Raw genomic sequence first — 72,089 nt, forward strand, 5'->3', positions numbered from 1 at the left:
CAGTGCATAGTGAACACAGATGGTGGCATCTTTCTTTCTCTTTGGCACACTTCTGTGTATAGAGGGAACAAGGCTCCACCTCCATCTAATTCACATATTATTTTGAAAGTTAACATATCAGTATGTGTGTAACTATTAAAACAAATTACATGACACAGAACTCAAGGCACGGAGGCAGATGTAGCACATAAACGTGTTAAATCCACTATAAAAAATGCTGACAGTTGGTCTGAATCCAGAGATTAGACAGTTGTGGTCTCCAAGAGCATGTTTTAATTAGTCTCTGCCACTTTGTCATTCTGATTCATTATCACCACAGTTATTTCTGATCTACAGTCTCCTCACTCTGTCCCTTTACTCTCTTCATTTCTTTTTCACAGGTACTCACTTCTCTTAGTCCCGAACAGGCCTCTCTGTTGTCGCCGCTCTCTCCTCCATGACTTGTCTACCATCTTGTCAAGTCTCTCCTCAACCTCATTTTTTTTTTGTCTATTGTGTACTCTTCTGTCCCTTATTTTCTTCCACTTTTTTCTCTCTTATCCTCTATAATCTCTTCTCCTCTATCCTCTCCTCTTTTCCTGTGTGTGTGTGTGTGCGCGCACGTGTGTGTCTGTGGACTTGCGAGCGTTTGTATGCCTGTGTCACCAATTACGCTATGCTGTGAGTTCCAAAACTTTCAAAACATACTTCCCTATTCCTGATTTAGATAGAATTACATACAGTAAGGTGAATTTGCCCCAGAAGATTACAGGTTCGATCAAACAAAACAACATGGTCTCTTTATTTTACTGCATTCTGCCTCAATACTTCTGCCTTTTTTTTAAAAACATTTCCCTCTATTGTCATCATCACTTTTTTCTTTTCATCTCTCCTCCACACCCTCAAGTCTATTTGTTTGCATCACCTCTGTTCTTGGTTGGTTTATCTGTTTTCATATCTCCTACTATAACAGTGTTGTATCCACAAAGTATTACCTTTCATTACACAAAAGCTGCGGCCCTTGCAAAACAAGGGAAACAACCAGAGCGGTTGACATCACCGATTGAACACTACTAGCGCACGCCGCAAACTAGCTAGCCATTTCACATCGGCTACAATACTATTTCCCACGATATCTCTTCCTGGCTCTAACCCTTTATTTCCAACTCTCCCAATATGAAATGTTCTCCCTCATCATCCTGTCTGTCTTTCACTCTCTCTCCCTCTCTTCTCCTCCTCTTTCTGCTACAATTATCTTAAACCTTTCATCTGTAAAATAACTCACCTCCTCCTAACCTTCCACTTCAATGGTTCTGAAGGGCAGGCTGTTCTCCACCAATGACTTTGGCCTAACCAACTAGAAGCTTACAATGGGCCACTGTAACACACTCACACACGCAAGCACTTGCATGCACGCAAGTGCACACACACAAACCCTCTCTTGTCTGTTATCCCCTGTGTCTCTGTCGGGTCCTTTGGATCCATAAATACTGATGAAAGGTAAATGTGGGGTGCATTTTTCTGTTACCGTGACGACAGACAGAAGACGAGTGAAGAGAGCAGGGGCCTCATTTTTAAAAATGTTCTTAGATTTATACTTGAACTTAGTCCTAAAAATCATTTCCAACGGTGTGCTTATGTTTGATTCATAAAAGATACTGAGCATAAAAAACCTTGCTTACGCAGGTTCTAATAAGCCCATTTTTAACTTACGCACCTGTGATCTATAAATCTCAAATAACTTACAATTGAGTGCACCTGAATGTGCGTTACAATCAGAGAATTCCCCTTATAGAATACTAGCACAAATGAGGGTTTAGTCAGGAATAGCCATGGACCAAAAGAGAAAAGTAAACTTTTTGGAAGACGAGATCGCGGCAATGGTAGATGAGATTGAAGACAGGCAACACGTATTGTTCTGTGGACTAAATAGTGGGTTGACAAACAAAGCCGAACAGGTAGCTTGCGAGTGTGTCGCCGCTGCAGTGAACGAGGTGGGGCAGCAAGACAGAACTGTGGCTGGTGTGAAAGACTGGCATTCCATTCTCCCAAATGGACCAGCGCATCGGGGAAATCATTGGGGAAAGGGCATACACTGGCACATGCGCCGACCGCGACAGTGAATGTTTAAAAAAAGGTGGGTTTCTTCTATTCTATTCTATTTTTCATATGGTTTAATCCAACTTTTACATTGTTTAGCAGTAACATTGGAAACGGTAAAGTCGGTGCGCGAAACCCCAACCACTGCATCACTGGATCACGGTATGTAATTGAGAGAATGTGAAACATGGTTGTCAGTAACTTAATATACAAGACATGCATTGATTTATTTTATTATTTGATTCACATAGAACCGGGGGAAGCTGCGTTGCAGCCCATGCGCTCTCCACCCAGGGATAAAGTGGGTGAGGCTCCCAAAGCAGCAGGTGCCAGGAGTGAGGGCGAAGGTTTGGCCACAGGTGTCGAGGGCTGTCCATGTCTGCGTCCGTGCGCCAGGATGAAGTACGTGAGGCTCCAGTTCCTGCAGGTGCCAGGGGTGAGGGGGAATGTTTGGCCACAGGTGTCGAGGGTTCATCGACGTCTGTGTCCACGTCTACAGTTTGCGTGTTGACCGCCGCAGTCCTGCAAACCCAGAATGAGCTGAACACATTGGTTGGGTAGATTGTGACTGAACTCGGAAGAAAACGCAGGGTTTTGATTAATTTACATAATGCAAAAGTTGAACGTTTTCCACAACATCAATAAAAAGCCTATGCTTTGTATATTGTCTGGCATTCCTTTTCTTACCACCAATCTGTATGAGCTGCCGCCTCCTCACTGCATCAGTCGGGGCAGGTGCCCTATTGGGTGGTGGGTTAGGAGGCTCTTGGGGCTCCATTCTAATCTCCACATCCATTTCAATACCATGCTTCAGGGTGATGTTGTGGAGCACACCACATGCCAGTATTATGCGTGTAAGCTTTGATTGGGGAGGGAAACCATTCATTCTTAAAACAGGCCAACATTTTATTTTTCAATATGAAATTGCACACCCTGCTGTTCTTGTCAAACAAACTTGCACTACTAATAGGCACTACAGTTACTGAGATATCCCCTTGAAATCTGTTTGCATTTTGTTGCAATGCTAGTAGAAACGATAGGAAACAACTGATTCCATTAGTTTACTCTAGCATTGCTACAAAATGAACAAGCTTCAAGTTGACATCTCAGTAACCGTAGGGCCAAATTAAAAAACTGTTTTCAGCTATTTGGCCGGAACCTTTGGGTGTGTAATTTCAATAAAATGCTAAATATAAAATCTTGGTATATGTTGCTTTAAGTTGACTAAATTAAATTTAAGTTTTCTATTTTATTAAATTAAGTTATCTTCTCTGGCTTGTAGAGGAGTTTTCCACCTGATGCATCAAGGCAACGCCACCTGCCCTTCAGCAGTCCGATGGTGCGCTCCACCAACTGACCTTGTTCTGCCGTGTGCCAAATTGTAGCACATTTCCTCTGCTGTTCGGTGATCGTCAAAGGGAGTGAGAAGCCACGTTTTCAGTGGATAGCCCCGGTCAACTAATAGGGTAAAACCATTGTGTTACATTATTTTTGCATGGTTAATAGGCTATTATACCCTGAAAAAAAACTCACAGAGAAGCCACCCGCCTCCACTCTCACCAGCTTCTTGACGCAGGCCTACACTGCTGAATGAGTCGTGCGTAGACCCTGGCCACTTGGAGCATACATTGAGTAGCTGCATGCGGGCATCGCAGATGATCTGAACATTCAATGAATGGACATTCTTCCTGTTAACATATACATGTTAATCTACAGACGAGGCGTGTAAGGCTCAATGCGTGCCGTCAACTGCACCTATGAAAATGAAATGAGCGGACAAACTCGGCTTTGACGTGCGCCTATTCATCGGCTGTAAATGGGAAACGAATGTATCTCGTGGACAATACGTGTAGAATCGTCTCCGTGACTTGTGGCAGGATGCGGCTGAATGATGGCTGTGATATACCCGACCTGTCACTCATTTCCCTCTGGAAATGTCCCAGAAGCGAGGAATCCCAGAGTGGACAATACTTGGACAGATATGGGTATGGCATGATTGCAGAGTGTCTTCCTTTCCAGATTAGGGGCGAAATCCACTCACAAATCTAACAGAACATTTCTTGGGAGACGATAGCGACTTGTAAGCCATGGATCATCATTCGCAAAAAAAGTCAATCCGGTCTTTGAAAACTCTCTCCCTTCTAAAAGCACGGTTTTCAATGTCTTCCAATACTACTTATACGTGGTTTTCTGCATAAGTCATAATAAAGATCAAAATTGATGGTAAAGCCAATTTAAAAAAGAAGCTCCAAGTCCATGAGAGGAATGACACATTGATCACCTCGGGACACATATTGTTGATGTCTGTCTCAGCAAACAGCTTTGGGATTTTGTAACACCCTTTCATTATATACAGTATAAGGACCGTATGAACCACAGACTTCAGTCTATCCTGCTTTCTTTTCAAACATTGTCGAGCAGAGGAGGCTAGTGGGAAGAGCTATAGGAGGACGAGCTCATTGGAATGGAACAGTATTAAAACACATCAAACATATGGAAACCATTCCATTTATTCCATCCATACAATGAGCCCGTCCTCCTATAGCTCCCTCCACCAGACCTCACTGGTAACGAGAGGTGTGATATAGTTCACCACTCAGCTGTCCCCGCTGTTACATAAATGTAGGTGAGAGAGAGAGAGAGAGAGAGAGAGAGAGAGAGAGAGAGAGAGAGAGAGAGAGAGAGAGAGAGAGAGAGAGAGGATGAAAGGGGGGACCTGGGAGGAGTGATAGCAGTTGAGGATCTGGCACCTGTTGCCTAAGCGTAAGGTCAGGGCCCTGTATTTCATCGCAGAGGAATTCTGTATGAAAGCTCATACACAGACATTTTGTGCGTGTATGAGCTTCCATACAGTGTTTGTGTGTGCACACTATCATTCAGTTTGTTTGTGTGTGTGTGTGTTCATGTGTGTGTCTCAGCGGGGGTTGTGTTTAATATGCCTGTGTATCCAGGCCTGTCAGAGGTCTCTGGTGACATGTTAGAACATGCCACCAGCAATGTCGGTCAATATTAATCAACTATGTCTGCTCATCAAGCCACTATGGGGGGGTTGGGGTCTAATCAGTGCATTTTAATGTGAATTCAATGACCACACACACACACGCACACACACGCACCTGCTGGCTTGCCTCTGAAGCTAAGAAGGGTTGGTCCCTGGATGGGAGACCAGATGCTGCTGGAAGTGGTGTTGGAGGGCCAGTTGTAGGCAATCTTTCAGTGATTGGGGACATTGCCCTATGTAAGCTGCTGTCTTTCAGATGGAATGTTTTAGTTTTTTGCGATTGCTTACACACTTGTGGAATTTGGCTCATTGTGTCAAAACTCTACCCACAAGCCAAATAAGACACAACACTTCTATGTCTAAATGAAACTCTGAAATCAAAACCTAACAATCCCTTTTCAAAATGGCATTTTTGGCAACAAAATGATACACACATGCACCATTTGAATTACTCTTTCAAAGCAGCAACAACACAGTAATGTACTTTATACAAAACACTGCTGTCTTAAAAAAAAGTAATTGTACTTTGCATACCTTTTAAATTTTCTCATTCAGGCTTCTGTGAAAGATTGTTCCAGTACAGTACATCTAGTCATTCCAATGAACACAAAAATAGAAAGGCTTCAGAAAAAAAATAACAACAAAAAAACACAAAGAAAAGTAGAATTACGGTACAGTAATCAATTCAACATGTTACTGTAAACTAATGGAAACAAAAATACTTACAGTAAAATTACAGTGCAATGGTAAACACAAAAATAGTATTGTAAGGGATGGGGTGGATGGTTTATGGACTCCGCCTTCTGTTAGGGTCTGGCCATATCACAAGCAATGTCATCCCTGGCTAGGCAATGGGGAAAATATCCAACCCTGGACTGACCCAAACTCAATGTCTCCGCATGCCTCTTCCATTGCTTGCAGAAGAGGCAGTGGGGGCATGTGGTTGGCGGGCATACACTTTCCAACACCAAGCCAAAAAGAATTCCTCAATCAGATTGAGACATGGGGAGTAAGGGAGCAAGTATACAACTGTGAAGTTATTGTAGTTGGTGAACCAGTCCCTGACCTGAGCAGCCCAGTGGAAACTAACATTATCCCAGATGACAACAAACCTGGGCTGCTCTGGTCCGTCCTGTACAACTGCATTATGTAGTACATCCAGAAATATGACTATGTGTGCAATATTGTAGGGACCTATGGAGGCATGGTGTTGGAGAACTCCTTGCAGACTGAAAAAAACTAAATATATATTTTATAATTTAAAAAAAATTAAGTTCTTGTTTTTCAATCAACCAACAAAACACATTCCACATTCACAGATGTGACAGGCTTAACAAACAAATAAATAATAATAATAATATATTTAAAAATAATAAAGAATATTTTTATATATATTTTTATATACACACATACATACATCCTACATACATGTACATATACACACACACACACAAAGAACAATTAAAAAATAAACATATATATAAAACTTGCAGCAGCACTATCAAGGTTCTTATTAGCTATTTCTAGCCTTAGCTGAGACGACGAGCAAATAATTCGTTTTTAGATTTTATAACCTGAAAACTTGCCGTACTGAGCAATCGTGTCTAAAATGGGAGGAATGGATTTCTCAGGGTTGGATATGTAGAGCAAGACATCATCCGCGTAAAGCAAAATCTTTATGCTGCAGGGCCGCCTGCAGAAACACCCATAATACTTGGATTGCTCCTTGTCTTGTGCCCCGTTCCAGAGGGAATCTGTCAGAGTTCAGTCCGTTAGTAGTCACCATGGCATTTGGATGAGAGTATAGAGATTTGATCCATTTAATAAAGTTTGGGCCCTTATTGAACTTTTCTAAGACTGAAAACAGAAAGCTCCACTCCATCCTGTCAAACGCCTTCTCAGCATCCAGTGAAGCCAGCAGGACAGGGGTCTTCTGTGCGTTTACTTGATCAATAATATCAAAAAGACGGCGAATGTTATCAGAAGAGTATCTGTCTCTAATAAATCCAGTTTAGTCCACTTTTATTATTTTGGGAAGAAGAGTGTTTAGTCTTTTGGCGAGCAATTTGGTCATTATTTTGTAGTCGAAATCCAACAAGTTTATGGGCCGGAAGGATGAGCAGGATAGAGGGTCCTTGTCTTTTTTGAGCAACACTGTTATGCGAGCTGTGTGCATTGAGTCTGGGAGAACTCAGTTTTTGCAAAAATCCTGCAGCATTGGCATGAAGATAGGGCTGAGCTGGGGCCAAAAAGCTTTGTAGAACTCTCTGGGGAATCCATCTGGGCCTGGGGACTTATTAGGTTATATGGAGGTAATTGCCTCCAGGATCTCCTCAGGAGTGAAGGGGGAGTTGAGATCGTCTTGGTTGGTCTCTGATAGTTTAGGTAGCGAGATTCCCTCTAGGAAGGAGTGGAGTTCTGCCTCCGTGTGTTTTCTCTCAGAGGTATATAGTTTGCAGTAAAAATCATGATCTTTTTGGGGTCATATGTGACCTCGTCCTTCGGATAGCCATGATTGTACGTTCTGACTGCTCTTTTTTTAATTGGTAAGCAAGCAATCTACTCTGCCTATTGCTATACTCATGGTACTTCTGTTTAGTAAAGAAAAAAATGTTTCTCTCCGAGTGTAGTCCAAATTCAGTTTGGCTTTGGCTGCTTTAAGTTGACTCCAGGAGGTGCTGTCTGGGGATTGTTTTTATACTTTTTCACAGCTCCCTCTCAAGATCTAGCCTGTGTGCTTCCTTTGCTTTTTTCTTAGAGGAAGCATATGTAATTAGATTACCTCTTAGTGTGGCTTTAGCAGCGTCCCACATTGTTACGGATACAAGTATCCTGTGTGTGTATCCTGTGTGTGTGTGTTTCTTTTCTCTCCTTCTCCCCTCACAGGTGAAAATCATCACTCCCCAATCAGTCAACAATCAATCATCAATCAGAAGACACACCTCCTCCTGTTTCCTACCCTATCACAGTTCCTTTCCCTTGGTTTAAAAACCCCATCAGTTGTTTGCTCTAGAGCTTAATCTCTCTGTAAATGCCATGTCTGTAGAGCTCTGTTTTTCACTCTCTCTTTGTGTCTTAACCGCTCTTTTGTTTGAGCACCTCCATAGCACTTTGTCATCACCTGTGAGTATTGTTTTTGGTTATGGTGCTTGTGTTTGATTGCTGGTGGGAAAAGGGGAAACCAAGACAAGTCGCCCATGGGCATACACTACCCGTAGGTAGACTTTGTTAAATACACTAGTTAGAACTGGGCGGACCACCCACTGTATTTTTGGTTAGTTAGTTAGCTGTTGTTAAAATAGGCTAGTCTAGCTTAGGGGTGTTTTGAATACTTATTGTTTCTTTCCTTGGGTCCAGCTCAGCCCCTTTTCCTGCTCCCCCCATTACTGTGTGTTTATAAATAAACCTTGAGTTTGATGGTAGATTTCAGTTATCCTGGTTATTTCGTTCACACTTTTACTTTGTCACAATTATAATTTGCATGAGTTATGTTACGGGTCTCATTACCATCCCCCCCCTAGACTGTCGGGCCAAAAGGGATTCGTAACACACATTGTGGCCGGAGAAACAGGAGAATCTTTGTTGTCTTGTGTGTAGTTGTCTATCCATGTAGTTACCAATGTATGGAACGCTTCGTTTGATAACATGAAGGTGTTGAATTTCCAGCTCTTTGACCTCGGGATGTTTTTGCAGAGGTCAAAGCGGAGGTGGATCTGAGAGTGATCTGAGAGTGCTATGGGTCTGATTGTACACGTGGCTGAATTTATGAAACTCTTTGGGATAAAAAATGTAATCTATACGGGAGTAGGTGTTATGGACATTATAGTATGTATAGTCCATATATGAGCTATTAGTCTCTCTCCAGATATCTATCAGTTCCATCTCTTTTTAGTAAGAGAGTTCAACATCTTTGCAGATCTAGGATTTGTGGTGGGGACTTGAGATGATTTGTCTAGGGTTGGGTTAAGGGTACAATTAATATCTCCGGCCACCACGCCAAAGGAAACACAATGCTTATTGAACAGGGTTATTATTTTTGACATGAAAGCAGGAGTATCTGTGTTAGGGGCGCATATGTTTAAGATAGTAATTGGTTGTCCATACAGTGACCCAGTTATCTGATCCAGAGGGGAGATTTATTTTGATATGTTTTTGTCAATTATGAATGGAGCATTCTTAAGGATAAGTATGGCTGTACCTCTACTGTTTGATTTGAAAGATGAGAAATACACCTGTCCCACCCAAGCTCTGTAGAGTTTGGCATGTTCGGCATCACAGAGGTGTGTCTCTTGTAATAGCGCGATGTCTGCTTTTTCCTTTTTTCGAGCACATAGTATCTTTTTCTGTTTTATTGCATGCCCTAGACCATGGCAGTTCCATGTCAATAGATTTAAGGAACTAGTCATCGTCATCGAACGGTAATGGAACTTTAGTGCAAGTCATCTCTGCTATAAAAGGAAAATAAATGGTGTACATAAAATAACAATCTCTGACATCCCGGTGGATCTATTACCCCCCGTTGTGTCCGAAAAAAAAAAAAAAAAAAACGGGAACAGTTACCTCCTTTAAAATCAATAGTAATAGCATTCATCGCATTTAGTATAGAGCATTGGTAAATATAGATAGACGGCGTTTAGCGGGGCTGGTGGGTCTTTGGATATCGGCTATATGTTGTCTTACCTCCTTTAGTAATAGCATTCATCGCATTTAGTCATTGGTCCGTTTCTCATTGACCAGGATTGTCTTTCAAAAAACGTTTTGCCTCTTCGGGAGTTCTGAAGTGTCGCAGGGCTCCTTGGTGAAGAATCCTGAGCTCGTTTGGGTATTTGAATCCCCTGAAGATGCCTCAGTCAATGGAGTATTTCTTCACCTCGTCAAACTCTCGGCGCTTGCGGCGTATTCCAGCTGACAGGTCCTGGTGTAAAGTGAGTTTGGCGTTTCCCACTGTTATGGTGTTGATTTTCGCCACCTGTAGGACTCGTTCCTTGTCGGTGAATCTCAGGAAACGTATGGTGATTGGGCGTGGTGGTTGTCTGGCTGCTGGTGGGGGCCTCAGTGCTCGGTGAGCTCTCGAGTTCTATGGGCCTGTCGGTGGACAGGTGGAGCCACTCGGGAAGTTTGTCTTGCAGGTAGCGGATCAGTGGCAGGTTTCCTTCTTTTTCGCCCAGATTTAATAGAACACAATTATTCCTTTGCTCCCTGTTTTCCAGGTCCTCTGTTTTCTCTTCCAGATGCTCTATTTTCTTTTTAGCATATGCTATTGTTTCCATGGAACCTGTCAATAAGTTTTCCATGGATAGGACTCGCCCCTCTGCCTCGTCCAGGCGCCCAGCATTTATGGATATATTGTTGTCAGGCAAAGCGTTTTCCAGGATTGTCACCTTGCCCCCTATCGCACTGAGCTGAGAGTTAATGGCATCTAATTTAATGTTGAGTTCTGTACGTTGAGATCTCAACTCAGAAAGGATGTGTTCGACAGAGTGCGAGGTTGGCATTCGTTGGGCCTCGGGAGGGAACGGGTCCTCTTGCTCCTGGCTAATGGCTTCTTGGAGGCTTTTTCCGTTGCTAATGCTCGAGTCCGGGTAAAAATGTCACCTGTAATGTCGCCTTTTGTAGCCGCCATGACTTTTTTACTAAAGCTAAAGGAGTTTAAACTTGGAGTGGAGGTAAGATTATGAATTGGAAACTACTTGTGCGGAGCTCTTAGTTCATGCCATCTCATTCAAGGGTCACGTGATCTCCCAACTCCTTGCAGACTAATGACGCCACACAAAGTGATATTTCAGACACATTCATTCAAAACTACAAGCAAGGCAGGTGCCCCCACAGACAGGTCCCCCCCCCCAGAATGGGGGCAAATACTGCTTTGCCTGAATGTATCAATGCAGTGCCAATAGGACACAATCTGCTGCCATTACTGTATTACAGTATAGTACAGTGACACTTACTTGCACATAGTCATAGTGAAGATCTTATGACTCTAACACTTTTCCTCTCAATGCACAGCTGCTTCATCGTAAGTTGGTGTTGACACAAGATGCGGCAGATGGTATGGTTGATGGTATGGAATGTTGCATGATCTGCGATGATTTGCTCTCGTAGTTGATGTTGGCGGATGGTGTTTGCCAACACTAGATTGACAATGGCCAGTTCCTGTTCATGGGTGAACAGACGTTGCCTTCCACCCTCAGGAGGTCGTCTGGCAGTTCTGTAGAAAATGCAAGAATATGATGTCATTGGTTAGGTTATTTTTTTTTACATACTGTACTGTCATACTGTACACAGTAACATCAAAACTGTATTACATGTACTTCACAGCACTATACCTATTTTTTTTTTTGTTCAATGAGGAGCATAGACCTAATACTGTAGGACTACATTGTATTGTACTGTGATGCAGAATGATATGCAACAATTAAATAGGTACAGTTTAGCATAGAAAGTTGAAGACACACCTGTTCTCCAGTCTAAATGTTCGTATTATGGATGCTACTGTGTAGCGACTCAGGTTGGACTGGACTCTCTGCCCAGCCTCCCTCATCGTCAGGCCATGATTTATGACATGGCCCACCAAAGTGGCCCTAATGTCATCGGAAATATGTGTCCGTCTATTGCCTGGTCCCCTTTGTTCTTGTCCTCGTCCTCCTCCTCCTCCTCCTCTCTCTCTCTTCCTCTACCTGTTCCTCTCGCTCTCACTGCCTCCATGTTTGCAAAGTTCTCACAAAAGAGGTGAGCTTACCTGAGGTCTATTTGTAATGCTAGGACTCAGACTAGGCTACCTGGGGCGGCAGGTAGCCTCGTGGTTAGAGCATTGGACTTGTAACTGAAAGGTTACAAGATCAAATCCCTGAGCTGACAAGTTAAAAATTTGTTGTTCTGTCCCTGAACGAGGCAGTTAACCCACTGTTCCTAGGCCGTCATTCAAAATAAGAATTTGTTGTTAACTGACTTGCTTGGTTAAATAAAGGTTACAAAAAAACGAATTGGTGATCAGTATAACCGAGAGTCAAGAAACCTGTAAGTGGTGTCTTGACTCTCTGTGGTCACTAAAGATCCCATGGCACTTATCGTAAGAGTAAGTGTGTCCTGGCTAAAATTCACAAATGGCCCTCATGGCCACCATGGCCACCTAATCATCCCCTCCTCTCCATAGTAACTATTTCCCATGTTGTTGCTGTAAATGAGAATGTGCTCTCAGTCAACTTACCTGGTAAAATAAGGGTAAAATAATATACATGTGAAGAGGGGAAACGTTTCAGCACAAACATACTATTATTGTACGTCTGGTTCGATCGATTTGCCTTCGCCAATGTTTGAAATGCCTGCATGTATCTATCGAGCTAATTAAACCCTCGAAAGCATAAAGAAATCCTTATCCAGGACTGCTACACAATCCCCCATAACAATGTCTTGGGTTTAGTATGCCAAGATGGGCTCTGCAATAATCACACTCACATTGTGGAGTCACAACATTAATTAAAAATGACCTTTTGGAGGTGGCAATTAGCCAGCCTAGGCCTCACTCCTTCCAAAACAAAAGAAGAACTAACAACAGTTCACAGAAATCAATAGCCGTGTCTATTATCAGGCTGGGGTCTGGGGAAATCGGTTCAGATGCAGGGAGATTTAATCAGGATCACAATAGCATTATACGATGGTACAGAATGCTGAGGAAGAGACATACGGCGTGCACAGCTTAATCTGGTGAACAATAACCTCTCACGCTTATGGGGAATAATTATTTACAGCAAAAGATGCTTTCAGCTAAAGCTCTTGGACTCCTGAAGTGTGGAACGTTTTCTGCAAGTAGATCATGGATAGTCGTTCTTTACTTTCTACCTCTAGAGCAGCTCAAAATTTGACTGAACCTTCCTTGACCCTTGTCCCACCTGCTCCCAAACACTTTCATTATCAAACCCTTCTTTAAAAGTCTATGCTAGCCTTGACTTCTGCACTTCCGTCTTACATTCTACCCACTGGGCATAAACTGGTTGAATCAATCATTTTTTTCCATGTCATTTCCACAACAAATCTACGTGATGACAATTAATCAATGTGGAAAGCTGATTGGATTTGCACAAAAAAATCACCCAACTTTTTACCTAAATCCAATGTCATGGTTACATTTTTGGTTGATTTAATGTTGAATTCATGTTAGTTGACGACTCAACCAAATGTAAATCAAAATAGATGTTGAACTGACTGATGACTGTGCCCAGTAATCTCTCTTTTCTTCAGGGATTATCTGTGATCAGACAATCCACAGTCTGACTTCACTATGAGCAGTCCGTTTCTTATTGGCAATACATGTTTACTAATTTGTGTGAAGGTCTGACTCCGGTAATGAGATTTGATGCACTGCGCCGTAGTTTTCACCGAAAGATCAGTTGATTGCTTCTGCCCTCCTAGGTCTCGGTCTCTGTCACCTTTCCATATTCAAGCCTCCGAAATGAATTTGGTCATTCAGTCATAGAGGAAGACATTTGAAAATCTAAAAGGATGAGAGGGCCGAGTGTACAGTATGTGGAAAATGAATGATTTGCATTAACATTGTTTTACTAGACTTACTGGAATGCTCTTTCCTCTGGTAAGTGTGACTAAGGTTGTTGGCTGGGATTTTTATATTGGTATTTCAGAAATTCTGTGTAATCAGACTTGCTTTCTTTCTCACCAAACGTTGACAATTACAAAAAGTGAGAGGAACTTTTAATCTGGTAGTATATGATGAAGCTTAGATGGTATGTTGCCTCTATCTGAGAAAGGGTGAGTGTGTAGAATGCTGTAAATCTGTCTTCCCAAGAAGGGCCTAGGGGGTATACTACAAAGCAGGGTGAGTTAATGAGTTGGCCAGCTAACTTTGATTAACAACCATAAATAACTACAGATTTTGCGGTTCCTTATGAAAGCTAAATATAGATATGTGTTTTTGGTTGTTAAGTCAAGTACACCATGCCCATTTCAAGCTTCTCTTTCTAAACAATGTGAAAGTTATTTCAGAATATTTGACTGGCTCACTCATTGAGGCTGCTTTGTAGCATACCCCTCTGGAGGGCATATAGGGTAGAATGGCAACTGACAGACATCTGTCTCCTCTGAGCCAGAGGTTAAGTTGAGCATGTCAGTCTGTCGCCCCTTTCATTAAAACCCCATTATAGTGCAGCTAATGGAGAGTTAACGAGGACAAGATCGGCGGCTCGTCCTTCAAGTCTGGCTCAGGGAGACTAATCGCTGCCTGATTCCCTGTCTACGAATTGACTGACGATTGGGAGTCCGGACCACATGCAGGAGCCCTGGAGGGTCGAGATAGAGTGGGAAAGAAAGACTGTGCATAAACAGACAAAGAGAACAAGTATGATGCTTAGTATGGTGGAGAGAGGAATGTCTTTGTAGTGTATCACATCTTCTTTTGTTTTCTTCAGTGATTGGTTGTCTTTTGCTTTGTGAATGCATTTCTGTCCCAACAGGTCCAGGTGCCCATTGACTGAAGAAAGTTCCCAACCAACAGATCACTGTAAGTACAGTGACCATTCTCAGTAACGGTTACAGAAATGTTTAACTTTTTTACATGTGGTTGTTTATCTACCTGAATGCACTGAATGAAGTCGCTCTGAACATAAGTGCTGAATGACCAAAATGTACTTGTAAATGTAAAAATTAACAGTTGCAACGTATGCTGGGTATTATCCTAATGTACAACGCCCCCAAAACAAGAAACTCTTTGACCAAACTAAATTTGGTCAGTTCATTTCTACATACATGAATGAATCTGGTGCACATCAAGTATGACCATATATGACCACATACAGTAAACTACGACATTATTTGGACAGTAGCTAGGTTTCCATCCAATTGGCGACAGATTTTGATGCAAATATTTTAAAATCTGCATCAAAACAATATGCATGTTTTCCTCCCGGAGATGTGTTTACATCTAATTGACTTGTTGCAGATAAAAGACTGTGTGTGATGACGTACTTTACATAAAAATACATTTTGCAGTTAAATTCCCATGTACCGAATAAAAAATACAAGTTAAATGGGTTTTCATTGCATTTTAAACTCAAATAAACTCAAAAAAGGCTTTCTCTCCTAAAACATTGTGTTATATAGTGTGTGTGCCCACTCTTGTATTAGCATGTACACTCTAGCAAACAACCATATCTGTACGCTGTTGGCTGGAGCGCAAGTATAGCCTAGATGATGAGATTATTATTATTATTATGGACAAAAGAGCAAGATTAATTTGTCAAACATGTCATCGCGTTTACTTCGATATGATGGTTTTTTAACAATATTTGCGCATAAAAGCGGTTCCACCGTCATTTCTCGTATTATTCATTTTACCAACACAAAAAGATCCCACCTTGTCCAGCATATTCAGTTTTGTCAATTTGTTTGGTTTCCAACTGGCCTGTCATGAAGTATTTTATCCGACATGTACTGTACTTTACTCACACAAGGAGGTTGGATGGAAACCTGGTTACTGATAATTATTTTGTTGTTTTGGCTCTGTACTCTAGCACTTTTGGATTTGAAAGGAAACAAGGTTAAAGCTGTGAGGTTAAAGTTCAGACGGTCAGCTTTAATATGAAGGTATTTTCACCCATAGCGGGTGAACCATTTAGAAATTACATAACCTTTTGTACATAGTCCCCCCATTTTAGGGAACTAAACGTATTGGGACTAATTCACTGCTTTGTCCCAAAGTATTCAAAAGTTAACTATTTGGTCCCATATTCATTGCACACAATGAATACATCAAGCTTGTGACTCTACACATTTGTTGGATGCATTTGCTGTTTGATTTGGCTGTGTTTCAGATTATTTTGTGCCCAATAGAAATGAATGGCCAATTTTAGTGAGAAAGTTACAGATGCACAAATATCAATGCTAACCTATATGAAATATCAATGCTAACCTATATCAAATATCAGTGCTAGCTGTTATTGTAATGGTGAGAGGTTAGCATTTCTTGGGGGTATGATATGTGTGTTTCTGTAACTTCACAGTGCTAGAGGTGTGACTACAGAGCCTGGTTCGATCCCGGGCTGTTTCACAACCGGCCGTGATTGGGAGTCCCATAGGACGGTGCACAATTGACCCAGCATTGTCCGGGTTAGGGGAAGGTTTGGCCGGGGTAGGCCTTCATTGTAAATAAGAATTGACTGTTTACCTGTGTACCTGTTTGATTCACTTCCACTTAGGCGTGGTCCATCCGGAATTCTTGGCACGTTCAAACTCTATAACACCATAGTGCCCTGATGCAAGAGTTCACGGAGCGGCCTGTTGATTACAAACAAAACGGCAAAAGCAACTTTGTTGCATTTTGTAACTCGGGAATACATCTTCGGTCGTCGTGGAATAGACGCATCGTTCAAAACATTTCTAAACAACTGGTTGCAGTTCAGAGCCAACCCGAATACTAAGGAAATCCTGAGGGAAATCGACGAGTATCAACAGCTTTATCCTATGGAGGAACAACATACTCCATTGTGGAAAGATACCTCACAAAAGAACTCTAACCCCGCAAAAAAAAAGAAAGACAGATTCATCTACAGACACAGACAATTGACTTACTGTTGAAGTAGAGGCTAGTGCTTTTGCTGGAATCCATTCAACACTTGAAAATATGTGTGAGGAGGTAGCAGGGCTGAGGGGGAGTTTGGAGTTTAGCCAGAGTGAAATTCTCTTGCTCCAAGGAGAAAACAAGGCACTCACATCCAAGGTAAAAACCCTCGATTCCAACATGTATTCTCTACTCAGGGAAAACAGGGTGATGAGGGAGTCGCTACTAGACATACAAAGCCATAGCATGTGTGAATCTAATATTTTCTGGGATTCCTGAAGACGCATCCATTAATCCAGAGGGGGCAATCAAAGAGTTCATGCAATCCGCATTGAAACGTCCCCTAGAGACTGCAAACAAGGTGACTTTTCACAGAGTACACAGACTTGGAGCTCGGAGCGACAAGACCAAGGGTCCCAGACCTATCATCATAAAATTTGAACACTACCAACAAAAGGAGCTGATCAAAAGCAGAGGAAGGGAGCTACAAAGGTCCAAATCCAGTCTCAATGACCAATTTCCACAGGAGGTAAACCAATGTTGCAAGAGACTGTATCCTGTACAGAGACAACAGAGGGAGAGGGGTAAGTGTCATCACTTTCTCATTGTGGACTCATTTTTTATAGATGGACAGCTCTACTGAGACAACTCCATAACACCATGGCTGTATTAAATTTTACGGTGATGTCAGGTTATGAAAACATAAACGAATGGGAACTGTAAAAATATGTGAACACTAGGAAGTTGATATGAACACACACGCACTCAATTACATGCTCACTTGCACGTATGGACTTATACATACGCACTTGATCTCTCTCCTCTCTCTCCCCTCCCTCTCTAGCGTGAATCACTTTTCTATAATTTAATGTTTTTTGTTTGTCTATCATTTCCATGTCTTTGTCTACATGTTTACAACAAGCAAGGGGAATCTATCAGAACAGGGACGTTGTGGAATAATAACAAACTGTACAGGATATATTTGTACTTTAGTGAAGCCGTCTCTATAGTAATGCAAGATCTCTTTCATGATCATGTGAAATGTCAATTACTACGGAAATGCTGGGATGTGTTTTTCTCTGAAAATTATGTTAAAGGTAATTATGATGGTGATACGATATGGATTACAATTATCATCCTGAACACAAAGGCTATACACTTCATGTTATACACATAGACACTCATCCATGGAAATTGGCTGGGTTATTATTTATTTGGACATCAGAATTATAGTTTTACTCTAATCCAGGCATCATACACACTCTCACTAAATCACATCCAATATCATACATATCAACCTACTCAGATTTGCTACACACATAATATCTTGACCCAATTTTCTCATTTATGTGGCTTTGGCTCACAGGCAAACAGGCAAGGGAATAAAACAAATATTGCTAGAACCTGTTTCTTGAATTCTAAATATCAGATATTTGAAATATCAAATGTTGACTGTCTTAATACCTCTTATGAGAGTAACTTTGCATGCACTAATTATGGTCAATTTATACTGAGAATAGTAACTAGTTATGGTAAGGGGTGAAATAAGTATAGCCAGTTATAATTGTAATGGGTTAGCAGGTTATAATTATACAAAAAATAAAATCAGTCTTTACGTGGCTAAAAGAAAAGGAATATAACATATAATGTTTACAGGAAACTCACTCTACATCCTTAGATGAAGTTGCGTGGAAATTGGAATGGGGTAGTGAAATCATTTTCTGTCATGGACAAAGGAACCCAAAATATGCGACGATATTAATTAACAAAATTTTTGATCTGAAGGTGCAAACAGTCAAGAATGGTTCAAAAGGAAGGTGGATCTTTTTGAATATGAAACTGGATGAAAAAGAGATTTGGATCATGAACTTATATGGTCCAAATCAGGAGGATCCATACTTTTTCGAAAATATTTAGACCAATTTACTGAATTTACAGGCAACAAATGACAAAATCATGATGGTGGGAGATTATAAAACAGTGTTAAGTACCTCAATGGACAGTAAAGGAAAACACTCTACAAACTATCATCACCGTGCCCTTAAGGAAATCACAAATATTATGGACACATTAGAAATAATGGATATTTGGAGACTAAAAAACCCAGACCTAATGTCTAATTGATCATGAGAAAACGCTAAAGAAGCAATAAAATTGTTTTTATTGCTTCTTTAATCTGAACAACAGTTTTCAGCTGTGCTAACATAATTGCAAAAGGGTTTTCCAATGATGCACTGGCCTTTTAAAATGATAAACTTCGATTAGCTAACACAACGTGCCATTGGAACACAGGAGTAATGGTTGCTGATAATGGGACTCTGTACACCTCTGTAGAAATTCCATTAAAAAATCATCCTTTTCCAGCTACAATAGTCATTTACAACATTAACAATGTCTACACTGTATTTATTTTCAATTTGATGTTATTGTAATGGACAAAAAATATGATTTTCTATCAAAAACAAGGATATTTATGTGACCCCAAATTTTTGAATGGTAATGTCCATTGAGGAGACTTAAGCAAGCTAGTCGTCTTGACTACTTTGTCTCTTTCTCATTTACATCAAAGGTTAAAGAAGTTTTAATAGGAGACAGAATGCGATCAGATCATCATCCAATTGGCCTACACATAACTCTTACAGAATATCCACATGGACGGGGATATTGGACATTTTATCAAAGTTTACTGGAGGACAATTTATTTTTAACTAAGACAAAATTATTTATAACAGCATTTTTCCAGTATAATACACAGTTGAATTTGGAAATTTACATACACTTATGTTGCAGTCATTAAAACTAATTTTTCAACCACTCCACAAATTTCTTGTTTACAAACTATAGTTTTGGCAAGTCATTTAGGACATCTACTTTGTGAATGGCACAAGTAATTTTTACAACAATTGTTTACAGACAGATTATTTCACTTATAATTCATTGTATCACAATTCCAGTGGGTTAGCAGTGTACATACCCTAAGTTGACTATTCCATTAAATTCGTTGGGATATTTAGTAGCTGCCTGCTTCTCAGACATAAAAGCATATAATTAGTAGATTTGGATAGATTTGGACTCTGATGTTTCTAGAACTGTTTGAATGATGTCTGTGAGTATAACAGAACTCATATGGCAGGCAAAAACCTGTGAAAAAAATCTAACCAGGAAGTGGGAAATCTGAGGTTTGTAGTTTTTCAACTCAGCCCCATATAGAATACACAGTGGGATATTGGTCATGTTGCACTTCCTACGGCTTCCACTAGATGTCACCAGTATTTAGAAACTGGATTGAGGGTTCTACTATAAAGGAGGGGCTCATAAGAGCTCTTTGAGTGAGTGGTCTCACGCGCTCACGTGAAAGGTAGCTACGTTCCACTTCATTTCTGAAGACAAATTAATTGTCCGGTTGGAATATTATTCAGTAAAGTTTTTTCAGTAAAGTTTTTTTTAAATCTGACACAGCGGTTGCATTAAGGAGAAGTGTATCTATAATTCCTTGTATAACACTTGTAATTTTCATCATTTTATGAGTATTTCTGTAAAATTATGTGTCTCTCTGCAATGTCACCGGATGTTTTTGGAACTAGTGAATGTAACGCGCCAATGTAAACTCAGATTTTTGGATATAAATATGAACTTTACTGAACATACATGTATTGTGTAACATGAAGTCCTGCGAGTGTCATCTGATGAAGATCATCAAAGGTTAGTGATTCATTTTATCTATATTTCTGCTTTTTGTGACTCCTCTCTTTGGTTGGAAAATGGCTGAATGCTTTCTGTGACGAGTTGCTGACCTAACATAATGACATGTTCTGCTTTCGTCGAAAAGGGTTTTTGAAATCAGACACTGTGGTTGGATAAATTAGAATTTTATCTTTAAAAATGGTGTAAAATACTTCTATGTTTGAGGAATTTTAATCATGGTATTTCTGCTGTTTTGAATTTGGCGCCCTGCAGTTTCGTTGCCTGTTGAGAGGTGGGACGCCCACGTACCCTAGAGAGGTTAAATAGCTTGGAAAAAGCACCTGATTGACTCAAATGATGTTAATTAGTCTATTGGAGGTGTACCTGTGGATGTAGTTCAAGTCCTATCTTCAAATTCAGTACCTCTTTGCTGGGAAAATCAAAAGAAATCAGCCAAGACCACAGAAGAAAAATTGTAGACAGCCAAAATTCCCGGTCATCCTTGGGAGCAATTTCCAAACAGCTGAAGGCACAACGTTCATCTGTACAAACAATAGTACACAAGTATAAACATCATGGGACCATGCAGCCGTCATACCGCTCAGGAAGGAGACGCGTTCTGTCTCCTAGAGATGAACGTACTTTAGTGCGAAAAGTGTAAATCAATCCCAGAACAACAGCAAAGGACCTTGTGAAGATGCTGGAGGAAACGGGTACAAAAGTATCTATATCCACATTTTTGGTGAAATGTCCTCTGGTCTGAAGAAACAAAAACAGAACTGTTTGGCCATAATGTCAATTGTTATGTTTGGACAAAAAACGGGGAAGCTTGCAAGCCAAAGAACACCATCCCAACATTGAAGCATGGGGTGGCAACATAATGTTGTGGGGGTCGTTGCTGCAGGAGGGACTGGTGCACTTCACAATATAGATGGCATCATGAGGTAGGAAAATTATGTGGATATTTTGAAGCAACATCTCAAGACATCAGTCAGGAAGTTAAAGCTTGGTCGCAAATGGTTCTTCCAAATGGACAAAACCTATTTCCAATGTTGTGGCAAAATGGCTTAAGGACAACAAAGTCCAGGTATTGGAGTGGCCATCACAAAGCCCTGACCTCAACCCTATAGAAAATTTGTGGGCAGAACTGAAAAAGCGTGTGCGAGCAAGGAGGCCTACAAAACTGACTCCGTTACACCAGCTCTGTCAGGAGGAATGGGCCAAAATTCACCCAACTTATTGTGGGAAGCTTGTGGAATGCTACCCAAAATATTTGACCCAACTTAAGCAATTTAAAAGCAATGCTACCAAATACTAATTGAGTGTATGTAAACTTCTGACCCACTGGGAATGTGATGAAAGACATAAAAGCTGAAATAAATCATTGTTTCTACTATTATTCTGACATTTCACATTATTAAAATAAAGTGGTGATCCTAACTGATCTAAGACAGGGAATTATTACTAGGATTAAATGTCAGGAATTGTGAAAAACTGAGTTCATATGTATTTGGCTAAGGTGTATGTAAACCTCCGAAAGTCAAAGTGTCACATGATCTCAGTATATATACACACCTGTTCTGAATGGTCCCAGAGTCTGCAACACCACTAAGCAAGGGGCACCACCAAGCAAGCGTTACCATGAAGACAAAGGAGCTCGCCAAACAGGTCAGGGAATAAAGTAAATGATCAGGGTTGGGTTATAAGAAAAATATCAAACTTTGAACATCCCACGGAGCACCATTCAATCCGTTATTAAAAATGGAAAGAATATGGCACCATAACATACCTGCCCAGAGAGGTCCACCCACCTAACCTCAAGGACCAGGCAAGGAGGGCATTAATCAGATAGGCAACAAAGAGACCAAAGATAACCCTGAAGGAGCTGCAAAGCTCCACAGCGGAGATCGGAGTATCTGTCCATAGGACCACTTTAAGCCGTACACGCCACAGAGCTGTGCTTTATGAAAGAGTGACCAGAAAAAAGCCATTGCTTAAAGAAAAAAATTAGCAAACACATTTCGCTTTTGCCAAAAGGCATGTGGGAGACTCCCCAAACATATGGAAGAAGGTACTCTGGTCAGATGAGACTAAAATTGAGCTTTTTGGCCATAAACGAAAACACTGTCTGGCGCAAACCTAACACCTCACATCTCCACGAGAATACCATCACAGTGAAGCATGGTGGTGGCAGCATCATGCTGTGGGGATATTTTTTATCGGCAGGGACTGGGAAACTGGTCAGAATAGAAGGAATGATGGATGGTTCTAAATACATGGAAATTATTGAGGGAAACCTGTTTCGGTCTTCCAGAGATTTGAGACTGTACGGAGGTTCACCTTCCAGCAGGACAATGACCCTAAGCATAATTCTAAAGCAACACTCTAATGGTTTATTAAGGGGAAACATTTCAATGTCTTGTAATGGCCTAGTCAAAGCCCAGACCTCAATCCAATTGAGAATCTGTGGTATGACTTAAAGATTGCAGTACACCAGCGGAACCCATCCAACTTGAAGGAGCTGGAGTAGTTTTGCCTTGAGGAATGAGAAAAAATCCCAGGGGCTAGATGTGCCAAGCTTATAGAGACATACCCCAAGAGAATTGCAGCTGTAATTGCTGCAGAAGGTGGCTCTACAAAGTATTGACTTTGGGGGGGGTGAGTAGTTATGCTAACTGAAGTTTTCAGTTATTTCTTGTATGATTCACAAAAAATATTTTGCATGTTGTGTAAATCAAATGATAGTAACGCCCCCAAAAAATATATTTTAATATCAGGTTGTAAGGCAACAAAATAGGGAAAATGCCAAGGGGGGTGAATACTTTCGCCAGCCACTGTATGTATCTCTTTTATTACCTTAACTTTTTTCTATTTATCTACCAATGACCTTATGCTTTCCTTATGGCTTCAAATGCCCTGCCCACTTCATTTCATTCCTCCACCTATGCAGCGGTGGCCAATCCAAGCCAGGAGCCATGGATAGAAAAGAGTAGATGCTCTGAGATGCCCGCCACGAAGACTAATCTACTACTACTATTTTCTTCATGATAGCTGTCAGTTCTGAAGCTACTAAAAAAGCTCACAGAAGTGCAAGAGGCAGACGGGAGCTTTAATGTCCCTACTGAAATCTCTGTTGTGCCATTGTTAATTGGAAATAAAAAAATTTGAATGTGATGTGGTGCTTTTTTCATCAAGTTGGATGAATGAAGTAGAATAGCTCCAACTGACATAATATAGGTATTTGTTCCAGTTGTGTTGAAACATGGTTACAATCTGACAATCATTTCTAATTATTATTTCTCAATTAAACAGTGTTTGAATAACACAAATAAATTAAGAAAATCTGTAATAATAAGATCGCATAAAAACTGTCCAACAGTAGATCCAAATACTCTGATATACCCAGACATACTACAGACTGTACTGTTCAGAGCAAAAGCCCAGTTCGCAGATATCTCACTGCCTCATAGGTTAATTTGAGCTAAGCAGGAAAAATCTCTCCCTCTGTGCAATCTCGTAAACATTTCTGGCCTGTTAATGGATTACTATGCCCTACAGGTGGAAGACCTTTAATTACTGGATAACGAGCTGATTCCTGTTAATTAAAAGACAGGATTAGCCGGTATGTGGGAGGGATGAAGGGAGGGAGAGAAGAAGGGATAGAAGAAGGGGAGAGCCACAGGAAGACCAGTCAAGGTGACCTCTGACAAAAAAACATGCAAACACCGCAGCCACACAGAGACGGATGAAAACAGATAAAAACGCATAATGTATTTGTCACTGTCCATTTCAAAATGTCTGTGTGGCCCTGGCCCAACAAGACACATGCAGTACATTACATTACAACAGGTAGAAACTTTTTCTGCAGATATGATGCATTACTGGAGGTGCTTGCTCCTTGTCTTATTACAGTGTTTACAGATTTTCTCCTTTCAGTTGTGAGTTACATATTTAAAAGGATCTTTATCCCTAAATCTACCCGGTGACCGAAAATGGTTAGCTTGGAACTCTCGCTATAGTATCTCCCTGATTTTAGAGCTTGAACACCATTAAGTACATAGGCTCTCAGAACATGAGCTTTGTGCAGTAAGCATCCTTGGTTGCTCTTTGAAATCTGGCTGCAGAGCCATGACGTTCAACAAAGGATTCCACTCTAGTCCCTGCACCTTTCCCCATTCCTCCATTATACTATACCATGATATCTCTCTCTCTCTCTCGACCCCCTCCCACACACACACACACACATGCATATCCTCTCCTCATCCCGTTTCTCCTCTCTCACACCCTCTCTTTTTCCATCTCTCTTTTCACAGTGGGGTAAATCACATTAGGCTCTAATAGGCAGCTTAGATGAGCACCCAAAGCACCACAGGCCATTACCTACTCCATTTTAAGAAGATCTATTCAGTAATAACCGCCGGTTACTGGAAATTAAGGCACCTGCCTTCCGGCGAGGGTCTGTAATGTCCGTGGAGATTGGGAGATTATCAAGTCTTACCGACGCGGCTTCACTGAGGAAGCAGGAAAGTTGAAGAGGGGGAGAGGAAAGAGGTGGCAGAGGGAGAGAATGTGTGTGAGAGTGTGCAAGGAGATAGAAAGAGGGTCAGATAAAGAATGTGCACACACAAATGAAAATGCCATAGTAAAATATATCTATTCAATACTTGGTCAGATAAGAAATTGTATTTATTTAAGTTATTTAATTTCAGCTTTATTTAACCAGGTAGGCTAGTTGAGAACAAGTTCTCATTTACAACTGCGACCAAGACAAAGCATAGCAGTGTGAACAGACAACAACACAGAGTTACACATGGAGTAAACAATAAACAAGTCAATAACACAGTAGAAAAAAAAGTCTATATACATGGTGTGCAAAAGGCATGAGGAGGTAGGCGAATAATTACAATTTTGCTGATTAACACTGGAGTGATAAATGATCAGATGGTCATGTGCAGGTAGAGATACTGGTGTGCAAAAGAGCTGAAAAGTAAATAAATAAAAACAGTATAGGGATGAGGTAGGTAAATTGGGTGGGCAATGTACCGATGGACTATGTACAGCTGCAGCGATCGGTTAGCTGCTCAGATAGCAGATGTTTAAAGTTGGTGAGGGAGATAAAAGTCTCCAACTTCAGCGATTTTTGCAATTCGTTCCAGTCACAGGCAGCAGAGAACTGGAAGGAAAGGCGGCCAAATGAGGTGTTGGCTTTAGGGATGATCAGTGAGATACACCTGCTGGAGTGCGTGCTACGGGTGGGTGTTGCCATCGTGACCAGTGAACTGAGATAAGGCGGAGCTTTACCTAGCATGGACTTGTAGATGACCTGCAGCCAGTGGGTCTGGCGACGAATATGTAGCGAGGGCCAGCCAACTAGAGCATACAGGTCGCAGTGGTGGGTAGTATAAGGTGCTTTAGTAACAAAACGGATGGCACTGTGATAAACTGCATCCAGTTTGCTGAGTAGAGTATTGGAAGCTATTTTGTAGATGACATCGACGAAGTCGAGGATCGGTAGGATAGTCAGTTTTACTAGGGTAAGTTTGGCGGTGTGAGGGAAGGAGGCTTTGTTGCGGAATAGAAAGCCGACTCTAGATTTGATTTTAGATTGGAGATGTTTGATATGAGTCTGGAAGGAGAGTTTACAGTCTAGCCAGACACCTAGGTACTTATAGATGTCCACATATTCTAGGTCGGAACCATCCAGGGTGGTGATGCTAGTTGGGTGTGTGGGTGCAGGCAGCGAACGGTTGAAAAGCATGCATTTGGTTTTACTAGCATTTAAGAGCAGTTGGAGGCCACGGAAGGAGTGTTGTATGGCATTGAAGCTCAATTGGAGGTTAGATAGCACAGTGTCCAAGGAAGGGCCAGAAGTATACAGAATGGTGTTGTCTGCGTAGAGGTGGATCAGGGAATCGCCCGCAGCAAGAGCAACATTTGATATATACAGAGAAAAGAGTTGGCCCGAGAATTTAACCCTGTGGCACCCCCATAGAGGCTGCCAGAGGACCGGACAACATGCCCTCCGATTTGACACACTGAACTCTGTCTGCAAAGTAGTTGGTGAACCAGGCAAGGTAGTCATTAGAAAAACCGAGGCTACTGAGTCTGCCGATAAGAATATGGTGATAGACAGAGTCGAAAGAGTTGGCCAGGTCAATGAAGACGGCTGCACAGTACTGTATTTTATCGATGGCAGTTATGATATCGTTTAGTACCCTGAGCGTGGCTGAGGTGCACCCGTGACCGGCTCGAAAACCAGATTGCACAGCGGAGAAGGTACGGTGGGATTCGAGATGGTCAGTGATCTGTTTGTTGACTTGGTTTTCGAAGACCTTAGATAGGCAGGGCAGGATGGATATAGGTCTGTAACAGTTTGGGTCAAGGGTGTCTCCCCCTTTGACGAGGGGGATGACTGCGGCAGCTTTCCAATCCTTGGGGATCTCAGACGATATGAAAGAGAGGTTGAACAGGCTGGTAATAGAGGTTGCGACAATGGCGGCGGATAGTTTCAGAAATAGAGGGTCCAGATTGTCAAGCCCAGCTGATTTGTACGGGTCCAGGTTTTGCAGCTCTTTCAGAACATCTGCTATCTGTGTGGGATGGGGTCAAATTGATACATTGTATTCCCTCCTAGACAGGTGGGTTTCCTCTACAAACCCAAATAAACTACAAACCCAAAGAAGGCTGGTACACCTCACTGATTTTACATTCCACACCGCCAAATCACTGCCCTCAGCAAGACAATAACAAGTTGTTAGCACTTAGGCTATAACCTCCCACTGTGCACAGACGTCAGTTCAACGTCTAGTTTTATATTTGGTTGAGATGTCAACTAATGTGAATTCAATTTGATCAACAAAAAATGTCATCATGTCATTGGATTTAGGTTAAAAGTTGGGTGCGATAAAAAACAAAACAATTTCCATACGGTGATGACTTTTTGCAAATCCAATCAGTTTTCCACGTTGATTCAACGTCATCTCATTGGATTATTTTGTTGAAATGATGTGGAAACAACGTGGATTCAACCAGTTTTTGCCCAGTGGGCTAAATACCTAGGCTAGGTTGCTGTAGATGTCATTGAGCCCTGGGAATCCTCCCTCTAGATGTAGTGAGAAATTGTGTTGATTATATAAATATCTCTACCTAGCTCCACCTACATTTCTCAGTCCAGGGCCCATATCAGTTCATTCTCACACTCATCAGTTCCTGACTGACCTTTGCCCTGAGGACTGATTGCTTACCAGCACAAATAATCTTTCTTCATCCCTTCATCCCTCTCTGTAAACCTTTTGTCTTCTCCTTCTTCATTCTCTCCATCTCCTCCCCATAGCCTGGCAAACGAGAGGTGTCCCAGACAAAAGGAAAGCGAGAGAGAGAGAAAGGAGAGTGTTTCTGCTGTCCCAATGCCAGGGATTTGTGTGGATCCTAATTGAGACAGGTTATACACAGTAAATATGGAGATGCAGTAAAAAAATGGTTATTCGAGAGAATAGTGTAGCCTGTAGACTGTAGCCTGCTATAGAAAACAGCAACATCCAGACAGCTGAAACCTAGACAATCTTCCTAAGGCTTACACCTATCAGGTCCCTGTGGGGGAATTTCCGGTAAATCACATTCAACACACGAAAACTCTCTCCCATTCCATTTCTGACTTTCACTCTCGATTTCTCATTCTGTCTTGTTCACTCTCTCCCTCTCCTCTCCCCAATCTCTCCCCTTCTCGCCCATGCATTCCTCCCACACACACACACTGCTTCTGACTGCTCTAACCACACTGTGAGTATCTGAAGGCGATGCCTTCTTCTCCTACCCATGTGTGTTGGGTATTATGTGAGCATTGCCCTATTGCATTATACAACAGCGAAAGTGGTTCCTCCACTCCCCACTGTGGTCTTTCTTATTTTCTCTCCTCTCAGTGCGTCTCAGACTCTGCAGACATTGTGATCCAGTATGTGCTGATTATGCCAACTCCCCACTAGACTACCGCTTCCCAGCAGCAGCCCCGCTGTCTCACTGTGCCCTAGAGGTGGAGGGGAAGGGAAGGGAAGCAGACACATTGTCAAGGCCCAACATCCAGTAGGAGTGGGACTGAGGCTGAGTCTCAAGTGTAATCCTATTCACTATAGTTAATTACTTTTAACCGGAGCCCCTACAGAGCTCTGGTCAAAAGTAGCGCACTAATCGGGCATGGGGTAGAAAATAACTGATTTACTTGTGCAACTGTGCAATTAGAACAAGCTAGTCTATGCCTAATCAAGTGTTCAATGAGGATTGATTTAGAGTGTCTGATCCAGTCTCCATCACAGGTTTACTGAGTGAAGCTGATCATTAGGCATTGATTGAGTATGCCTTGTCTTTAGAAAATCAGAGGTTGGTCTAAGGTTGGGACTATACCACAGGAGGCTGCTGAGAGGAGGACGGCTCATAATCAGTGGAGATCCGTCGTTCATGTTTTGAGACCCACATTGTTTTGAGCCCCACCTGTTTTGCATGCTATTTTGGCATAAAGACATTTCACATATCAGTTTGCAAATGATGTAGAAAAAAATATATAGCATTGAGTTAATAAAGCTGCATACAAACATGGTCTCTTTTTTGTTTTCTTGAGTAAGGTCGCTTCAAAGTGCAGGTGTTTCAGCCTAGCTCAGTGCTTTCTGTGGTGGTGGAGCAAGCCAGCAGAAAATATGGAGCTTTGTGCCGTGATTGGCTCAGTGTTCTGTCACTCGTGGGGACACTACGTCACCGCCAAGTATAAGGTTAGACATAGAAAATTCTAGCCCCTTGGGTGCTGCCATAGAGTTACATTAGAAGTGCCCATCCAAGAAGGCTGAAGGTCAGTGGACACAGATAAAATGACGTCAAACCACTTTATGTACAGTAGCTTAGATTGGACTGATCATGTCAAAATCATACTTTCCAAATCTTAGCTAGCAGTCATCATCATGAATCAAGTCGACAATCTACTGGCAAATCCTTTTAAATCCTTGTCATATGAAAATAAATAAAGGAGAGAAATCATAAATAAAACGTATCGGTGCTCATCGGCCACTGGACATAAACATTGGTTTGGAAAGAATCAGTGACAGTGGTCGTGTGGTCCCAAATTTGGGATTAAAGGGCTCTTTTCTCTTTAAAAATGATAAACATTCAACATTGGCCATGCAGTCAATGAAGCATGATTTGTGCCGCGCTCAAAACTGTTAACTCGGAACGGCGAAAACTTGACATCAGTGAGTTCAAGACAACTGGGAATTCCGGATAAAACGAGCTACGACCTGAAGATCAATGACGTCATCATTATTCAACCTTGTTTTTTCCCAAGTTGTGTTGAAAGCACCATAATTCCAGAGAATGCCAGACTTTGATGACAAAATTTGCCCACGAAGGACCACTGTGAGTCCAAATATGTATTGTATGCTGATGCATAAATGATGTCATATGCCAGGGAGATATGTATACCATAGCTAAGAAATAAATACTAAGTGTATGTTGTGTAATAAGCTGTTGGTGAGAACACTGTAAGTACAGCCCATGTTCTGAATTATGTCGCTGGACATTTCAAAAGTGCTAAACAAAAGTTATATTGACTACACTACCGGTCAAATGTTTTAGAACCCCTACTCATTCAAGGGTTTTTCTTTATTTTTACTATTTTCTACATTGTAGAATAATAGTGAAGACATCAACACTATCAAATAACACATATGTAATCATGTACTGTAGTAAACACTATTTTATATAAAAATATTTTCTTCAAATAGCCACCCTTTGCCTTGATGACAGCTTTGCACACCCTTGAATAAGTAGGTATTCTAAAACTTTTGACTGGTAGCGTACGTCCGTCCTAACTTGCTCATTAACGTCTTAATCGAAATTACGGATTGCCTGTTATCCGCTTGTCGTCCCCTTACGCCATAGCTTGTACATCTCAGTTGTCATTAGAAACCACGTTTGTTTAAGCAAGTCAGCCATATCAGTAGTGGTGTAAAGTACTTAAATATACTTTAAAGTACTACTTAAGTCATTTTTTGGGATATCTGTACTTTACTTTTTATATTTTTGATAACTTTTACTTTACTACATTCCTAAAGGAAATAATGTACTTTTTACTCCATACATTTTCTCTTACACCCAAAAGTACAAGTTACATTTTGAATGCTTAGTAGGATAGGAAGATGGTCCAATTCACGCACATATCAAGATAACATTCCTGGCATCTGGAGTCTGATCTGACGGACTCATTAAACACAAATGCTTCATTTGTAAATTATGTCTGAGTGTTAAGAGTATGCTCCTGCTATCCGCAAATAATACAAAAAACTTGAAAATGGTGCAGTCTGGTTGACTTATTAAGGACTCTCAAGTGAGTTATACTTTTACTTTTGATTCTTAAGTATATTTTAGCAATTACATTTACTTTTGATATTTAAGTATATTTAAAACACTTTTAGACTTTTTCTCAAGTAGTATTTTGCTGGATGACTTTCACTTTTACTTGAGTCATTTTCTAGTCAGGTATCTTTACTTTTACTCAAGTATGACAATCGGGTACTTTTTCCACCACTGCACATCCATTATGTTTTTTAAAAGGCAGTAAATGAGGATGAATGAACTGTTTTGCTGCCAGACAAGGCTCCACTGATGTGTAGCAGTGCTAAGATGTTGGAACTGCTGTTGGGACAGCTTTATTTAGGCCCTAACAGTTTGTGGGCACCGTTTGTCACCGTCATAGTGCAATTGATGTATTGTTTAGTGTTGTGTAGTGGCTTTACTGGCATGCCCCAGTGTTTGCTGTGACCTTCATACGCTGTTGTCAGCGAGACTGGAGAGATACAGTATCAACTAGTCGGGATGATATCAGTATTGCGATACTCGCTAGTGATGTGACAAGGAAACAAAACATGAAGCTGATTTTGCTTCGTTAGCAAAACAGTCCTAATGTTGGAAACAAATGTTATATATTGTCATCCAGAATCACATGTATTTCTTTCCCAAGCTATAGCACACAATACTTTACATACAGCAGGTTTTTAAAGGACCAAAGATGATTTGTCTGCTTCGTATTTTCACACTAACAGCGTTTAGAGGTAGGTGAAAGAGTCAGGCGCAGGAGAGCAGAGATGTCCGAGATGCGTATTTTAGAAGTCCACAAACTTACAGGTCAGGTACATTTCCATAACTTAACAAATGATTGGTATGTGGCATGTAACACCAGTTAATTAAATTTCTTGGCAAAAGTAACAAAATATTTTATTTTGTGGGCCATATCCAGTGTTGATCTCTGTGTGCAAATTAAGTACATTCATAAATAGCTACTGTCACGACTTCCACCAAAGGCAGGTCCTCTTCCTGTTCGGGCGGCGCTCGGCGTCGCCGGCCTACTAGCCATCACCGATCCTTTTTTCCTTTTCTGTTTGTTTTGTCTTTGGTTCTTTCACACCTGGTTTCATTTGCCTTAATTTCCGTCAATAATTACCCCTGTTGCCTGCCTAGGTTTGTGCGGGATTATTCATGTGATGTTGTGCCTATTTTGTTTTCACGTATTTATACTGTGTGTGTATAATTTTAGGAGCTTTTTTTCCTCCTTTTGTGAGTAATGGGTTTCTCTGTTGTCGAGGGCGTTTTATTTTGGAATTGTACCTGACCTGTAAGTTTGTGGACTTCTAAAATACGCATCTCGGACATCTCTGCTCTCCTGCGCCTGACTCTTTCACCTACCTCTAAACGCAATCTTGTCACAGCTACCTAGATAAACAACACCTGCTAGTTGATTATATGGTGTGTGCGCGCCTGCCTGTCAATAGAAAATACTGTCAAAAGAAAGAAAAACACCAGAACAGGTAACAGTAACAAAACTTAGTATCTGCTATTTTTATTTTATTTTTGTTTAAACCCATTGAGTTTAAACACCTATTTTGCGAGAGCGACCTGGCAAGATGGAAAAACAGAAATAGCCGTGTGTCCTTAAAACATTACATAAAAATACAGAATACACACAAAAGACAAAGTGTCACAAGTTAGAGATGCATTTGTCACAAACAGTGTTGTCGATCAGAGTCTTAAAAACAGACCAGGACACTAACTCCCCTAACTTTTAAATCTTCTGAAGCATGTTCCAAGATGAAGGGGCATTATGGGAAAAATATTCTTTCCCCATCTCAGTTCTAGCCTTAGGAACAGACAAGGACAGCAGCGACTGTGAACGAAGACTATATTGACTGACTGATCTGGTCAGTAAAGAACAGAGATACAAAGGGAGTTGTCCCATCATAGAAACCCTATTTTAAATTCAACTTTTCATCTAACCAAATCCCCAAATTACTTATAGGTGACCCTATCAATTTGCTGGCCGGTTATAGTTAAAATTGGCAAGTGACTCCATCTGTTTACTTTCAGGGAAGAGAAAACCATAAACTTTGTTTTCCTTTCATTAAGCACAAGTTTCAATTGGAAAAGGTGCCTTTTGAATGACAAAGGCCAACTGTAAGTTCGGAAAAGCCACTCTCAATATTAGATGCGCTAGAATAAATAATTGCGTCATCAGCATACAGATGGAGATTTGCAGTCAACAGTCTTCCCTATATCATTTATAAACAGTGTTTAAAAAGGATCAGACCTAAAATTGAGCCCTGGGGAACTCCTTTTGTAAGCCTTTGAAACACAGATTTCATATCCTCCTGAGCTACACACTGTTGTCAGAAAGGTAGTTTGGAACCAATCCAATGCATCAACACTTAAACCAACCTTTTTTAGTCTATTCAACAGCAGGGCATGGTCAACTGTTGAAGGCCTTCGATAAGTTAATAAAAAGTGAAACCCAGTGATTATTTTTGTCTTGAGCATCTACAATATTACCTACAACCTTACTTATAGCAATAATTGTACTATGCTTGGCACTAAAACCCAACTGGAACAGATAAAACTGAGTTATTATAAAGAAAGTCTTTCAATTGTGAGTTCACAAGATTTTCCAAAACTTTTGCCACTGCAGACAGTTTAGATATGGGATGATAGCTATCCAACTGGGACGGATCTCCACCTTTATGTAAAGGCATGACATAGGCTGCTTTCCAGACTTTTGGAATGGTATTACTCGCCAATTAAAGATTTAATATGTGAGTGAAAGGGGCAGCAATGATCTCTGCACCAATTTTGAGAAAATATGGGTTTAATCCATCGGGGCCAGCTGATTTCTTAATATCAATAGATTTGAGTTCCTTTACAACTTCTGAAAGCTCAATCTCGGCAAAATGAAATGGATGAACCACAGGCCGGCATGCGGCAATTTCACTCACAGCCTCATTTGAGATGTTAGGAGGGAGTTCATTATCAAATAAATGCCCAGCTTTAGCAAAATGCTCATTAAACATGTCAAGCAGATTATTCTTGTCAGTCACATACATTCAATTTGAGGTCAATTTCAGCGGAAGACCAGAGGAGTTCGTGTTAGCATTCATGGGGATGTTGGTGTCTCTAATACAAGCAACTGCACAATGATCACTTAAATCGTTAGCGAAAATACCAACGGCTGAGTATTTATGCGGATTGTTTGTTAGAATAACATCAATAAGTGTTGACTTCGAGATGTCTAGGGGATGGAGTCTTGTGACTGCATTTATAATTTGAGTAAAATGTAACGTATTGCACAGTCCTCTTATGACCTCAGAGTTTGGAGATAACCAATCCATTACTGGAATTATCCCTCTTTTCACTAACTGATAGCAATTTATGAAAATGTTCTGCTTGTGACTATTTAAATAACTTTGGCCATGAGCATGCGAACTGAATTAAATCATAAGTTTAAAATAAATATCTTAGTGCAAACATTGAGTTTTATCCTCGTTTCCCTGCTAAGATCTCTGACCCTCCGGAGTCTCTGTCACAGCTTCAGTGGAGAGGGTCAGGACTGAGGAACAGGATCAGTGGACATTGTCCTCTACCCAACCGGCCCATCTGGACAGGTTGCTCAACCGGGACGTCCCACCAGACAGGGGGGCAAGAGGGGGACAAGGGGGGACAGGGTACACCTGCAGGGGGAGGAGAAGGAAGCTAGGGGATTGATTCAGCACATTAGCAGTGAACTGAACACACATTTACTGTACCTTACGCACAACTTAAAATACACACACACACATCTCCAAACCGTGTCCTCACAGTACAGTGCTTAGCTCCATTGTGATGTTGTCTTTGGATTCCGTCAGAGAATATCACACTCAGGCAAGCAGATAAAAGGCATGCTTCTGTGGAGTGGGCAGCAGGAGAACTCTGATCGCTCCCGGCTACTAGTTACCAGAAAGAGAAACACTGACCGCTGCTCCAATCACAATCCCACTACGTTAGATTAGCTCACTCTCACAGCTCTGAGTAAAGACAGTGAAACGAGTGCAGTTCCGTGGAGCTAGACTGTAACCGTTGGAATTCTGGCATGCTTAGAGAAGTTTTTGGTTTTCACACAGCTGTTATATGGAAGTAAAACTTGATTAGTTCACTGAAAAAGAAGGATGGTAGGGAATGAAAGAGAGTGAAGGGACACAACTGCTGACCGTTTCTAGACAAGCTGGGTGTTTTTCTCACAAACAGTTTTTAGATAATTATATAACTTGATCAATTAACAAAAAATGGAAGATTGTTTGACACAAGAGTTAAGGTGCACTGTAATTGCTGACATTGTGCAGACATGCTTTTGTTCTCATATGAAGTAGCTTTATAGTTCATTAAAGACAGAAGATGGAACTAATAAGAGTGAAGGTACAGTTGCTAAATTAAAATAACATGTAATTAAGTCATCAGGGTTGGGGAGTAACGGATTACATATACTCTGTTACATGTAACTAATTACCAAGAAACTAACTGTAATCCGGTATGTTACCAGCAAAAAAACAAATATATTTTGTAAAACTAGATGATTACTTCTAGGGTTACTTTCAAATTCAAAAAGGATGGTTGTGAAAAAAATACATTTGTTTTCTCCATGACATTCAAATCAGCATTGAAAAAGTTGAAGTTTGTTCCGCTTGAGCGAGTCTAACTATAAGTTGGAGACCTGATTCAGAGGGGTTGGGTTAAATGCGAAATTTACATTTCAGTTGAAGGCATTCAGTTGTACAGCTGACTAGGTATCCCCCCTTTCCCTTTCCCCATGGTGACACACCAAATGCCTCTGATTGCATGAGAGCAGCATTTATTTTTCAACCATGTTTTCAATCAATTGGCCCAATCAGTCTTCCATTAAAGGGATAGTTCACCCAGATAGCAAAATTACACATTGGTTTCCTTACCTGCAAGCAGTTTATGGACATGGTATGACAGCAATCCATGCTTTGGTTTAGTTTCCCTGGAACTATTTCGACATAGTAACATTTAGCATTTGTGGTACAAATCCAATTCATACCGATAGTAGCATTTTCCTGCTTACAGGATAGGGATATATTTATTTATTAATCAGGGAGTCATACTGAGACCAAGGTCTCTAACAGATGAGCCCTGCATTACATAAATTACATAAAATACAGACATCAATATAAATATGAAATGTAAGCAGAAAGAACCACATGGTCATAAAAAACAAACACATTCATCAGTAATACGGTCCTCAAATCAGCATTCTGAATTACCCTAGAGGCACCAAAACATCACATTTAAGAACATTTTGAAGATTGTTCCTACAAATAAAGTGCAAGAAAGGTAAAAGCTGATTTACCTAACTCAGTAGAGACCAAAGGAATTTCCAGAGTTAACCGTCCCTGAGACCGGGTGTGATAACTCGCATGTCTAAAGTTTAGTAAAGATGTTAGGTACAGTGGGACTTTTTTTGTAAAAGGGCTTTATAAATTAAACATAACAATGCATCAACCTACGTGACATCAAAGAGGGCCGACCGACATTCTGGTAGAGGATGCAGTGATGAGTACTAAAATGATTGCCCGTAAAACAGCGCAGTGTGCTATTAGAAAATGCATATAACAAATCAAATTTGATTGGTCACATACACATGGTTAGCAGATGTTAATGTGAGTGTAGCGAAATGCTTGTGCTTGTAGTTCCGACACGTGCAGTAATATCTAACAAGTAATCTAATAATTTCACAACTACAACAACTTCTTCACAACAACTAGCAAGTGTAAAGGAATAAGAATATGTACATATAATTATATGGATGAGCGGTGGCCGTGCGGCATAGGCAAGATGCAGTAGATGGTATAGAGTACAGTATACACATACGAGACGAGTAATGTAGGGTATGTAAACATTATATAAAGTGGCATTGTTTAAAGTGACTAGTGATACATTTATTACATCACATTTGTTATTATTAAAATGGCTAGAGATGGAGTCAGTATGTTGGCAGCAGCCACTCAATGTTAGTGGTGGCTGTTTAACAGTCTGATGGCCTTGAGATAGAAGTTATTTGTCAGTCTCTCGGTCCCAGCTTTGATTCACCTCTACTGACCTCGCCTTCTGGATGATAGTGGGGTGAACAGGCAGTGGCTCGGGTGGTTGTTGTCCTTGATGCTCTTTTTGGCCTTCCTGTGACATCGGGTGGTGTTGGTGTCCTGAGGGGCAGGTAGTTTGCCCCCAGTGATGCGTTGTGCAGACCTCTCTACCCTCTGGAGAGCCTTACGGTTGCTGTACCAGGCGGTGATACAGCCCGACAGGATGCTCTCGATTGTGCATCGGTAAAAGTTTGAGTGTTTACAGTGACAAGCCAAATTTCTTCAGTTTCCTGAGGTTGAAGAGGCGCTGTTGCGCACAAGTGTGTAAAAGGTTTGATTTATCTTGGTCAGGTCGCAGTTGTAAATGAGAACTTGTTCTCAGCTAGCCTACCTGGTTAAATAAAGGTGAAAGGAAACTTTTTTTTTTTTTTAAATGATTCAAAGCAGTGGTTCGTGCTTTTAGTTTTGTGCGAATGCTACCATCAATCCACAGTTTCTGGTTGGGGAAGGTTTTAATAGTCACCATGGGTACAACATCACCGATGCACTTGCTAATAAACTCAATGTTGTTGTCTGAGGCTATCCGGAACATATCCCAGTCCACATGATCGAAGCAATCTTGAAGTGAGGAATCCAATTGGTCGGACCAGAGTTGAACAGACCTTAGTACGGGCGTTTCCTGTTTTAGGTTCTTTCTATAGGCTGGGAGCAACAAAATGGAGTCGTTGTCACGACTTCCACCGAAGGTGGCTCCTCTCCCTAACATTGATTTATCCTGCACTATCCTAATCCTTTTTTGTTTTCTTCTAATGCCTCTTAGGGGGAAATAATGTGCTACCGTGTTGACATTCTCCAGACAATCTGTTACTGTTGTTAAATGAGAATAAAAGTTTATGAATTAATTAAAGAGTGCATTATCAAACAGTGCTGCTGCCTACACAGCCCACAGGCAGTCTGGGTAACGTAGGTGTCTTGCTGCCCTCTGCTCGTGAGCGGAGCAGTGGTACAGTATACTGCAGCCCACCACTGTGTATGACATGGGTCTCGGTTTTACTCATCCAAAAGAACACACACACACAAACCATAGCATTGTAGATGGCTGGGTCATCACATTATCCAAAACAACACAGTGTCCAATACAAACTATTGCAACTAGAGATTGCATCAGGTGGAATGCAATTTTTCACAGCAACACACAGTGGAGTTGTGTGATGTGATGAAAGAGGAGAGACAGATGAGAGGGTGGGGTAGGGAGGAGGTGAGAGACAGAGTGAGTGAAAGAGGGAAAGGGTGAGATAGAGAGAGACCTGGAGACAGAATGGAAGAAGATAGACGGTATACACAAGAAAAAGAGAGGATGGAGAGACGGGGGGATATATGGTGAGAGAAGAGGGGAACAGTTGGTTAGGCAAGTCATTTAAGAACAAATTCTTATGTACAATGATGGCCTACCAAGGAACAGTTGGTTGACTGTCTTGTTCAGGGGCAGAACAACAGATTTTCACCTTGTCAACTCGGTGATTTGATCCAGCAACCTTTTGGTTACTGGCCCAGTGTTCTAACCACTAGGCTACCTGCCACCACCATAATGAGAAGAGAAAGAAAGTAGGAGAGAAACAGATGGTAATTTATCTCTGCTTACAGAATGGCATCCCATTACCACCAAATGTAATCTCATCTCAGCAAAACTGCAACAGATGCATTTGGATATTGCCACAGAGAGGAGTTAAGAGACGGGACAGGATATTGATGGCAAGGACAACATTATATTAATCTCTTTCACTCTGCCACTTCTCTGTATTAGTTAGGAGAATGTGATGAGACACAGAGATAGGTGTTGGGAGCGACACACATCAACCTAGCGCAATGAGGAGAGGGAGTTTAGAAGGTTCAAGATGAAAGTGACTTTCCTCGGTTGTGAACAGTGTTCTTCGGCAGCACACAACACAAAAACACATATCTACACGCACATTCCTCCTCAGTCTTCCTCCCCTCTCTCTTTATTTCTCTCTATACATTACAAAACCATCAAATATTACAGCAATTTAGTTAGTTTAGTTAGTTACTTTACAGCCCTACTCTAAAACGGATTAAAACAATAAATAATCCTCAGCAATCTACACTCAATACCCCATAATGAAAAATTGAAAACAGGTAAAAACCAAAAACCAAGCCATGAGGTCGAAGGGATTGTCCATAAAGCTCAGACACAGGATTGTGTCAAGGTAGTGATCTGGGGAAATGTAACAAAAAATTATGCAGCATTGAAGCTCCCCAATAACACAGTGGCCTCCATCATTCATAATTGGAACAGGTTTGGAACCACCAAGACTCTTCCTAGAGCTGGCCGCCCAGCCAAACTGAGCAATTGGGGTAGAAGGGCCATGGTCAGGGAGGTGACCAAGAACCCGATGGTCACTGTGACAGAGCTCTAGAGTTCCTCTGTGGAGATGAGAGAACCTTCCAGAAGGACAACCATCTCTGCAGCACTCCACCAATTAGGCCTTAATGGTAGAGTGGACAGACGGAAGCAACTCCTCAGTAAAAGGCACATGACAGCCCGCTTGGAGTTTGCCAAAAGGCACCTAAAGACTCTCTGACCATGAGAAACAAGGTTCTCTGGTCTGATGAAACCAAGATTCAACTCTTTGGCCTGAAAGTCAAGCGTCACATCTGGAGGAAATCTAGCACCATCCCTACAGTGAACCATAGTGGTGGCAGCATCATGCTATGGGATGTTTTTCAGTAGCAGGGAATGGGAGACTAGTCAGGATCGAGGGAAAGATGAACAGAGCAAAGTACAGAGAGATCCTTGATAGAAACCTGATCCAGAGCGCTCAGGACCTCAGACTGGGGTGAAGGTTCACCTTCCAACAGTACACGACCATAAGCACACAGCCAAGACTATGCAGGAGTGGCTTTGGGACAAGTCTCTGAATGTCCTTGAGTGGCCCAGCCAGAGCCTGGACTTGAACCCGATCGAACATCTCTGGAGAGACCTGAAAATAGCTGTGCAGCGACACTCCCCACCCAACCTGCTAGAGCTTGAGAGGATCTGCAGAGGAGAATGGGAGAAACTCCCCAAATACAGGTGTACCAAGCTTGAAGCGTCATACCCACGAAGACTCGAGTCTAATCACTGCCAAAGGTGCTTCAACAAAGTACTGAGTAAAGGGTCTGAATACTTATATAAATGTGATATTTCCAGTTTTTTTTTATATACATTTGCTAGAATTTCCAAAAACATGTTTTTTCTTTGTCATTGTGGGGTATTGTGTGTACATTGATGAGGAAATAAAACAATTGATTCTGTTTCAATGTTGTAGGTGTGTTTACTCAAATCTCATGCTGGAAAACAATTAAACTTCTAGACGTCAAAAGAGATGAGGATGGGAGAGAGGAGGGCAGAGGAGTGAGAAGGAAATGAGGAGGAGTAATAGATAAAGAGGAGGACAGGAGGAGAGGGCTGGAGGAGAGAGAGAGAGAGAAGAGGAGATGAGGGCGGTAGATGGAGGGGATGAGGACAGGAGGAGAAAAGATAAAGATAAAGGCTTGCCAGAACAGTGGAGTAAGGTACAAAACATCAGGCAGTCTCAGGGTCAGGGCAGGCAGAACGGTCAAGACCAGGAAGGAGTAAAAAACAGGAGCAGGAAAACAAGCAGGAGCAGGGAAACAAGCACTGGTAGGTTTTACGAACAAAACACACTGGCAACAGACAAACAGAGAACAAGGGTATAATGGGGAAGATGGGTGACACCCAGAGGGGGGTGGAGACAATCACAAAGACAGGTGAAACAGATCAGGTTGTGACAGATCTGTTATTTTTATAGTGTTCGACTGACTCATAACTAGGCCTCTGTGTGTGATAAATCATTATACGCTGCAGTACAAGGATGTAAGAACCTAAAAATACCTAAAGGGTACATAGAGGAGGTGAAAAAGAGCATCAGGCTTGTGCAGACATGCTCCATTCAATGGACTGCCAAAGTCTGTTAGATCAAAGTGTGTGTTTGTCTGCACGTGTGTGTGTGTGTGTGTGTATATACAGTACCAGTCAAAAGTTTGGGCATTCCTACCCATTAAAGGGTTTTTATTTATTTTTACAATTTTCTATATTTTAGAATAATAGTGAGAACATCAAAACTGTGACTACCTCATGAAGCTGGTTGGGAGAAATGCCAAGAGTGTGCAAAGCTGTCATCAAGGCAAAGGGTGGCTACCTTGAAGAATCTAAAACATAAATATATTTGGATTTGTTTAACAGTTTTTTGGTTACTACATGATTCCATACATGTTATTTCATAGTGTTGATGTCGTCACTACTATTCTACAATGAGAAAATAGTAAAAATAAAGAAACTCTTGAATGAGTTGGTGTGTCCAAACATTTGACTGGTACTGTACTATATGTGCCTATGACACACACACACAGTTTCTTCACACACATACAGATGAGTCTTCTGTATGAATGTGCAGGTCTTAGTTCCACAAATATGGTTTATATTCACCATAATAATAACAACCCTCAGATCTCTTGTGACTGACACAGGCAGTCCAATTCTGATCTTGTTTTCCACTAATTGGTCCTTTGACCAATCACATCAGATCTTTTCACATCAGACATTTTTCCAAGCTCATCTGATTGGTCCAATTAGTCAAATAAATATCAGAATTGGGCTGCCTGTGTAAACGCATGCATACAGTACATGGAATAGGACAAGTGATTACACAAACATGCATGCATACTCACACACACACACACACACACACACACACACACACACACACACACACACACACACACACACACACACACACACACACACACACACACACACACACACACACACACACACACACACACACACACACACACACCTGATTGAAATCGGACTGACCCCAAAGTGAAACCATGGCATGCCTAAAAGGTGTTACACACCACACACATTGGGTGTAAAAGCACCAGATGCCTGTTCAACATGCCAACTAACACAAGTCAGCACAAGTCAAAAGTCCGTCACTGGCCGTGGGCAGCATTTGGTACTTTAACGCACGCACACATTCATCACTCCTCCCTGCTCCGTTATCAGACAAGTTAACAATGTGGGTCGACACACAAGTTAACTTCTGTCTTAGTACATACATTTCACACTTATGTCAGTATTCATATTTAATATAAGCAATATTTATTATACTAATCGATGTTGTGGATGAGCGTGTTGTTTGTTTTGTTCTGTTCCTCTCTCTCTCCATCTCTGTAGCTTCCGGGTATGCTGGATAAGAACCCGAGCTAAGGGAATGGGCTGACTTTGTAGTGCCTGTCCGGAATGGCTCATTAATGTAAATGGGGATATTGAAAGACACTGTCAGTAGTGATGTAATGTTGTAAATGTTAGGTTGTGATATTGTTTCATAAACGTGTCGCAATGTATACACTTTAGTATGTTTAGTTAAATGGAAAATTTAGGTTTGTATAGGTAATTGCCTAATTAATTTGTGTTCTGAGGGGAGGGGCTAGCCCTACAAAAGGAGCCTCTCTTTCAGTTCACAGGAAGGCATTTTGGATTGAGCTGTGGGTGGGGTAGCATTGTTTTTAGCTGGCCCATAAGGTATATGTTTGATGCCAGTACTGTTGTTTTTGTTCTGGAATCACTTTGTAAATAAACACCCTTGCACAGAAGAACTTTTGTGTCCATCTTTTTATTTTGATAGAGGTTAGGTTTTCAAGTTTAGCCTTCTGGCCTACTCTACGTGACAACACATTAAACACATCAGACTGCAATAAAGGGTTAGGGTGATGCAGCGGTCTAAGGCACTGCATCTCAGTGCTAGAGGTGTCACTACAGACCCTAGTTCGATCCTGGGCTGCATCAAAACCGACTGTGATTGGGAGTCCCATAGGGCGGCGCACAATGGGCCCAGCGTTGTTAGGGTTTGGCCGGGGTAGGCCGTCCTTGTAAATAAGAATTTGTTCTTAACTGACTTGCCTAGTTAAATAAAGGTTAAATAAAAATTAAATAAATATTCATGTTCAATGAGTTCTCTGAACGCACCTCCAATGGAACCAGAGGGTGTTTCATGAGTGTTGCACACGCAATATTAAAACCCTGCATGTTAGATGTGTGTTCACTAGCAATCCGTGTTTAATGGTTTTACAGGATTCTGTCTAAGGGGACACGTTTGGGTGGTTTTATGCAAACATATCCCCAGCTCGCCTGTAACTAGCCCAGCTGGTAAAAACCCAGCACTGATTAAAAAAAGGAGGTTGTTTGAGAAACGTCACACTGGTGACATTGGACAGGAAATTACCTGGCAGAGATAACAATGCAATTATACTTTCATCATCTCAGATAGACCTTTTTCAGGGAGAATCAAGACTTTGATTTGAGTTGGAAATCCAAATAAGCCTCTGTCCATTCATATGCAATTATGCCTGGGCCTACTCGTAAACAAAGACAAAAATATCACTGTCAACAAGGCAGGTCCTACAGGCCCTAGTTTTGTTACACCTGGACTACTGTTCAGTTATGTGGTCAGGTGCCACAAAGAGGGACTTAGGAAAAGTGGCTCAGAACAGGGAAGCACAGCTGGGCCCGTGGATGTACACAGAGAGCTAACGTTAATAATATGCATGTCAATCTCTCGTGGCTCAATCACGACCTGTATGTGTGAAATGTATTGACATGTTGAAAGCACCGAGCTGTCTGCTACCCGGACACCCAGAGGTCTCTTCACAGTCCCCAAGTCCAGAACAGACTACGGGAGACGCACAGTACTGCATAGAGCCATGGAACTTTATTTCACATCAAGTAACTCATGCAAGTAGTAAAATCTGATTTAAAAATAGATAAAAATACACCGTATGGTACAGCGGGGACTGTGAAGCAACACAAACACATGCACAGACACATGCATACACACACACTATAACATACGCACTATGCACACATGTACACATGGATTTTGTGTTGTAGATATGTGGTAGTGGAGTAGGGGCCTGAGGGCACACACTTGATGTGTTGTGAAATCTGTTGTGAATGTGTTGTATTGTTTTTAAAATTGTATAACTGCCTCAATTTTGCTGGACCCCAGGAAGAGTAGCTGCTGCCTTGGCAAACTATCACAGATTACAAAGGGAAACCCAGCCTCGAGCTGCCCAGTGAAGCGAATCCACCAGATGAGCTAAGTGCCTTCTATGCTCGCTTCGAGGCAAACAACACTGAACTATGCAACAGCTGTTCCAGATGACTGTGTGATCTCGCTCTCCGTAGACGATGTGAGTAAGACCTTTGAACAGGTTGCAGGGCCAGACGGAACACCATGACGCATACTCAGAGTATGCACTGACCTGCTGGCAAGTGTCTTCACTGACGTTTTCAACCTCTGACCCCGTTTGTAATACCAACTTGTTTCAAACAGATCACCATAGTCCCCTTGCCCAAGAACATCAGAGATCTGTCTGTGGGGTGCCAGGACCACAACCTCTCCTTCAATGCCAGCAAGACAAATGAGCTGATCGTGGACTACAGGAAACGGAGGGGCGATTAAGCCCCTGTCCACATCGATGTGGCTGTAGTGGAAAGGGCCCAGAGCTTCAAGTTCATTGGTGTTCACATCACTAAGGAATTATCAAACACGCACAGAGTTGTGAAGAGGGCACGTCAGTGCCACATCCCCCTCAGGAGGCTGAAAAGGGGGAAGCTGCACCATTGAGAGCATCTTGACTGGCTTCATCACCGCTTGGTATGGCATCGGTAAGGCAAGGTGCTACAGAGGGTGATGAGTACAGCCCAGTACATCACTGGTGAGGAGCCCCTGCAATCCACGACCTCTACACCAGGCGGTGTCAGAAGAAGGCCCCAAAAATGGTCAAAGACTCCAGACACCGAAGGCATAGACTGTCCTTGGCAAGCGATACCAGTGCACAGTCTGGAACCAACAGGACCCTAAACAGCTTCTACCCCCAAGCCATAAGATTGCTAAACAAGAATGCTAAATAGCTCATCAAATGGTAAACATGGATGACCTGCATTGACCCTTTTTTGCACTAACTCTCTTGCACTGACTCTATGCACACACACTGGACCCACACACTCGCACATACGTACACTGACCTCCCAACAAACACATGCACACGCACACACTATATATGCCCACACACACATAGCAGGCGCACACATGCATACTGACGCCACACACACACGCAGGCACACTCATGCATACTGACACCATACACACACACCCATCCACACACACCCATCCACACACGCCCATCCACACACACCCATCCACACACACACATCCACACACACACACATCCACACACATCTCTCCTCCACCACTCTCTGTCCCTACCCATACATACTCCACAAGACATGCCATGTCTCCTCACAGTCCCCATGTCCAGAATAGACTCTGGGAAACACACACTACTACATATAGCCATGGCCACATCAAGTAATTCAAACAAGCAGTCAAATATGAATAAAAACAACACCTCACGGCACAACGTGGACTGTGAAGAGAGACACACATCCATATGCATATGCACACACACTCTAACACACACTCTATTGTACATTTAATATTGTCATTTGTAATAATAGTGTATTTAAGTGATAATGCCCGGGTAGCAACCCTAGATTTGTGTTGGGACTATATCTTGTGGAAGGATGAAATAGTATGAATAAATTAATCAAAATAAAGTTTTTAATGAAAATATGTCAATCATTATTTGAATATGTTGGCAACCCGTTGTATAAAAGTGATAATGCCCTCGAAGCCGGTGTTTGGAGGATATATCGGCACGGGTGTTGTTAGGCCCGAGATGAAGTCGACATATTTTCATTAAAAACTTTATTTTGATTCATTTAATTTTGATTTGTTCATTCTAAATGTTCTATTGACATACTGGCTGGCAACGTTCTTATCCCTTGCTTGCTAGCTAGCCAACTACGGCTAATTTACAGTCACATCAAACAGTGCATCCAGAATAACAGCAAAGGGGCTGCATTTGCATTCGTTTAAGCTGTTTTTAAGTGACATGTATTTGGATACATTCATAAGAATGAGCTAATGATGCGTGATTTCACCTGGCATAGAAAATGTACAAACGAGCTAGCCAACAACACAGCTAATACAATCGCTTCAAACTAAAGCTGGAAAGACTGCAAACTAGCTGCATTGTGTTTCGTTTTAACTGTTTTCTATTGACATTTCTTAGTATATGTCCATGAAAATGATGCTGATTCATGATTTCGACTGGCTGAGAAAGGCTGCCTGCCTGCCTGTCTTTCTCGTCCCGACTCCCGTCCCCTACACGTTCTTTGCTAAGGGACAGCTGGAGATCGAATTTCATTATATAATTTTTTTTGCAAATGTCAGAGAGACAGACCACAAGTTTTATACAAATCTCCACTACTGAAAACCAATTGCTAGTCTAAAAGAAACGGGAGATAATGTCTAGATGCTTTTTACAGTGGAGATCAAGCTTATATATTGTCTGGCTGGGCTGATGAGACAGTGTATTGCACAGTGAGATGGAACCGAGTAAATAGGCATTTCAACGTCATAGCCTTAGCAGGTGGTAACTTGTGGAATAGAAACTGTCTGGAATGTTGTTTTAACCAATCAGCGTCCAGGATTAGACACACCCATTGTATAATAATGTAATAATGTACTGTATGAGGTATTGTTTTATTTATGATGCAGGCTGTTGTTTTGTTGTATTGTAATTGTTTTATTCCTGTTTGGACCCCAGGAAGAGTGAATACCAAATAGCAATTAAGGAGAGTATTAGAGTCCAGCTAATGACCAGAATGCAGGCCATAGGTGGGGTTCTACAGAAAATCATCAAAATGCAATACCCTTATCCTTAAGAACCTTTTTCTTTGGCACCTGAGTCATGCAATTCAATGTGGTGGAGATACACACTATGTCTCAGTCATCAGTCATTACAAGGAAACAAACGTAGAAAGAGAGGAAAACTATAAGCCTTGGCCAGGATAGGCGATTACTTTTTATCTAACAATCTAACATGGACACCTGCTACCATCTGCTATTGGACATACAGTGCCTTCGGAAAGTATTCAGACCCCTTAACTTTTTCCACATTTTGTTACGTACAAATATAGCTCTAGGTCGACAATCATTTCACAATCCTGTTATTGATCTGGCTTGATTCAGCGTGAGACATTAATATGTATTAATTGTTTTTGTTGTTACTGCTGGCTTAGCACCCAATATTATCATCAATAACACCTACTGTGGTTGGTGTGTTTAATTAGGGGTCTCTATCAATGTTATTGAGTTGTGTTCAATCCCCCTAAGGGTGTATTAAGTTGAACTGTGGTTGCATAAATATTTGCTTTCAGACCAATTATTGTTGGCTAATGTCTGTGGGCTAAATCAGTCGCCTTGTGTATAATGTCTACCCTGCAATTGGAATAATGAGGGTTCGATCATGAGTTGATTCATATCAAAAGACTTAAACAATTGGGACGTGATGCGTCTCAGCATTAACCCTGTGAGACCCAAGCATAAATCAAAATTAAGGGAAAAAAAGTGTTCTAATGGGCCTATGATTGTGAAAATAATACCTTTAGTAACATTTGGTTGTCCTTTCTGGTTTAACTTGGAGAGAAAACCTCCTATGTTACTTCTTAAACATAACATGAATGGTAGTCAATGGCATGACAGCATAAACCCACCAATTGTTTTTAAGATCTCCCTTTTTTTTGTCATTTAAATGTGTAGAGGGAATATCAAAGTTACTCCTGAAGTATCTGGTAGTCAATCTGTTTTAACATATGATAATTTATACAGTACTTTTCTTTTCCAAGTCTGTAATCCCTGTGACCACCATTGGCTCTGTTCCCAAGAACTCCAAGGTAACCTGCCTAAATGACTATCGCTCCGGAAGCACTCACATCTGCAATTATGACGTGCTTTGAAAGGCTGGTCATGAGACACATCAACACCATCATTCCAGACACCCTAGACCCAATCCAATTTGCATGCCTCCCCAACAGATGACGCAATCTTAATTGCTCTTCACACTGCCATCTTCCGCCTGGACAAGAGGGGAAATAACTATGTGAAAATGCTGTTCATAGACTACAGCTCAGCGTTCAACACCATCCTCCCCTCCAAGCTCATTACCAAGCTAGGGTCCTGAACCTCTCCATCAGCAACTGGATCCTGGACTTCATGACGGGCCGACCCCAGGTGGGGAGAGGGGGCAACAACACCTCCATCAGGTTGACCCTCAACACTTGGGCCCTTAGGGGTGTGTGCTTAGTCCCCTGTTCACCCACGGCCACGCACGACTCCAACACCATCATCAATTTTGCTGACGACACGACGGATGTAGGCCTGCCGCATGATCACCAATGACGATGAGTCAGCATACAGGGAGAAGGTCAGAGACTTACATGTGTAGTGCCAGGACAAGAACCTCTCCCTCAATGTCAGTAAGACCAAGGACCTGATCATGGACTATAGGAGAAAGAAGGAAGAGCACGCCCCCATCCACATCAACATGGCTGTTGTGGAGCGGGTCGAGAGGTTCAAGTTCCTTGGCGTCCACAACACTAAGGACGTAACATGGTCCACACACAAAGATTGTCTCCCACTCCCCCTCTCTGGCACTCGTTGTCACCAGATTACTCATTATTACGCTCACCTGCCACCATTGTTACACACACCTGCGCCTCATGAGACTCACCTGGACTCCATCACCTTCCTGATTACCTCTCCTATATCCGTTACTCCTTTTGGTTCTTTCCCCAGGTGTTATTGTTTCTGTTTATATGTTTCATGTCCATATGCTACTCGCGTTTTTTGTTCTATTCCACGTTCATTTATTTATTAAATTCACTCCCTGCACTTCTTTCCTGATTATTAGCGTACACGCTACAGAATAACGCCTCGACAAAGTGAAGCAACAGGGATTTGTTTTGCTTTTTTACTGGTGATGTCGGGTCCAAGGGCGGCTTCCGAAGCAACCGGGGATGCCTCAGCGGGCTCGACAGGTTCACAAGCCTCGGGTTGGCTCGTCAGACTTCCATTGCCGAGGCTACCGGGGATGCCTCAGCTGGCTTGTCAGGTTTCCATGCCTCAGCTGGCTCGACAGGTTCTCAAGCCTCGGTCGGCTCGTCAGACTTCCATTGCCGAGGCTACCGGGGCTGCCTCAGCTAGCTCGTCAGATGGCTCTACAGGTTCCCCCGCCTTAGCTGTCTCTACAGGTTCCCATGCCTCAGCTGGGTCTACAGGTTCCCACGCCTCAGCTGGGTCTACAGGTTCCCACGCCTCACCTGTGTCTACAGGTTCCCGCGCCTCAGCAGAAGGAACCGGCCTGCTCCTGGTCCTAGGTACTGTCCCTTTGTTTGGCGTCCTGCAGCTGGAGCCGTGCGTCAGGGAGGGGGGGTACTGTCACGTCTACTCCCTCTCCCCCTCTCTGGTGCTCGTTGTCATCAGTTTACTCATTATTACGCACACCTGCCACCACCGTTACGCGCACCTGAGACTCACATGGACTCCATCACCTTTCTGATTACCTCCCCTATATCTGTCACTGTCTTTGTTTCTTTCCCCACGCGTTATTGTTTCAGTTTATATGTTGCATGTCTGTACGCTATTCATATTTCTTGTTTTGTTCCATGTTAGTTTATTTATTAAATTCACTCCTTTATTAAATTCACTTGCTTACCGATTTATTAGCATACACGTTACACCGACACAGTCGTGAGGGTACAGCAGCACATCTTCCCCCTCAGGAGTCTGAAAAGATTTGGCTTGGGCCCTCGGATCTTCAAAATGTTTTACAGCTGAACCCTCGAGATCATCTTGACTGGCTGAATCACCGCTTGGTATGGGAAATGCACTGCCCTTGACCGCAAAGCACTACAGAGGGTGGTGCGGACAGCCGTGTACATCACTGGGGTCGAGTTCCCTGCCATCCAGGACCTCTATATCAGGTGGTGTCAGAGGAAGACCCAAAAAATGGCCAAAGACTCAAGCCACCCAAGCCGTAGACTGTTCACTATGCTACCATCTGGCAAATGGTACCGGAGCATCGGCTATCGGACTCACAGGCTCTGAGACAGCTTCTACACCCAAGCCATAAGACTGCTAAATAGCCAAATAATGGAACCCAAACTTTCTGCACTGACTCTATCTTGCACTGACCCTACACACACTCACTAGACTATATATACAAACACTATACACACTCACTCACACACACTACATTGACATTCCCACACAAACACATGCAAATTCACATACATTATATATGTACACACACACACACACACACACACACACATACATAACACACACACACAAAGACCGACACAACACAAACACATACAGTGTATTCGGAAAGTATTCAGACCTCTTGACTTTTTCCACAATTTGTTACGTTACAGCCTTTTTCTAAAATGGATTACAAATATTTTTTTCCTCTCATTAATCTACACACAATACCCCATAATGACAAAGCAAAAACGGGTTTTTAAAAATGTTTGCAAATGTAATAAAAATACAAAACAGAAATATCACATTTACATAAGTATTCAGACCCTTTACTCAGTACATTGTTGAAGCAGCTTTGGGAGTGATTACAGACTTAAGTCTTCTTGGGTATGACGCTACAAGCTTGGCACACCTGTATTTGGGGAATTTCTCCCATTCTTCTGCAGATCCTCTCAAGCTCTGTCAGGATGGATGGGGAGCGTCGCTGCACAGCTATTTTCAGGTCTCTCCAGAGATGTTCGATGGGGTTCAAGTCCTGGCTCTGGACATTCAGAGACTTAACCTGAAGCCACTCCTGCGTTGTCTTGGCTGTGTGCTTATGGTTGCTGTCTTTTTGGAAGTTGAGCCTTCACCCCAGTCTGAGGTCTTGAGCGGGCTGCAATTTCTGAAGCTGGTAACTCTAATGAACTTATCATCTGCATCTGGGTCTTCCTTTCCTGTAGCAGTCCTCATGAGAGCCAGTTCTTGCAACTGCATTTGGAGAAACTTTCAAAGTTCTTCATATTTTTCGTGTTGATTGACTCTCATGTCTTAAAGTAATGATGGACTGTCATTTCTCTTTGCTTATGTGAGCTGTTCTTGCCATAATATGGACTTGGTCTTTAACCAAATAGGGCTATATTCTGTATACCACCTCTACCTTGTCACAACACAACTGATAGACTCAAACACATTAATAAGAAAGAAAGAAATTCCACAAATTAACATTTAACAAGGCAAATTCTGTTAATTAATTTAAATGCATTGCAGGTGACTACCTCATGAAGCTGGTTGAGAGAATGCCAAGAGTGTGCAAAGCTGTCATCAAGGCAAAGGGTGGCTACTTTGAACAATCTCAATATATTTTGATTTGTTTAACCTTCTTTTGGTTACTACATAACACATATGGAATTATTTCATAGTTTTGATGTCTTCACAATTCAAAATAAAGAAAAACCCTTGAATGAGTAGGTGTGTCCAAACTTTTGACTGCTACTGTATATATGGACAAATCTGAGGGGGCACGTGCCCATGTCCTCCCTATTGGCATGAAGCCTTTGACTGAAATAACTGTGCAGGAGATGTGTCACGCTGCATGAGGCAAATGGTGGTCACGCCAGATACTGACTGGTTTTCTGATCCACGCGCCTAACTTTGTTTTAAGGTATCTGTGACCAACATATCTGTTTTCCCAGTCATGTGAAATCATTTCGAAATACATGTTTTCACTATAGCTATTGTGTGTAGGCGGGTGAGATTTTCATTTTATTTAATCAATTTTGATTTTGGGGTGTAACACAACAAACTGGATTAAGTCAAGGGGTATGAATACTTGTTAGATCCATTTGTGGACTCACAAATTAATAATATATAGCCCTTGATTCTTGAAGAATGTAACTTATAAACAAACGGTCATTCCCCATCAGAAAAATAAAAACAAAATATCAGCTTGTCTTACTCCAATGTTTGTAAATGTAAACACTGTATAGCCTCGAAATATGGATGACCAGTCCCTGCATAGTTCTGTCCTGTTCTGTTTTGAGAGTGGTTACATTTCTCCAGACCCACCCCTCAGCTTTTTACCAAAACAGAGGCAGGGTCACCGCTTTGTTATTGTTTAAACAGCAGATTCTAACTTTAAGATTAGTTAAACAGTAGGTGTATAATAGGAACTATATTTTATTAATTGAGATCTATAGCACCCTTAATAGTAATTTATGACTTACGTCAGGGGTAGGCAACCCTGTTCCTCGGGTGCCGCAGGTATTGCAGGATTTTGTTCCAACTAGGCACCACACCTGGCCAACTGAGATAATTGATCAGTTCAATGATTGCCTAAATTCAACCCACCTAGTCTTCCAGGTTGGTTCAATCAAAAACATGAAGTGCCGGACAAGGCTTGCCTACCCCTGATCTACCTACTGTCTCTACTAAGGTATGTTGCTCTCCAACATGCATGTACTGTACATCTCAATGGAATAGAAGTCAAAGACAAATAACAATATTTGTATTTTTAATTTTTATATATTTGACCAACTAACTCCCTCTTGACACGATTAACATTTTAGAGAAAACTTGGGAGAAAACAAACTCCAAATGTGGTTTAAAACATCAAGGCACGGTGGAATAAAAACAACAACTCACTGCAAACTGAGGTTTTCATTTCAGTGGGCTATGACTCGCTGTATGAAATGAACCTATAAACCCTTACCACTAGAGAACTGCCCGGTCCCAAATATATCCCTATAATTTTATCTCTGTGTGCTGATCAAGTAAAAGGAAGTGAAGAAAGGGCATTATAAGGGAACCTCTCCACTCTCCAACTTTAGGAGTGCATCTCAACCGTCTAAATCAGCATCTTTCCTTTATTTCCCCCAGTCGCTACACATTGATGTGGGTCAACTTTACAGTTTATCCAAAGGTAGGTGCCCGCAAGGAATTTGCTTTCACCTATCCTGTGCTTTCAGATCATTGCAAATTAAGGAAAGGAGACAAGAGGATAGGAAGAAGGGATGATTTTAAAGCATTGGAGCAGGCCCCTGGATAGTTAGTAATAATCATCTGTTGATGAGGCATTTCTGTTGCCTCTCAGGGACTCTGTTGCCACTCAGGGACTCAGTCAGACCTTTGAGGGTTTTTTGAAGTGCAGATTTCTAGAATACTAATCCTGTCTTGTCAACCTTGAAGCCCTGTAGCACCTGGGCCAAGAAGACACATCCCCCTTGAGTCACCTGTCACCTAATCATCAAACACACACACACACACACTTCAATGATGTCTCTAGACACTTCTTAACAAATTCCAACCTGACTGATACAGTTATGCAAGCATGCACAAGTGCGCACATGCACAAAGAGAGAGAGAGAGAGAGAGAGAGACCCTCGCAGACATCCAGACCAAAACAAACGCTCCTCCAGTCTTCCAACGCATAAACCTCTCCAGCACCCTGGACGGATGATTTGGAACGCTTAGTCACGTCTGAGATGAAGTGATAACGATAAATTAATTAACTTCCGTCTGAAAAACGCTCCTCCTCAGTAAGACTGAGAGGGATTGGTGAGCAGGAGAACAAAATCTGTTCCCTTCTCTCTGGTGAGAAGCCATTTACATAGGAGCTGTTTGCTCTTCAAGCCTGCATGGTTCTCCTTTCTACCATAAAGCAGCATTTTGCCCTCCCCTGGAGTCTGAGGGAGGTTTTTCCTTTTTCACTTTGATTAAATTGTATCAAATTTCACACTGAGCAAAGGTGGGAGCACGTTTTTGAGCAGGATTGGGAGTATAGGCTTTCGGATGCTTTCAGAAAAATAGGATGTGAAAAAGTAGTCTGCTATTCAGTCAGTTACTCCCTGCTGTACTATGTCAGGGCGCAGACACATTCTGGACATGACGTTGAGATTTTAGAAAATGTGAAACCCTAGTTGGAAATCGTACCACTTATTGTAAATCTTTGGGATTGTGGTGTGAACAGAATAACATACAGAGGCGAAGCCTAGCCCATCTAGCCAACCATCCTCAACTCATCTAGGCAGGTTTTGATGTTACTCTTTTTCAAACAACCCCCCCTTGAACCTCTAAATTAATCTAGATTGGACCCTGGAAGGACATGGTTTATTTAATCTAAACCTCTACACACTGTGAGGCACACCAGTACCACGCAGTGTTCAAGGCCTTGCAGTGTTTGACTTGGAACCTATTTAGCTGCTGGCAAGTAGATAGACAGAGTACAGAGCAGCGTGAGTGGGTTTAATGGGGCTCTGCTATGAACTGGGGCCAAGCTGGACTGCAGACCTGTTTTAACAGTGAGGCTGCCAGAGCAACAGAGAAAGGGACAGGCACCAGGTTGACCAACCAGTTAGAGATGCCACTTGGAGAGCACCCAGTATAAATCATGAGGGCAGTTGGGTGTGTGTGTGTGTGTGTGGAGGGCGTGGGGGGGGCTCTAACCTTTAAGTTCAGATTGTTGTCTACTCTTTGCCTTGGCTTGGAGTGCTGAGTCAGCAAGTGTTTCAGCCCCATGTACAGTGGTAAGGCTAGCTGCATGGTATGTCTCTCTCTTTCTCTTTCTCTGTCTTCCTTACTCTCTTGCTCTCTCCTCTCCAGGCCTGTAGATAGTTCAGATTGATGGGGCTAACCTCCTCCCTCCTTAGTCAATAGCCTAGCGCTTCGTCTCCATCACACATATCGAGCCGTCTGAGAAACAGACATCCACAACAACAATATAATTAGCCTTTAGATTATGGAAATCCCCTGAACCAACCTCACAACTGCCCCCCATTGTGTCTGGCCAATCAACTCCAGAGGCTCCATTAATCAGAAATATTTATGTCCCTGCCTGGTGTGTAGAAATGATGCCTAAATAATAACATTGGTGTCACTGAACTCACTTACCCATGTTGAGGCATACATACATGTGTGATAGATTTAGGAACTGCTGACATAGTGTCTCTTTATAATCACAAACCCAACAAGACCATGTTGATTTAATGTGTTTCATTGATTTTACTGACTGTGTAGTGTATGAGTGCTTATGAAAGAGAGATACATTGACTATATATTAGAAATCAGTATACTAAATCAACTGTCATATCTGTCAAAAACCCATCATAAACATTCACTCTGTCACTACTGCCTACACCTTAGCTAGCTAGCTTAGTTTATACTGCATCAATGGATTCTCAGGAGAGCAAAATCTCTAGATTTTTAAATAGCAATGTTTTGCTAGGAGCTGGTTAAGACGATTAATGGCATCAACTTATTTGTGACTACTTTTTGACACCTGAGTCGGAGAGAGTTTGCACACACACACACACAGCATGTTAATGTTTTTAAATGGATGTAAATTGTAAAGTCTTTTGTCTGTAATGTATCTTTTATTATATGTTGGACCCAAGGAAGACTAGATGTCGCCATTGGCTAATGGGTATCCTAATAAATCAAATCAAGTCTACACCAGTGACTCCGCAGACAGCACAGACACCGACTCAGATGAGCTCACCGAAGTCGAGGCCAATCCACTTGAGGAGGTAACTAAGGAAGACCACCCATTAATGGTGGATCCGTCAATTACCATGCTTCAGCTGGTCGAGGGGGAATATGTCAGTGATGCTGGACAAGAAATTAAAAAGGCCCGCAAGTTCAGGTGCACCTGCAAGTCCAATGAAGGAAAGCCCTGTAATTTGCTGTTTACCCCAGAGGAGATGGTCAAGAGACGTGACCAGATGAATTAACTCACAAATGGTAAGTGCTTGCCATTCAAGTTTAGTTGGCTGTGAGTGTTTAATGTGTACAGTGTGCTTGTCTGTGTCTGTCTATCTGTGAGTGTCTGTGTTTGTATGATGAGGTACAAGTAGACTGACTAGCTAGTTAGTGAATTTCAGCCAAGTGTGTGTGTGTGTGTGTGTGTGTGTGTGTGTGGTATGGGAGAGAGAGAGAAGTGGGGGATGTGTAGCCCATTAACATTTGCAGTAACTTATGAGACCTGTGTGTGTGTGTGTGTGTGTGTGTGTGTGTGTGTGTGTGTGTGTGTGTGTGTGTGTGTGCGTGCGTGCGTGCGTGCGTGCGTGCGTGCGTGCGTGCGTGCGTGCGTGCGTGCATTTTAATGAGTTCAGGTTATGTGTGGGTATTGAAAGTTTGTTAATATTACTTGAAAATGTATAGTGCATTTTATTACGTTACAGCCTTATTCTAAAATGTATTAAATATAATTTTTGCCCTCATCAATCTACACACAGTACTCCATAATGACCAAAAAAATAGGTTGTTAGAAATTTTATAACATAAAATAAACTAAAATATCACATTTATGTCAGTATTCAGACCCTATACTCAGTACTTTGTTGAAGGACTTTGGGCAGCAATTACAGCCTTGAGTTTTCTTGGGTATGACGCTACAAGCTTGGCACAAGCTTTCTCTCATTCTTCTCTTCAGATCCTCTCAAGCTCTGTCAGGTTGAATGGGGAGCATTGCTGCACAGCTATTTTCAGGTTTCTCCAGAGATACTCAATCGGATTCAAGTCCGGGCTCTGGCTGGGCAACTCAAGGTTCAGAGACTTGTTCCGACATGTCTCGAAATCACTCTTGCGTTGTCTTGGCTGTGTGCTTAGAGACGTTGTCCTGTTCGAAGGTGAACCTTCATCCCCAGTCTGTCCTGAGCGCTCTGGAGCAGGTTTTCATCAAGGATCTCTCTATACCTTTCTCTATTCATCTTTCCCTCGATTCTGACTAGTCCCCCAATCCCTGCCCCTGAAAAACATCCCCAGCCACTACCATGCTTCATCGGAGGGATGGTGCCAGGTTTCCTCCAGACGTGATGCTTGGCATCCAGGCCAAAGAGTTCAATCTTGGTTTCATCAGATCAGATAATCTTGTTTCTCATGGTCTGAGAGTCCTTTAGGTGCCTTTTGGCAAACTCCGAGTGGGCTGTCATGTGCCTTTTACTGAGGAGTGGCTTCCGTCTGGCCACTCTACCATAAAGGCCTGATTGGTGGATTGCTGCAGAGATGGTGGTCTTTCTGGAAGGTTCTCCCATCTCCACAGAGGAACTCTGGAGCTCTGTCAGAGTGACCATCGGGTTCTTGGCTCCCTCCCTGACTAAGGCCCTTCTCCCCCGATTGCTCAGTTTGGCCAATCGGTCAGCTCTAGAAAGAGTCTTGGTGGTTCCAAACTTCTTCCATTTAAGAATTATGAAGGCCACTGTGTCTTGGGGATCTTCAATGCTGCAGTCATTTTTTGGTACACTTCCCCAGATCTGTGCCTCGACCCAATCCCTTCTTGGAGCTCTACGGACAATTACTTTGACCTCATGGCTTGGTTTTTGCTCTAACATGCATTGTCAACTCTGGGACCTTATATAAGCAGGTGTGTGCCTTTCCAAATCATGTCCAATCAATTGAATTTACCACAGGTGGATGTTGTAGAAACATCTCGAGGATGGTCAATGGAAACAGGATGCACCATAACTCAATTTTGAGTCTCATAGCAAAGGGTCTGAATACTTATGTAAATAATAATTTCATTTATTTATTCATTTTTAATTTACCTTGACAAAAACTATGAAATAACACATATCGAATTATCCAGTAAAAGTGACATCTTTTCACACTCTTGGCATTCTCTCAACCAGCTTCATGAGGTCGTCCCCTGGAATGCATTTCAATTAACAGGTGTATCTTGTTAAAAGTTAATTTGCAGATTTTCTTTCCTTCTTAATACGTTTGAGCCAATCAGTTGGGTTGTGACAAGGTAAGGGTGGTATACAGAAGACAACCCTATTTGAAGAATTGTTTAACACTTTTTTGGTTACGACATGATTCCATATGTGTTATTTCATAGTTTTGATGTCTTCACTATTATTCTACAGTACACTATTATTCTTCACTATTATTCTAAGTAGAATAGTCAAAATAAAGAAAAACTCAAACGTTCCACTGGTAGTGTATATAGATATATATTTAGCAAGTTAAAGTCATACTTTTGTCTGACATCCGAAAATATCACTGTTTTGGTTAAATGTGACACTTCGCGGGCACGTGACTACAGTTTGTATTGAATTGTGGGTCATATCAACCCCACAAGTGATCAAAGTTCTTCACTCACTCCCTCAAGCTAAATCGAGGGTCGAAGTGGTAACGTTAGTGAACTGGACCTCCAATTAAGATAGCAATCTAACTGCATCCGGTTTCGACGGGGACTCGCCCAAGGTAAAGTGGCTAGCGCGAGGACTGAGATATGGAGGAGTGGAGGAGGAAGCAAGAGAGATGGGAGATGGAGATAAGAGAAGATGATGATGGAGAGGCGAGTGCGAGATAGAGAGGGAAATGGAAGAGAGGAGGAGGAGGGCGGAGGAAAGGGAGATGTGTGAATTTATGGAGCTCCAGCGGAGGAGAATAGCAGAGATCTACAAGACGGAGACATCCGTGCGGAGAGATGCAGAAGAATGGAAAGATGGCATTAGAGAGAAAAAAGATGAGTGGAAGGAGTCCTTAAGAGAGAAGCAGAGGATGATGAGGAAAGAGCAGCAGGATGACAGACAGAAAGATGCGAGACAGAGATACATGGAGAGGCAAAGGAGGAGAAGTGAGGAGAAATTGAGTGGAAGAAGAGAGAGGAGGAATGGAGAAAGTGGATAGAGGAGAAAGAGAAAGAAAGGAAAGAGGATAGGAAGTGAGAGGAGGAATATAATAGGATGCAAAAGGTGGAGGGGAAGAAGAGCGAGAGAAATGTGACAGAGGGAGGAGCTGGTAGAGCCGAGGAGGGAGGTGGAAAGACAATGTCTGGAGAATATAAAGCGAAAGAAGGAGGATGAGATTGAGATGGAGGAGATAGTGAGAGAGCTGGCCACAAATATAAAGCTAGTGAAGAAATAGCAAAAGATTGAGGATAAAAAATAATAGAGCGGAAGAGTTCATCAAGAAGCTAGAAGAGTGCACAATGAAAGTAGTAGAGATGAGAAGAGAGGTGGAGAGAAAGTCTAAAGAAAGGGGGAGGAGGAAAAGAGAAAGAGGAAGCTGGAGAGGGAGACACAGAGAGATAGGAAGCGAAGACTGAGGGGGTGAGGAATAAAAACATTGGAGAAGAGAGAGTGAGCTGTTTGAGCAAAGAAAAAGACAGAAGAGGAGACTAAGAGCTATATAAAAAAAACATTTGTACTGGTTATTAGAATTGAAGAGGAGAACGAGCAGAGAGAGAATAGAAAGCTAGAAGAGCAGAAAAAAGAGAGAGGCGGAGAGGAGAAAAGAGGTGAGGCCAACAATGTCAAGAAGAGACATTGTATCTGAATGAATGGGTGGTGGGAAAAGAGGACAAGAGAGAGCTGAATAGCACCGCTGTGGGAATTGACTATAACCTCTGCCAATTGATAAAGGTTGGTCAAAAACAGATTGCGATTATAGTGTTATTGAGGAGATTATCCCAAAAGATAAGGAGGAAAAGAAGGAGAGGAGTGATGAAAAAAATAACCAAGGGTGATAATGGCGTGAGTGAGAAAATAAAGCAAATGAAGAGTGATAAAAAGGGGGATGGAGGGGGGGAAGAGGAGCTTCATAGTGATAAAGCAATGACCACCAATTTTGTTAGTGAATGATTATGGCATGTGTGAGAAAGAAAACTAAGTAAAGAAAGAGGAGAGAAGGATGGGAAAGAGAAAGGGAACCCCCAGACTTACATAGAAGGGACAGATAGTGATGAAAATGTCTGTGAAGGAAGAATGGATGAGCAGGAAAAAGAGAGGGAGAAGGTATCACTGAATGAGAGAGCCAATGATAGAGGGAAGGGTGAAGGAAAGGAAAAGGACAGCAGGCCAGAGTCCTTCATCCTGAGGAGGTTGGATGGAGGTGAGAAAACTAGCCAAAAGAAGACAGAAGAAGAAAGTGAGGATGAGGAGGAAACGAATGGCATTTTTTTTTTTATAACATCCAGAAAAAAAGTCATGAAGACACAGCATCTAGGCCTGGTGACGAAAGAGGGGAAAACATAACCGAATGGACAGACAGTGAGGATGAGGAGGGAAAGAATGGCGTGAAAAGGAAGGATAACATCAAGAAGGAAAGGTTGGATGATCAGAGGAAAGAAAGGGATAAGGTAGCACTGAAAGAGAAAAGCAATGATAGATGGAAGGGTGCAGGAAAGTAGAAGGGTGCAGGAAAGTGGAAGGGTGCAGGAAAGTGGATGGATGCAGGAAAGCAAAAAGTGAGCAGTGAGGATTAGGCAGAAAAGAATGCAGTGAAATAAATATAGATACTATCCAGAAGAAATGTCCGGAAGAACATCTCAAATCAAATTTTATTGGTCACATATACAGTTGAAGTTGGAAGTTTACATACACCTTAGCCAAATACATTTAAACTCTGTTTTTCACAATTTATGACATGTAATCCTAGTAAAAATTCCCTGTCTTAGGTCAGTTAGGATCATCACTTTATTTTAAGAATGTTAAATGTCAGAATAATAGCAGAGAGAATGATTTATTTCAGCTTTTATTTCTTTCATCACATTCCCAGTGGGTCAGAAGTTTACACACACTCAATTAGTATTTGGTAGCATTGCCTTTACATTGTTTAACTTGCGTCAAATATTTCGGGTAGCCTTCCACAGGATTCCCACAATAAGTTGGGTGAATTTTGTCCCATTCCCACTGACAGAGCTGGTGTAACTGAATCAATCCTTGTTCGCACACACTTTTTAAGTTCTGCCCATAAATGTTCTACAGGCTTGAGGTCATGGCTTTGTGATGGCCACTCCAATACCTTGACTTTGTTGTCCTTAAGCCATTTTGCCACAACTTTGGAAGTATGCTTGGGGTCATTGTCCAATTGGAAGACCCATTTGCGACCAAGCTTTAACTTCCTGACTGATATCTTGAGATGTTGCTTCAATATATCCACATACAGTGGGCTCTGAAATTACTGGCACCCCAGCCTAGCAATGCACAAACAATGGTTAAACAAATATAAACAATATAATTATAGAGATAAGCTCAAAATACCAACATGTGAGAAATAATGTACTTTATTAATGTTTCAATGGAACCAACCAAAATAATTTATTGATTAAGTAAAAAATCAATGTCCTCCAAATCAAAGTTTCACAATTCATGGCACCTTTAAAGATTACTGTATATAACATCCACCAAAATTAAACCACAAATTAAATTCCACTTATTTAAGTTTATCTAAGTCTTAAGGAACTACATTGTGACATATCACTTCCGGTTTCACTAGGGTATAAAAATGAGGTAACACACATGCAGTAACCCGCTGTCATCCAACACCATGAAGAAAACAAAAGAACTGGCAGTTCAAAAGAGACAGATGGTCGTAAACCTTCATAAATCTGGTAATGGCTACAAGAAGATCCACAAATGATTGAATATACCACTGAGCACTGTCAGGGATATTATTGAAAAATTCAAAAGATATGGAACAGTTGAAAACATCACGGGTAGGGGACGCAAATGCATTTTGCCCCCCAGGATAGGAAGGAGGATGGTGAGAGATGCAACAAAATCTCCAAGAATCACTGTGAAATAAGTGCAGGCCTTGGTGGCGTCTTGGGGTCACCAGGTTTCAAAAAGCACCGTCAGACGCCACGATGACATCCACAGACTCTTTGGAAGGGTTTCCAGAAGAAAGCCATTTCTGACCACAAGACACAGACGCAAGCGCTTGGAGTTTGCCAAATGTCATTTAAATTATGACTGGAAGAAGGAGCTCTGGTCAGATGAGACAAAAATTTCTCACTTTTGTATTTTGAGTTAATCTCTAATTATATTGTTTAATAAAATGTTTAAAGTATTGTTTGTGCATTGCCAGTCAGGGGGGCCAGTAATTTTGGAGCCCACTGTAAGTGTCCTTCCTCATGATGCCATCTATTTTGTTAAGTGCACCAGTCCCTCCTGCCGCAAAGCACCCCCACAACATGATGCTGCCACCCAAGTGCTTCACGGTTGGGATGGTAAGCCTCCCCCTTTTTCCTCCAAACATAACTATGGTCATTATGGCCAAACAGTTCTATTCTTGTTTCATCAGACCAGAGGACATTTCACCAAAAAGTATGATCTTTGTCCCCATGTGCAGTTGCAAACCGTAGTCTGGCTTTTTTTATGGCGGTTTTGGAGCAGTGGCTTCTTCCTTGCTGAACGGCCTTTCAGGTTATGTCGATATAGGACTCATTTTACCGTGGATATAGATACTTTTGTACCTGTTTCCTCCAGCATCTTCACAGGGTCATTTGCTGTTGTTCTGGGATTGATTTGCACATTTCAGACCAGTTCATCTCTAGGAGACAGAATGTGTCTCCTTTCTGAGAGGTATGACGGCTGTGTGGTCCCATGGTGTTTATACTTGCGTACTATTGTTTGTACAGATGAATGTGGAACCTTAAGGCATTTGGAAATTGCTCCCAAGGATGAACCAGACTTGTGGAGGTCTACAATTTTTCTTCTGAGGTCTTGGCTGATTTCTTTTGATTTTCCCATGATTTCAAGCAGAAAGGCACCGAGTTTGAAGGTAGGCTTTGAAACACATCCACAGGTACACCTCCAATTGACTCAAATGATGTCAATTAGCCTATCAGAAGCTTCTAAAGCCATGACATCTTTGTCTGGAATTTTCAGTCAACTTCTGACCCACTGGAATAGTGATGCAGTGAGTTATAAGTGAAATAATCTGTCTGTAAACAGTTGTTGGAAAAATTACTTGTGTCATGCACGAAGTAGATGTCCTAACCGACTTGCTGAAACTATAGTTTGTTATCAAGACATTTGTGGAGTGGTTGAATAACGAGTTTTAACCTCTCTAGAGTATGTGGGATGCAAGCGCGCCCAAGTCAGGTCTGCATACTTCTTTTGTCCTCTGACCAAAATGGCTTTTTACTCGTCGTTTTTCAAAATTAAAGCCTGAAACCATGTCTAAAAACTGTTGACATCTATTGGAAGCCATAGGAACTGGAATCTGATTTTTAACCCATTGGATTCGCTAAAGGCATTGAGTTTAAAAACAACGACATGAAAATAATTCCACTTCCTAGATGGATTTCGCCTGCCATATCAGTTCTGTTATACTCACAGATAATTAACAGTTTTGAAAACTGTTGAGTGTTTTCTATCCAAATCTACTAATTATATGCATATCCTAGCTTCTGGGCCTGAGTAACAGACAGTTTACTTTGGGCACGCTTTTCATCTGGAGGTGAAAATACTGCCCCCCTACCCAAGAGAGATTAAAGGAGAGGACTCGAGACAGAGGAAGGAGGGGGCCTCACGAGACATACACTAGATAACAGAGAGACAGGGGGACAGAGGGAAGCAGCAGGACAGCATGTCACAGAGCAGAGGTAGGACATAGGCTAGAGACAGAACATAAAACAGTAGTAGTTAGAGTGTAGAGTTATTTAGTGCTCTATTTAATCTATAAAGCTGAAGATTCCACAATATACATTTAAAGGGTCATTTCCGATTGAGTATATATATGAGTACATACAGCATTTACCATTAAAGCAGTCTCCGCTAAAGAGGGAACATTGTCTTTAAATGTTAATCACGCTTTAAAGCTGAACTTCTGCGATGTGGATTGAATAGTCCTTAAATAAATGTTCAAATTCAGGTGTGCTGTGAGTCGCATGGCAATGAATGTGTGTATTTCAATATATGAATATGACAAGTTCATTTTTCCCTCTTCTCTCCATCCCTGTCAGATTGTTCAATTTCTTCCCTTCGTCACTTCCAACAAGCACGGTGCAAAGGTACAAATGTAGGCTTACTCATTTGTCTATTATTTCCTGTGTTACTGTAAGTCCCAATCAGTGGTGTAAAGTACCTAAGTAAAAATACTTTAAAGTACTACTTAAGTCGTTTTTTGGGGTATCTGTACTTTGCTATTTATATTTTTGATAACTTTGACTTTTACTCCACTACATTCCAAAAACAAAATAATGTACTTTTTACTCCATACATTTTCCCTGAAACCCAAAAGTATGAAAGCTTAGCAGGACAGGAAAATGGTCCAATTCACACACTTATCAAGAGAACATCCCCGGTCATCCGTACTGCCTCTGATCTGACTGAATCACTAAACACAAATGCTTTGTTTTTAAATTATTGTCTACATGTTGAAGTGTGTCCCTGGCTATCCGTAAATAAATAAAAAAAACAAGAAAATCGTGCCATCTGGTTTGATTAATATAATGAATGTGAAATGATTTATACTTTTACTTTTGATTCCTTAAGTATATATAAAAGCAAATACTTTTAGACATTCAATCAAGTAGTATTTTACCGGGTGACTTTCACTTTTACTTGATTCATTTTCTATTAACGTATCTTTACTTTTAATCAAGTATAACAATTGGGTACTTTTTCCATCACTAAGCCATCCTCTCTTCTCCTTTCAGACTTTTCCATCTTTGCAGCAGGGGGAAAAGCCCAGCTCTCACCACTCGTGCCGCAACAACAGTAAAGAAGGGCTGGCGGGATTGATTTAACAATGGGTGGATGATTCCTTTTGATGATTCACAACCTTTTGAATATACACAATCTCACTTTACGCCCACTGTCTCTCGCTCTCTTGCCCTTTGGAGATATCGATGGTCACTACAGTAACATGGGGCGGCGGGTAGCCTAGTGGTTAGAGCGTTGGGCCAGTTACCGAAAGGTTGCTTGATTGAATCCCCGAGCTAACAAGCTAAAAAACTGTCGTTCCGCCCCTGAACAAGGCAGTTAACCTACTGTTCTCCGGTAGGCCTTCATTGTAAGTAATCATTTGTTCTTAACTGACTTGCCTGGTTAAAAAAAAAGTGACATGTTGATAGCAACAATTGATAACCTTTCAGACAATAAGAAAAAGTACTGAATCAGAAGTGTCTGTACCTTTTCATACAGTAGAATTCTGCTCCGGCATAGAATGTTCGGTATTGTTTTCCGAACGACAATACACACAATACACACGATGGCTGTGCTGTTTTTTGATGGAAGGGTGTTTTCTTTCTACTAAATGTAACGGCATTTAATTAACTTTAACCTACTTTTTAAGGAGAAAGAGGTCTGCGCACAGGCAGCTCAAGATAATTTGATAGTTCTGGTCTCCCAGTGTACGTTAGTCCTGCTTCAGAAGCGGCATTGCTTTACAGACAAGTAAACTACCTTTGAAACTATCTCCAGAGAAGCTTTTGTGCTGGCATTTAAAATGCCATAGTGTACCCTTACAGACAAACAAACATGCCGTAGCCAAGGCGTTTTCAAGGCGGCACATTCCATGTCTGATCTGTGTTAATCTGCAAAATTGTAATTATTCGCCTACCCCCTCATGCCTTTTGCACACAATGTATATAGACTCTTTTTTCTCTTTTTTCTACTGTGTTATTGACTTGTTAATTGTTTACTCCATGTGTAACTCTGTGTTGTTGTCTGTTCAGACTGCTATGCTTTATCTTGGCCAGGTCGCAGTTAGCCTACCTGGTTAAATAAAGGTGAAATAAAAATACAATTTAAAAAAAAGTGTATCTCTGTCTCTCCTTCAGATCCCTCTATCTTTGCAGCTGGGAGAAAGAGTTGAGCTAAGATCCTGAAGCCCCTAAAGAGCAGAAAGTAGCCAGTCGAGGTAAGTGGAAGGTGACGGGAAAACATGCTGGAAACCGTTAGAGAACGTACAGAGAATGTTACATTCATACAGTTGAAGTCTGTTATTCACTGTCAAATTAATTCTAATGCTCTCCTCTCTCTTTCAGATAATTACATTTAGTGACAAGAATCTACAACTAAAAACAAAGCTGTCCTACGAAGAGAGGGGATGGTTTTCTAAACTATCTTCATACTGATTTAATTGTTCCTTAATTCATGCATTTTGAATAAAGATGCTAGCATCGAACATCTATATGTGCTTTTGTTATTAAAATGTTTCATTAAGAGGTCAAGACGTGAAATTAGTTCATAATCACAAACACACACACTACAAATGTGGCCCAACCAAAATTAAATGAATTTGTTTCCACCAATGCCTTCACACGCTTGCACTTTACAATCCGTAACTAACGAACAAGTTTCCTCTTCTGCATGAGTTTACCTCTGACAATGACTTTGCCATGATCTGCCTCTGTCAAGTCTACTCCTGCTCCGGCGCTCGACGTCGCTGGTTTACTAACCACCGGTCCTGGCAATTTTTAGTACGCACACTTGCACCTCATCATGAGGCACACCTGGACTCCATCACTACCCTGATTACTTCCTATTTATCCAGCACTCCCTAGCATCAATCTTCAGGCAGTATTGGTTCAGTTTTCATGTCCAGATGCTGGGCTTGTTTTATATGCTCGTTATTATTAAACTCACCATCTGTGTTTATGTTACAGTCTCACTGAAACATGGCACAGTGAGGGTGACTGTTACCATCTTAACGGAGCAGCTACATCTGTTTACAAATACATTGAAAAGATGCCAGCCACGGTGGAGGCCTTCCTGTTTTATACAGACTGCATTATTTTAAATCCACTGACTGATGCTGACTGTAAACAACCAAATGCTCTCACGGTTATCCTTGTTCACCCAAGTGCTTTATGACTGCTGGGTTCTTTAATCTGCTGCACTGTCTAAACCATGTACAACACGGAAATGTTCCCCACCCACAACCGTGGACACATATTTGGACCTCATTATCCCTGCCTCTGATTTGGATGTCATCGAGCTAGGTGTCTCTGACCGGTCCAACTCCTCTCCAACGCCCAAAGAGGACCATTAAATATGGCGGCAAGCATGTCTTTTTTTTGTCTGGTCAGTGTCCATGTCAGAAAACCTTTTTGTGGATTTGTCCCATTTAGCTTTGTTTTATCTGGCTGTGAACATTGGACAATATTGCAATTTTGCATACAGAGTTTTTAAGGAAGATGTAAATGAAACAGGTCTGCTGAAACATTTGAGGCCTACTTGAATATACCTCGACTCCTTACTCTGCATTATCTGAGCAGACACTTGCTTACTGCTGCATTCATCCTTCCACTTGACATTGTGCCTTTCATATTTTTGGACTAATGCCAAACTTGAACTCCATTTGGTTTAGTCTACTTTTTCTTACTTTCCCGTGGCCCGGTGTAGCGCTTGCCTCCCTCCCAGCTCCACACACCTGTACTGGATACTTTATGCCCTCCAAGGTGCTTCTCTCCTGGCTATCATACTGGTAACACAGACTCCATTGCATTGCTGTGTTGATGGCATTTAATTGAATTGAGTGAGTCACCGCTCTCTCCTTGCTGTCGTTATGCTGGTGAGTTATGTGCCTTCCTTGTGTTTATTGTGGGTCCTAGAACTGTCTGGTTTCTAGTCTGGTTGGGTTCTGGCTCGCTGCCTATAACTGTGGTGATCCTACAAACTGTGTGATTCAATCTAACTAACTATCAAACTGTGTGGATTGATTGACTTTTAGCTGATAACTTGCCAACCTATTTTGTGTGGATTTTAACTGACTTTTTCCAAAATGCTGTCTACCACTTCAGAGACTATGGTGATTGTTTCATCCCATGTCGGAGCTGCACCTATTTTTGCACAGTAACGGGATAATGTTGTGGAATGTGGAAACTGTCAGCTTATTGAAAGGTCATTTACCATCTTCACGAGTGCAGTTTCAGTGCTATGCTGGGGTCTAAAATCAAACATTTTGTATGCATTGTCTTCAGGAAGGCAGTGAGTTGCTGCGCAACAGCTTTTTCAAAAAAAATTGACAGGCATGGGAGAGTCGATGTAGGCCGATAGTTTTTAATATTTTCTGGGTCAAGGTTTGGCTTCTTCAAGAGAGGCTTTATTACTGCCACTTTTAGTGAGTTTGGTACACATCCGGTGGACAGAGAGCCGTTTATAATGTTCAACATAGGAGGGTCAAACACAGGAAGCAGATCTTTCAGTAGTTCAATTGGAATAGGCTCCAGTATGCAGCTTGAAGGTTTAGAGGCCATTACTATTTTCATGAATGTGCCAAGAGATATAGGATTAAAAAGCATGAGTGTCTCCCTTGAGCACAGGAAGCAGCTCTTTCAGTAGTTTACAGTGCCTTGCAAAAGTATTCACCCCCTTAGCATTTTTCCTATTTGGTGCATTACAACCTGTAATTTAAAAATACTTTTATTTGGATTTCATGTAATAGACATACACAAAATAGTCCAAGTTTGTGAAATGAAATGGAAAAAAAATACTTATTTAAAAAAATTAAAAAAACAAAAATGGAAAGTGGTGCGTGCATATGTGTTCACCCCCTTTGCTATGAAGCCCCTAAATAAAATCTTGTGCAACCAATTACATTCAGAAGTCACATAATTAGTTAAATAAAGTCCACCTGTGTGCAATCTAAGTGTCACAGGATCTCAGTATATATACACACACCTGTTCTGAAAGGCCCCAGAGTCTGCAACACCACTAAGCAAGGGGCACCACCAAGCAAGTGGCACCATGAAGACCAAGGAGCTCGCCAAACAGGTCAGGGTCAAAGTTGTGGAGAAGTACAGATCAGGGTTGGGCTATAAAAAAATATCAGAAACTTTGAACATCCCACAGAGCACCATTAAATCCGTTATTAAAAAATGGAAAGAATATGGCACCACAACAAACCTGCCAAGAGAGGGCCGCCCACCAAAACTCACAGACCAAGCAAGGAGGACATTAATCAGAGAGGCAAGAAAGAGACCAAAGATAACCCTGAAGGAGCTGCAAAGCTCCACAGTGGAGATTGGAGTATCTGTCCATATGACCACTTTAATTCATACACTCCACAGAGCTGGGCTTTATGGAAGAGTGGCCAGAAAAAAAGTGATTGCTTAAAGAAAAGAAAAAAAGCAACCATGTTTGCTGTTTGCCAAAAGGTGTGTGGAAGACTCCCCAAACATATGGAAGAAGGTACTCTGGTGAGATTAGACTAAAATCGAGCTTTCTGGCCATCAAGGAAAACGCTATGTCCTGCGCAAACCCAACACCTCTCATCACTCCGAGAATACCATCCCCACAGTGAAGCATGGTGGTGGCAGCATCATGCTGTGGGGATGTTTTTCATCGGCAGGGACTGGGAAACTGGCCAGAATTGAAGGAATGATAGATGGCGCTAAATAGAGGGAAATTCTTGAGGGAAACCTGTTTCAGTCTTCCAGAAATGTGAGACTGGGACAGAGGTTCACCTGCCAGCAGGACAATTACCCTAAGCATAGTGCTAAAGCAACACTCGAGTGGTTTAAGGGGAAACATTTAAATGTCTTGGAATGGCCTAGTCAAAGCCCAGACCTCAATCCATGGAGAATCTGTAAATATTGCAGTACACCAGCAGAACCCAACCAACTTGAGCTGGAGCAGTTTTGCCTTGAAGAATGGGCAAACATCCCAGTGGCTAGATGTGCCAAGTTTATAGCGACATTTCCCAAGATACTTGCAGCTGTAATTCCTGCAAAAGGTGGCTCTACAAAGTGTTGACTTTGTGTTACGCGGAGTGAAACAAGGAAACCCAAGCGCAGACTCCGATGAGGAGACTGGGATGAAGTAACCAAGGTATTTATTGAAACACAGGGGGAAGATTGAGTGCAGGCCAGGGGAAGCTCGGACTGCTTGCAGGAAACCAGGTGCGGAGGCTGGACCGAGAGGAGTTGGGACAGGGTAAGCAGGTCCGGAAGGGAGACCTGGCCGTCCCTCTAAACTTTCAGCTCATACAAGGAGAAGACTGATCAGAGATGCAGCCAAGAGGCCCATGATCACTCTGGATGAACTGCAGAGATCTACAGCTGAGGTGGAAGACTCTGTCCATAGGACAACAATCAGTCGTATATTGCACAAATCTGGCCTTTATGGAAGAGTGGCAAGAAGAAAGCCATTTCTTAAAGATATCCATAAAAAGTGTTGTTTAAAGTTTGCCACAAGCCACCTGGGAGACACACCAAACATGTGGAAGAAGGTGCTCTGGTCAGATGAAACCAAAATTGAACTTTTTGGCAACAATGCAAAACGTTATGTTTGGAGTAAAAGCAACACAGCTGAACACACCATCCCCACTGTCAAACATGGTGGTGGCAGCATCATGGTTTGGGCCTGCTTTTCTTCAGCAGGGACAGGGAAGATGGTTAAAATTGATGGGAAGATGGATGGAGCCAAATACAGGACCATTCTGGAAGAAAACCTGATGGAGTCTGCAAAAGACCTGAGACTGGGACGGAGATTTGTCTTACAACAAGACAATGATTCAAAACATAAAGCAAAATCTACAATGGAATGGTTCAAAAATAAACATATCCAGGTGTTAGAATGGCCAAGTCAAAGTCCAGACCTGAATCCAATCGAGAATCTGTGGAAAGAACTGAAAACTGCTGTTCACAAATGCTCTCCATCCAACCTCACTGAGCTCGAGCTGTTTTGCAAGGAGGAATGGGAAAAAATGTCAGTCTCTCGATGTGCAAAACTGATAGAGACATACCCCAAGCGACTTACAGCTGTAATCGCAGCAAAAGGTGGCGCTACAAAGTATTAACTTAAGGGGGCTGAATAATTTTGCACGCCCAATTTTTCAGTTTTTGATTTGTTAAAAAAGTTTGAAATATCCAATAAATGTCGTTCCACTTCATGATTGTGTCCCACTTGTTGTTGATTCTTCACAAAAAAATACAGTTTTATATCTTTATGTTTGAAACCTGAAATGTGGCAAAAGGTCGCAAAGTTCAAGGGGGCCAAATACTTTCGCAAGGCACTGTATATTTAAATAAAATTTGCTGTCGGAAATGTTAGCAACACCTTAGCCTTTGTGGGATGCACGGGGGATATGGTCACTAGTGTAACCAGGAGGAGAGGCCTCATTTAACACAGTAAATTCATCAGGCTTAAGCCATGTTTCAGTCAGACCAATCACATCAAGATTGACAATAGTTCATTGACTATAACTGCCTTGGAAGTGAGGGATCTAACTATAAGTAGCCCTATTTTGAGATATGAGATATCACCATCTCTTTCAATATTGACAGGAATGGAGGAGGTCTTTATTCCAGTGAGATTGCTAAAGCGAACACATCCATGTTTAGTTTTGCCCAACCTAGATCGAGGCACAGACACGGTCTCAATGTGGATAGCTGAGCTGACTACACTGACTGTGCTAGTGGCAAACTCCACTAAACTGGCAGGCTGCCTGGCCTGCACCCTATCTCATAGTGGAGTTAGAGCCCTGTCTTTGTTCATAGACGAGATGAGAGCACCCCTCCAGCTAAGATGGAGTCTGTCACTCCTCAGGAGGCCAGGCTTGTTCCTGTTTGTGGGTGTCTCAGAAAGAGGGCCAATTATCTACAAATTCTATTCTATTCTTTTGGGAGGGGCAGAAAACAGTTTTCAACCAGCGATTGAGTTGTGAGACACTGCTGTAGAGCTCATCATTCCCCTAACTGGGAGGGGGGCCAGAGACAATTACTTGATGCCGACACATATTTCTAGCTGATTTACACGCTGAAGTTATGTTGCGCTTGGTGACCTCTGACTGTTTCATCCTAACATTGTTGGTGCCGACATGGATAACAATATCCCTATACTCTCTACACTCAGTTTTGGTCTTAGCCATCACCATCAACAGATTAGCCTTTAGGTCGGTAGCCCTGCCCCCTGGTAAACAGCGTATGATCAGTGGATGATTATTTTAAAGTCTAATACTGGGGGTAATGGAGTCACCAATGACTAGGGTTTTCAATTTGTCAGAGCTAATGGTGGGAGGCTTTGGTGGCTCAGACCCCATAACGGGTGGAGGAGAGACCAGAGAAGGCTCGGCCTCTGACTCCGACTCGTTGCTACGAGATCACTCGTAGTGGTCTTAATAATTATCGCCCCATTTCAGTGCTTGCTTGCCTATCTACAATTCTTGAATCCTTGGTAAATGTACAACGTTGCTCTTTTTTTAATCTGAGAAAAGAATTTTGAAGGTGAAGAAATCAGGATTTCGGCCTGGTCATAGCATTATTAGAGCAACGACTTTAGCTAATAATATTCTTCTCAATGCTTTAGATACTAAAATGAAATGTGCTGCTTTGTTTGTGAACCTGTCAAAAGCTGTTGATCATGCTAATTGTTTTTAAAAGTTTGCCTCGATAGGCTTCAGCTCTGACGCCTGTTCATGATTTCATGATCATCTTAGTAACAGAACTTACGCCATCGTGATTGATGGGGTTAAATCTGATTTCCTTGATGTACATAAAGGTGTACGACAAGGGGCTATTTATATAAACACATTGGTCAATCTGTTAAAATGTCAAACTTTTACTTATGCTATTGCCACGACTGTTGATCTGGTTTTGTCAAAACTATATTCAGATTTTATAGCTATGCAGG

This window comes from Oncorhynchus clarkii, chromosome 6 (genome assembly GCF_045791955.1).
Source record: "Oncorhynchus clarkii lewisi isolate Uvic-CL-2024 chromosome 6, UVic_Ocla_1.0, whole genome shotgun sequence".
NCBI classification, from domain to species: Eukaryota; Metazoa; Chordata; class Actinopteri; order Salmoniformes; family Salmonidae; genus Oncorhynchus; species Oncorhynchus clarkii.